Here is a 72,089-nt window from a genome sequence, read left to right as displayed (position 1 = left end):
GAAACATAATATCAACATGCAGTTACCCAAAAATCAGTCCTAAATTATGCGATCTACTAAATATGCGGTTACCAAAAAATTAAACCTAAACTCTCGTAATCATAAACAACTAGAATTACACAGCAAACTTGCCATCGTCTGAAGTAGAAACTCCGTATGTTAATCAGTTACTTTTTCGTTTCTGAGATTTGTTGAATCGTTTATCCCAGAGTCTGTTTTGGAATCCGTCGATTTATCTCATCTAGGATCTGTCCTGGAATTTGTTGATTCGTTCATTTTGGGTCATGTCTCAGAATTTTGATTTGTTTTTTCTTCTCAGCTATCTCAGGTAGGGAAAGCCCCCGAGTCGTATGGCATTCGTCGTTAGAAAGTTTTAGTCTACCTCCATAAAACATGTCGATTCGTTTCTCCCGAGATCTCCTTGGATCTAAGCAGTTTTCGGTCAATTCGTCGTCAATCGTCTTGACTTTTAGATCTTAGTTGTTCCCATAGATGGCGCCAATTGTTGATGCATAAATTTAGCCTCTTGGGATTCTGCCAAATTCACAACAATCTTCAAGAATAAAAGGGATCAACGAAACCTGAAAACATAATAGCATTAAAGATCGGTGTGGCTCTTGCCACACAGGCTCAGATGCTTAAGTCATAATCGGAGTAGTTGAGTATAAAATGTAGAGTGTTGTGAGCATACTTTTAGGGTTTGGCTCACTTCCCTATTTATAGGAGTTGAATCCTGATCCCTTTAGGATTGTGGAATTCGAATTCAGATACATCTAGGAAATCTGGTTATCTAAATGTGGGGAGAATCATGAGACAATGAGGATATCTTCTCCTTTTTTAGTATAGGATATCTTCTCCTTTTTAATATAGGATATCTTCTCCTGAAATGAAAAAATAAATAGGAAGTTACTTGTATTGAGCCAACAACAAACAGGAGTGTTGGAAATGGTCTCAATTTATGTATAATCTTCCAATGGGAATTAACATGCACATAGTTCCTGTTATTCAATTTTGTTTATATTGTGGTGATATTTGTCATTCAATGGAATATTGTCCATCTAATCCTTCGTCTTTTTATTATCTAGATCCACCTGGAAACCAGCAAGAATTCAGCTCTTATTCAACTCCATACAACCAAGATTTGAGGGATCATTCAAATTTCTATTGGGGAGAGCATCAAGCTGAGAGTATCCATCCATACGAGCATGCATTTCCATCAGAATTCCTAACACAACCTCACCAGAAATGTGAACAACCACGGATGCCAGAGCAAATGCAATCATTCATTTCTAGCCTTGAAGAGACAATGATAAATTTTATGGCAAGAACTGATGAAGCGTTATGTAGGCTGCAGAGCCAAATTAAGCAAGTGGCCGATGAGATGAGGAATAGTCTACTAGAAGCATTGCCTACCAATATGGCAGAGCAAGGTAAGGCAATCAATGTATGGAGCAAGCTTGAAGATGACGAACTTGAGCTCCCAATAGACAATGATGATCCACTAACCCTTGAAGTGATAAACAAGGTATGGAAGAATAAGGAAGTTGAACCCAAGAAACTGATAGAGGTAATGGAGTATGAGGTTACAATGGACCTAAACCCATCACCTCTAAATATTGGACGGCTTTTCCCTTTCCCTCGATGCTCTTTAGAGATAACTCAATACATAAACAAGGAAGAGTTGACCAAACCTGTAAATGATCAAGTAAATGAAGAAATATGAGAAGATGAGATAGGTTCAGATGAAGGGTTCTATGTTAAAGTTTCACCCCAAATTCCAATTTTCAAAAATCAATGCATACAAGTAAGTCATCTACCCCTCGAGTTAGACCTTAAAGCATATTATGCTCTGAAAGAGCGAAACTGTGACATGGTAGTAGCAGAAGAGAGATCAAATGAGCTTGAGGAAATTAGTGAAAGTTGAAAGTCTCCAACGTTCTTGAAAGTAAATCAATAGGAGGGAAGTTTTGTACATTAGTGTCATGTTTATTTACTTTCCAGTTTTTTATTATGTCCTTAACGTTTTAATAATTTCATTTTCTTAGTACAGGATTGGAGTTCTCAAGAAAATAAGCAAGGCGTAAGGCAAAGAGCAGTGAGCATTATTCCATAAGAAGGAACAAAACAAGACTTAAATATGGAATGCCTAGAAAAAGTGCCACTTGGTGGCCCTTTTTTTTTGTTTTACTCATTGGATTAATCGAGGGAGTTTTCTAACCCTTGTTTCGTTGTTGATATAATGTTGTTTGTTCATGTGTGCTTAGTCATGATATTTTCTAGGTAGAAATATTTGCATAAGCTAGACAGCATGCTGAGATGTTTTGTGGATAACATATATCATGTTTAGTCTTACAAGTTAGGGTCATATAAGCATTAAAATTCTATGGACCCAAGGCTTCTTATCATAATTCATGCCTTGTTTGCTGCTGCTAAAACTACTGTCTATTTGTTTAGTATGCCTAATCATAAAAAAAAATATAGTGAAAACAGTCCATCAGTCGTGTTGAGGGCGTTTTCGTGTAGAATATTTTTTGTCTTCTTTTTACGAAATTTTTACATTTTCTTTAAGGCTTTATTGTGTAGATTCCAACTCTAATTTTTGTTTTTGCATTCAAATTTTGCAGGATCAAGATCCGACCCTTGTCAAAATTGCATTAGGCGCGATTTAAGAGAAAAAATTCGATTTTTGAGTTATGGATTAGGGCTTTCGTGGGCTTTATGTGGGTTATGTTTAAATGAGCTTTTGGTTGTTTTTTAATCAAAAGGAGGCCCAATTTTAAACTCAATTATGTTTTTAATATGTTTTAAAACATAAAACAAAAGGCCCTAGAATTTAAAAACACTCCATTCACTATTTTTCACGAAGATTTTCTCACTTGTTTTCAAATCTTCTCTCAAGAAATCTCAAAGAATCTCAAAGTCTCTCTCATCTCTCTCTTTTTCGGCACATTTAGGGTTTATTAGAGGGATTTTCGTTGTTGATCGTGAAGCAAGACCAAGAACCATGGAAAGTTCATCTTCCTCCAAACCATACGACAAAGAGAAGGAGAAGAAGAGAGTGTTGTTGCCTCCACCAACTAAACCGAGTATGATTCCTCTTGAACCTCCTAGGATTTCTCATGAAAAATTAGTTTTTGATTCTAGGGAACAAAGAAGAAAATATGAGGAAGCTATAAGAATGAACCCTAGGAGAAATCTATCCATAGGTCAACAAATTCTGAAAAAAATAATATGGAATCTAATGATGCTAGGGTTAATAAAGAAGATCCTAGTGAGAAGAAATTAGGAGGTGTTAGTAATGTCTATCTTCAAAAAAAATCAATCTCTAGAGGAAAAAGGTGCTGCTTTAGATGAGGAAATAGATAGACTTCAAGAGAGAGCAGAGATGTTCAGTAAAAATAACGAAATTAGGAATAAAGAGAATGAGAGGGTTTATGCGAAAATTGAGGAACTAAACATAAAATGGCAATAATTCTTGGAAAACTCAAAGAAAGTGAGTGAGGAGATTCAACTTGAGTTAAATAGCATGAGTATACGTCATAGGATGAATCTTTCTCAAGATAACCCCGTTTCCGAGTCTTTATAACTGTTTATCCCTCCCCCTCTTTCCACTACTGTTGCTGTGCATGTTGAAGGTCAAGAACAGGTTAGTGGGGATTTAGAATATGACACGGAGCCCTTGGAGCATTCAGATTCGGCCACGGTCGAAATTCAGAGCCAAATTGCGCCTAGCGCAATTTTGGATGAGACTCCACCAGCCACTCTACAAGGTATTTTGTCTCCATCTTTTCCAGATCCTATCTTGACTAAAAAACCCCTAGTTTTTTATGATTCAGAATAGGAAAGGACAACATCGAAAATTGCCAAAATTTTGGTGGCGTTGAATAAAGCAAGGGTAGAAAATCTATTGGAGGATGATGGAAATAGTGGGGCAGCACAAGGATAATTGAATGTTGATGGAGAGGATGAAGATCTTGGAGAATTACCCCAAGAAGTGCATGGAGATGAGTTTGAAGAGGAAGAAGAAAATGACGATATCTCTCAATATGAAGTAAGAGTACGAACTCCAGTGTACAAATCTCAGCAAGATGATGAGGAGCCCCTTACACAAGAGCAAGAAGGAATATCCGGTCCTATGGATGTCCCTAGTGAGGCCATGGAGGAATCATCTTCCTGTTCTTGACAAGGTAAGAGCCCTTCTTTGTTGAGTTTGAATGTTTTTTACCCAAATTTTTTGTAGCTACTGCAAAGACTTCAAATGAGGAGGTGAGCTTGGCCGAAGTGGTGAAGAAAACACAAAAGAAGAAAAAAGTGGCAGAAATTGCGCTAGCGCAATTTCTAGGCATAGGACCCAAGCCGCTGTAGCACGTTTGGCTGCCCAAAATGAAGTCGATGCTGGTCCATCTAAAAAAGCCAAGATTGCTAGGGTGCAAAAAGGGGCAGAAGAGCCACTTGAGGAGGCCAATGAAGAGGAGCCCGACTCTACCGAATAAACACCATCAAGAGTAAAAAGGGTGAGATTGGAGGTGCGAAGGTCCAACTTCACAGCACGTGATATCCTCCTTGAGAGGGGATTTGATGAAGCACAAGAGCCCGTGCCGGAATATGTTAGGAGGAGGCATGTGGAGAATGGTTGGAAGTCATTGTTTGCCCCAACTACATGTGTATTGGAGGCCTTGGTGAAGGAGTTTTATGTTGCCCTCAATCCCAACCGAGGGTATGTAGTGAGAGTACGGGGTAAAGTGGTAAAATTCTCGCCTTCCATTATTAATACTCACTATGGTTTGTTGGACGTCCTTAATGTCATAGGTAATGAAATTTTGGTGCATCCATTGGACGAGCAAGTGGAGGAGGCGCATAGACTTATTTGTAGACCACATAAGACATAGACCGTCTATACCACGGGGAAGCTTTCCTTAAAGTCCCTTGACATTAATTAGCAAGTGACAGTTTGGATGTATGTGGTGAAGAACTGGTTGATACCCACTTCTCACGATTCCTCCATTAAGCGCAACAGGGCGATGATGATGTACATCCTCATGAAGGGCATTGAGTTCAACTTTGGGGAGCTCATAAGGAACGAGATTCGGAGTTACTCTGAGAAAATGGTAGGTCCTCTTGTTTTTCCTGGACTAATAACTAAGTTATGCTTGCGGATGGGAGGCCGATGATGCAAATGTAGTGACTCCCAAAAAGCCGACCACATCTTTAAGAAAAGTTCGGGGGTATTCCATTGTTTGAGAGGAAGATTCTCCCATTACCGCTGCAGACCTGTGGGGTGGTGACTAGGGAGCAATATGATGAGCTTAGGCATAAGTACGAGTTTCTTTTGGTTACTCAACATGTCACATGTGAGTTCCTCAAGAAGATATACAGTGATGAAGCACCTTCTTTCCCCGATGAGCTTGGGGCTGATTTACGATCCTCTTCTCGTTTTCCTACCGATTCCATCGACCATGAGTCTTCCGATGATGAATAGGGGAGTATCTCCCTCTTTTTGTTTTGATATATGCATCTTGATTTTGTATGTTAGATTTTTTAGTTTAGTCTGCATGTTAGGTTATGTAGGTTGTTTTTGTTCTTTGAGTTTGCATGATAGGTTGTTTAAGCTTAGTTTTTGAGTTGTAGGTTAGTTGTTGGGATGTTGTGCTGTTAGGAATGCATATAAGTTGTGTTTTTGCATATGTTTAAAGTTCAAGCTTGCATGATTCCTTGTTCTAGCAACTAGCTTGTCCTTAGCTTCTTCAATGCATCTTTTCTAACTTCTCAACATGTTCATCTTTTTAATGAAATGCTTTCCTTTGTTCTTTGTTTTTGTATCATGTCGATGAGGATTCTTAAGGGCATGAGTAGGTTAGATTTCCTAGTTTTATGATAAAGCCATAAGTCATTTTCCATTCTTTTTGTTTTGTTTATAAAACTGTGTTATGCTTATTTTTGTTTTGAAACCTTAACTTTTTCATTGTTTCGGAAGCTCTTGTCATTTTTGTGCCAAAATCTTGCATCTCTCAAAATTTCTTTCCCTAGTGAAAACACTGTTTCCCTTAAGTTTGGGGGGGACGGTTGTCTTTTTTGTTTTAAGAAAGAAAATGCATTTTATGTTTTGGAAAAAGAGTCAAGAAAGAAAATGCAAGCAATAAAAGAGTCTTATGTAAAAAGAGTCATATGCAAGAAGATTTTTTCGAAAGAAAGAGTATGAAAAAAGAGTCCAAAAGAAGAAAAGCAAGTCAAAAAAGTGTCATGAGTGAAAATAAGAGTGGGGGAAAGAAAATAAAAGTGAGAGTAAGAAAAGAGTGGTAAGAAACATGAGAGGAAAGAAAACGCACTTACTTTTTCACGAGTCCCACTATAGACATTGATTTTCTTTAAATGGGTGGCGTTAGCATCTTGGAGGGTGGTAGCCTACATATTAAGGTGACTTCGTGAAAACCATTGTCGACATATTTTATGCCGGGTTGCTACCTAACAAGTTTCTATGAGTGGCTGTGATTTGAAACTGATATTAGTGTGTTGAAAACCTCAGGGGCTAGTAGCCGGTCCACTTGATGTTAAAATTTTTGAATCAAAACGGAAGTGTGCATATTCCATGGTTTTGTAAAAGAGTTTTGTGTTTTAGAAAATAAGAGAATTTAGAATTGTTTTTATTTTCAAAACAAAGGATGGTTTATGGTTTGTTGTCTTGAGATTAAAGTTAGGACGTTTAGCTTGCGGAGCCTTTCCTGAGACTTATATGGTTCATTAACTTAGAACATTTGGATTGTTGATCATTCATCTTTCTAGCATGTTGATTGTTTTAGATTTATTGTTGTTGTTTTTGCTTGAGGACAAGCAAATGGCTAAGTTTGGGGGTGTGTTAGGGTTGACTTTTTACTGCAGGAACATATGTCGGTAGCCTTGTTTGACCACGTTTTTTACCCCTTTCCCATTATTATTTGCCAAAAGGACCACATATTCTTAAATTAGAACATGCATAGATTAATTCTGCATAAAAGTCAAACTATGATACTTTAGGAAAAATATGAAATAAATACGGTCAAAGTTGGAAAAAAAAATAACAGAGTTCTGTTTTTGCAGAATTGCGTCCAGCGCATTTTTGGAGAGCAAATTGTCAAAATGCACGTTTTGATTAATGAAGGGCAAGGAGGACATTTCCCACATGTTCAAAATCGTGAATCCAAGTCCAAGTGAGGTGGTTAGGTGCATCTCAACCATTTTCCACCTAAAATTGAGAGGAGTTTCAACCAACCTATGGTGCTATAAAAGGGAGCCATCCATCCAGCAGAATTTCATCCCTTCCAAGCTTCATTTCATCTTCTTTTAGATGCTTTCTAGTTGTAGAACACATTTTTACGGTTTATGTTCATGTTCTAGTTGTTCATTTCTTCGTTTTTCACACTTTTACCTTTCGTATTGCTTTTAATTTGAGTTCTTACTTCCGTTCTTTGTTCATTCTGTTATTTTAAAGTTCTTTAGCGAGTTTCAACTCCCCTCACGCTCGAGAGAGAAGAGGGTCAAGCTAGAACTCCTTGTACGGCTTATTTATTCATTTAAATTCAATGAAAAATAATTTCTTTATGTTTTCGTGCATTTACTTTCATTTAATTATGTTCTAAATTAGTTATCAACCTTCTTGTCGAATGTCTTAGTCAAATGATTTGATTTTCAACACACTCGGGATTTTGGCCAGATTCCGCCTGGCACTTTTTTGGGTTGATTTCTAAAAACTTCTCTTTACGTATTTTTTCCATTTGGCCAGTGGGAACTTGATTTATACACCAAAGCCCAACCTTGGGAAAGGTGAGTTAGGTAAAATAATAGGAAACCAATATGGGATGTGACTTAGGAATAAACATATAAAACATGGTCCTAGGCATAGACCCTCTAACTCATAATACAATTGAGTTGGTAGATATTCTCTAGGATTGTAATCACACATAGGAATATGATTGTAGGTTACCCTAACCTTTGCAGCAACGAAAAGCGGTAGTGAAAGAGTAGAACTCAAATCCCAAAAAAGTCAGGAATTGCGCCTGGTGCATTTTCCCAACATAGTGTGTTTTCCATGTTTTGCATCAAAACTAAGGTAGGAGACAAGGAGGTTTAGTTTCATTAAATTGCTTGTTAGTTAAAACCCCAAACGATAACATTTCATCACATTTTTCTTCCTAAATCAACAATTACATATTTGAACCATTTTTCACTGCATTACTTGATTTTGAAAAGTAACAAGTCCCTAAGGATTCGACCTTGGGTTACTTTCGAGTATTACTTGTGACCTTGTGCGCTTGCACTAGTCTTTAATCTTTTTAAAGGTAGAGAAAGTCCTAACATATGCATTTGCCACTGCTGTTTTTCTTATAAATATGATGCCCTCAACTAGTTTGAATTCATTGTGCCCACATCTAGTTTGAATTCGTTGTCGCCTTTTGAGTGTTTATTTTGTTATAAGTCTGATTATGCTCATCTTAGAGTTTTTGGATGTGCTTGCTATCCTCTCTTGCGTCCTTATTCCACACACAAACTTGAGCCTCGCACTACACAATGTATTTTTCTGGGTTATCTCATTGATTACAAAGGCTATATTTGCTTTGATCTTATTTCTGACAAAATTTATATATCTCGTCGCGCTGTGTTCGATGAGTCTTTGTTTCCCTTTGCCTCTTCTTTAAAATCTTCTCCAATAACTCCCTCCGATAATTCTCTTATTACCCGACCGTTTCCATTTCCTATTACTGTTCTCTCCCATGTTGTGCCACCACCTTTCAACCCGTCTGACACATCTTCTCCGAACACCCATGCGACACCGGTCTCTACCTTTGACCCATCGGTTTTATCACCCACCTTGTGTACTTCTTCTTCTGTTGAACCTACACCAACTATACCACCTTCCACTTCAAATTTTTGTTCTGTACCCATTAATTATATGTCTTAATCAACACACTGTTGCAGATTTGTTGTATTTTTTGTTATTGAGCTCTTTTCTAAAGTTAAGGCCTTTTATGTAAATATCTCAAATAGTTGCATCCTATAAATACTCTAGGATCCATATGATTTTATGTGTGGAAAATCAATTAAACTTCTATGAAAATTTGTGAAATTTGGCTTTCATGTGACGTGGCTCCACCTGTGTATAGTTGGAGCCGCACAGGTGGTCAAACATCGTGTGCGATGAACACAATTTCATTGAACTCGTGTGAAATGCACACGATTTTAGTGAACTTGTGTGCATTGCACGCGATTTCCAAATTCGTGTGCATTGCACACAAGTTCAGTGATCCTTTATGTCCCCACTCTCTTTCCTTTTCAACCCCACTTTGTCTCAAACCCTATTTTCAATTTTTCTTCTCTCTGCTCAATCAGTCGCTGCCTCCGCCTCTCCCGCCCGCTGCCTCCGCTTCTCCTGCCCGCTGCCGCCTACGCCTTTGCCTCTGCCCGCCTGCTGCCACCACTCCACCACCGGTCCCATCGCCCACCGCTTCTGGTACTATCGTCGAACCTTCTTTTTTTTTTCAATCTTACTGCTTGCTGTTTTTTTTTATCTTTTGAAATATAGTATATTCTTTGTGTTTGCTTTTTGTAATATTTTGTATTAGTAGTGTTTTGATTTGAACGTATTTGATTTATTAATGTTATTTTGTGGACTTAAATATTGAGTGATTTGCAAGTTGGTGGCTTTTTTATTTCTTTTTTGTAATATGGTGTATTATTGGTGTTTGATTTTTGGAACATGTTGAATTTTTTGGACTGTTTTGGTATGACTTTTTTGAAGTTATATTTTTTTTCATTGTTTTGTACTATTATATGTTCTTCGTTGGTTGTACAAAAAGTTGACAATTTTTTATTTATTTGGATTTGTAGAATTTTGTTTCTTAGTAGTGTGCTAAGTAGTATTTTTATTTATTTGTAGTGGATAGTTTTGATAATTATTATGTTTTTGTAATATTAGTTTATTATTTCGTTTTTAATTATTTTGTACAGTTCTAGGTTAAAGATTTAGACTCATAAATTAAGTTGATCAAATATGTCATTGTCTTGTGATAATATTGTGGTCACTGAACCTGCAAATGGTGGAGATACTGATATAGAAGTAGAACTTGATGAGTTGTTTGGAACGGAATTGTGCATGAATGCCTCAATAAACAACCCTCCTCCATGTCAAAACAAAGAAATACCTTCAGATATATTCATACAAATAGATTTTGAGACAATTGATTCTATAGGTGAAGAAAAGTCAACGTTGGAGGAAAGGATAATGTTTGTAGAAAATGATTCAAGTGATATATATAAAGGTAGAAAATTTGTGAAAAAAGGGATGTACAACTTGTAGTAAAAAAATATGTGTTGCACAACATTGCCAAATTACTGTGGCAAAAATCAAACCAAGATACTTGGTATGTGAGATGCAAACAACGGATGAAGGTTGCAAGTGGAGACTACACGTTAGTCGACGTAAAACCTACGGAATGTTTGAAATCAACATACTTGAGAAACTTCATTCGTGTTTAGACTCAGAGGTTACACAAGATCACTCACAATTGAATTCAGATTTAATCAGTAATGAAATTCAAAATATTATACGACGTGATCCTAGTATGTCTATAGCCGCACTGCAAGAAACTATCAAAAAAGATTTTGGATATAATGTGAACTATAGACGTGTGTGGCAAGCTAAGAGAAAAGCACTAGTTAAAGTTTTTGGTGATTAGGAGAAATCATATGAGGAACTTCCTTATTGGTTGAATGTTGCAGTACATGACAATGCAAGGAAAATCCCTATGTCATATTTTTTATATTTGGACTATGTTATTTATATTTTATTTTGCATGACAATTCGTAATATCTTTATTGTTCTTACGTTCAACCTTAAATATGGATCCAGGACCTATAGATCCAACCCAGTTATATATTTACGACGTACACATCGGTCACAAGAAATATGGGATACTGGATCTATAGTAATTTTGAATTGTCGATGACGAGAGGTTGTAGTTTGTCGCAACATTAGTTTAGATCAATGTATGATTCTATATTTACAACAATCTGGCTTTTGGGGACTCGCTCAAATAGGATTCATCTAGTTAGAATGACATCTTATCACAGCTTTAGTTAAGCGGTGGAGGCAACAAACTCATTTATTTCATATGCGTGGTGGAGAGTTAACCATTACATTACAGGATGTTGTAGTTCAGTTTGGGCTATCGATTGATGGAGAGCCCATTATTGGATTTTTGTAATATGATTGGATTATGATGTGCAAGGATTTACTATAAGTCCAACCTACTCAACTTAAGAGGTCTAGATTGAATATTCCATGGTTAGCATTAGAATTCACAGAATTACCATCGGATGCTAATGAAATTATTATACAGAGATATACTAGAGCATACATTATGTAGCTTATAGGAGGGTTTCTGTTTGCTGATAAGTCTAACACATTTATGCATCTCATGTTTCTTCCTCTCCTAAGCGATTTTGAGGCAGCTGGATAGTATTCCTCATGGTTATATCAAGAATTGTGTCGAGCTAGTCGATCTGATGCTTTAGAAATAACAAGTCTAGTGATACTTTTGCAAGTATGGGCTTGGGATAGATTTTCCATCATTGCTCCACAACACCATTTAGTGACTCCTAATCAATACGCAGGACGTCATCTTAATGCTCAGTAAGTTTATTTTTTTCTTTGTTATATACTCAAAATTTATATAATATACTATATGCCATATACTTAAAACTCATTCATTTCATAAACTTGTAGATGGAATGGAGTTTTAATTGCTTCTGAGCAATCCACAAATATGTTGATCCAATATCGCTTATGTTTTGATCGACTTATGCCCTATCAGGTAAAATTTGCATTTTATTTACTACTTATGAATAAATCAATATCTATGTTATTAATATTATTATTCATTTTAGATAAATTGGAAACCATATACTCACGATATTATGACTTTATTGCATGAATATTGTCATAATGGTAGAGATATATAGTTAACTGCAAGTCCACTTATATGTTTTCATATTATCGAGTTTCATCAACCAAATCGTGTCTTACGACAATTTGTGCTAAGACAAACTATTCCATCATATTGTGATATAAACTCACAATTACATAAGGTAGACTTGCAAGGAAAACATGTTCATGATTGGCGACACCAACATGCAACATATATAACAATGTGGTGTCAACGTCGTGACTGATGTGTAACTAGTGATGTAACAGATAGGTTGACTACCTTAATTCAGTATTTAGATTGGTATAATTTCGTCACGAGAAAATACATTACACGTGAAGGTGCTTTTTACAATCAAATGGTGAGTATTACATTTCTTAAATTAATTATTAATTTAAATTTATATGCTAATTACTTTTTTTTTTTTGTAGAATTCTTTTATCAGTGAAGTGAAGAAACATTGTTGTAGAACATAATATACTGCAGTTGGGTTCTTTATGTGAGAACTCTAATCAAAGCACAAACATTCGGGAGGGCACTAGTAGACCAGTTACTTCCAACTTTTAGAGGAGGCGCACTCGTCGTAGGCGCCAACCACCCATAAATGATAAAATTCATGATCCATAACCTCCAATAGTTGAATATCAGATTCCGATTATTCCAGTTCAGTCAATTTTATTGTGATTCATACACCTGCAATTCATATAGACATCAGATCAAGTTCAATTCATCTACAGCTACCACCTATTGAGGTAACACAGCAAGATATCAATAATATAATTCATCATCCATCATCGCATATTGATAGGCATCAACCTTGTCATGGAGGTCGCCAGAGAAAACAGCGACTATGTGGTACATGAGTTTTTATTCATATTTTGTAATATTTCAGTTTATTTGTTTTTCAATCAACTTGTGTAATGAACTCATATTAATGGATTTGAATTTAGTTTATAATTGAAGTTAAATAAGTTTGTATGAATACTTTCTAAATTCAACCCTCAAATGGAAGGTTTAAAGAATAAATAACATAAAAAAATGGGTGAACTCGTGTACAATGTACACGTGTTCAATACTCGTGTACAACGTACACAACTTAACTAAATCGTGTACATTGTACGCGATTTCATTGAAATCGCATACGACGTACACGATTTAGTCCACATCACCTAACACATGTAAAATGTGTACATTTTCCACAATTTTTGACTTTGACTGACTACTTAATAGTTTTGAAATTCAACCTATGTCAAATTTTTATTATTTTAATTACATTTTTTTTAATTTAATTTTGTAATTTACCCTAAATTTGTTATTTCTTTTTTAAATTATATTATTTGAAAAATTAGCACCAATTTAGAAGGGACACTCTTTTTATGATTTTATCCATTGCGAGTATAATAGGATTACATATTTAATAGGTTGGAGCATTTTTCATTTATAAAGTCTTTTTGGACTAGTAAGTTACTACAAGTCAAGTCATTTATTATATGTTTATCACTTAATTAATTGAATTGGTTCTCCTCAAATACTATAATTATAATTGCAACAACTATTTATAGGATTATAAAAGTTGTAGGTTACCAGAAATCTTTTGAGAACTCATGAGAGTTATATGAGAGTTCATGAAACATATGTGACTTATAGAGGGGTTATAGATATCTATTTTAGTTTCAAGTTAAAACAATGCGGTGGAAGTGGAGACTGAAGCTATAACCTTAGAAAACAAAAACTTTATTATATGATCTATGCATTAGAGTAGGCCAAAGAACAATAAGTTATTTCGAAGTACCTGGATCCATGAGTTGGAATGATTTGAGATTCAAAAATTCCTGTAGCAATATATGCATGGTTTGGGTCTTCCCCAACTATGCAACCTTAGACCAAAGATGGGCAATACTCTCTATTAGATGGGGAATAGGAGACTAAAGAAGCATAGTGTATTGGAGACCATAATCCTGTATTTATAAGTTTATTCTAGGGTTTCCCATAATCCTCTAGGATCAACGGACTGGTATCTACCCAACGGACCACACCACAAATAGGAAGTTTATGAGTCCTGGTTAGACCACTTATTTTAGCCATGAACAGCACTACATATAATTTAAAGATAATGTCTTCGGAGGGTTGTATTAGAAACTTATTTACACAGATGTCTAAATTTTTTTAATTTTACACTTTTTGATTTCTGCATGTAAGATTTTATTTTAATGCCGATTTTACCCTTATTTATTGCATTTACATTTATTATAGTTATTTGTTTTTTTTAATATAAAAGATTTAATTCCATAAATTATTATCATGATCCTTTAATTATTGTGGGCCTCATACTAATTTTCAACACAAATCTCTTAATTCACTCCTTCAAATCTTAATTTACTCAAGATTGTTTTTTCCTTAATTCACTCCCACATTGGTGCTCAATCTTCAAAGACAATTCAAAATCCCATAAACATCTTTTAAAGTCTCAATAAACATATATCTTCATATTCAAAAAATATATTCAAAGTCACAGTATATATCCACTTATATATCCGCATATATACATTCAAAATCACTATAGTATATATCTGCATATCCGCATATATACAAGTTGAGTTATAAGATATATCCATTTATGTATCCACATATATACATTCAAAATCACTACAGTATATATCCGCATATCCGCATATGTACAAGTTGAGTTATAAGATATATCTTAATCAAATCATTATACTATATATCTTCACATATACAATATTTCACACCAAATTAGAAATTGAAAACATCTGTTGGAATGCAAACCTTTCAATCCGGAGATGAACTGCTTTAGAGATTGAGAAAAATGGAGGCGGCCGAAGATGAAGGCAGACAAACGTCGGCCAGAGATGAAGGCAGGCAAAAACACCTGGAGAATAAGAACCGACAGAAATCTCTTTTCGAAGGCGGTCAGAGATGAAATGCTCTTGCGACAAAGAAAAGTGGAGCCAGCCGGAGAGGAAAGCAGACAGTCGGAGAAGAGGAACGGACAGTCGGAGAAGAGGAATAGAGGGTCGGAGGAAGAAAAGAAAAACGAGGAAGAAGAAAGGGGTGGGTTTCAAAAATGGTTGGGTTTTTGGGTTTTGGGATTTTTTTAATTTTGGAAAGTATCATTAACACATTTTAAGGGATTTGACCACCCAATTTACCAATTCTAAATTTTAATAATTATTTAATATTGAGATGGATCCTAAGGATATACTAGTAATTTGTGTTATGGTACCATCTAAATAAGGGATTGTTTCATGACAAAAGTGTAAATTCTATAATTATGATTTCTAAATAGATCATTTATGTACTAATCCCTATAATTTATCATAAATTATTACCCATTTAATGAATTGATTTAATTAATTCCAATAATCTCCCACTTGGGTATCATGATTCTATTAGAAATCATATAAGTTTCAACTTTTAGTGCACAACCATATACTATTCAGAAAACAAACTTCATTTAATTACAATTTGATCCATTTTGTATACCAATGTGGGACCAAGACGGCTTTTGTTACATGTGAAAGCGCAACTCAACCTTCAATGATCACCACACCAAATATACTTGATAACATAGATTAAGTGTGGAAGAATTGCATGAGAATTACATTCATAGTGATCTATTCATGTATATTCTCAACTGATCCTAATCATACTTTATAGAGATCAACTCAATAAACATAACTATATATGCATTCACTGTGAGTTCAAATAAACCATCATCTTTATTCTGCAGAAAATATACAACAACATAGTTGTAAGTAAAATTACTCCCACTCAACCAACGCATTATCTACTAAAATGATACCCATACGGGCTACATGATCATGAAAGACCTTGGGTACTAAGCCTTTGGTAAGAGGATCTGCTAGCATGTTATGTGTTCCTATGTGTTCTATAGCTATCAAATTATTTTGAACTCTCCTTAACAACAAGATACTTTATGTCAATATGTTTTGACTTTGTCGAGCTTCTGTTGTGATTGGAATATAACACTGTTGAATTATTGTCATAGTAAATTTTCAATGGTCTTTCAATACTGTCAATTATCTTAAGTGCTGTGACAAAATTCCTAAGCCATATTCCATGATTCGATGTCTCATAGCACGCCACAAACTTCAATGCCATTGTTTAAGGGGCAACAAGTGATTACTTGACATTTTTCCATGAAATGGCTTCGTCTGCCATCATGTAGATATACCCAGATGTGGATCCCTTGCTATCTTGGCATCCAGTAAAATCAGAATCAGAGAAGCTAAAGATCTCTATATTATCTAATCTTCAATATGTGAGTATGTTATCTTTTGTTCTTTGCAAATATCTCATAACCCTCTTGACTGCTTTCCAGTGTTGCATACTGATTACTCAAATATCTGCCTAGCATTCTCACTATAAAAGTTATATCAGGTCGGACGCAAACTTGAGCATACATTAGACTCCCTATGGCTGATGAATAGGAAATCTTTTGTATCTCACTCCTTTTATGATCACTTTTAAGTCTTTGACTCAAACTGAATTTGTCTCCTTTTGCTACAGGCGTATGTCCTAGTTGACTTCCATTCATGTCATACCTACTCAATACTTTATCAATGTAACTCTTTTGTGATAATCTTAAGATACCTAGAGAACGATCTCGCAGTATCTGTATACCCAAGACAAAAGATGCATTGCCAAGTCTTTCATCTCAAAATGCTTTGTCAGAAAGTTCTTGGTTTCCTGTAGTAGGTTTAAATCACTGAAAGCCAATAAGATGTCATCTATATATAATACTAGGAAGATATCTTTACTCCCACTATTCTTGCAGTAGACACATTCATCAACTACATTAGCCTCAAAACCAAAAGAAGTAATGACATTATGAAATTTGTGGTACCATTGACGGAAAGCTTGCTTGAGTCCGTAGATGGATTTTTTTTAGACTAAAAACCATTGACTTTGGATTTCCTGATTCAAAGTTTTTGGTTGCTCCATGTAAATGGTTTCAACAATGTCTCCGTTGAGAAAAGTCGTCTTAACATTCATCTGATGTAACTCTAAGTCAAAATGTGCTACCAGTGCCATAATAATTCTAAAAGAGTCTTTCGAGGAAATTGGAGAGAAAGTCTCTTTATAATCTATGTCTTCCTTTTGAGTGAAACCTTTTGCAACAAGACGTGTTTTATATCTTTCAATGTTGCCTTGTGAATCCCTTTTGTTTTAAATATTCATTTACAACCAATAGGTTTCTTTCCTGCAGGCAACTCAACTAGATCCCAAACGTCGTTGTCACTCATGGATTTCATCTCATCTTGCATAGCCTCAATCCACTTATCTGCCTTAGAATTTTTCATTGCCTGTTGAAAATTGATAGAATCATTTTCTGTAAGGCCAATGTTATCCTCATGTTCTTGAAGAAATACAATATAATCATCTGGTATTGCACTTCTTCGTTCTTTAGTGGATCTTCTTAATGACACTTCTTGAGTATGTTGAGGTTGATCTATAGGGTAGAGTGATGTGTCCACATTGTTGTCTTGAGAGGTAATGACATCAAGTGTTGGAACTTCATCTTGAGTGTCATTATCTAAAACTACTTTACTGACAATGGTAGGTAAAGTAACTACGTCATTCCTAATAGTAGCATTTTCTTCTTCAAATACAACATCTTTACTCTTATTTCTCCCCTCAAACTCAATATTCTCAAGAAATCGAGCATTTCCCATCTCGGAAAAGGTTCTTGAAGTGGAATTATAGAACTTAAAGCCTCGAGAGCGCTCAGCATACCCAACAAAGTAGCAACTTATGGTTCTTGTGTCCAGTTTCTTTTCATTTGGCCTATAAGGCCTTACTTCCGCTGGACATCCCCAAATGTGTAAATATCTTAGGCTGGGTCTTTTTTTTGTCCACAGCTTATATGGGGTTTTGTTTTCTGCTTTGCTAGGCACTCTGTTAAGTATGTAAACTGCGATTTTTAATGCTTCTCCGCAAAGAGACTCTGGCAAAGAAGAATAAGCAATCATACTTCTTACCATATCTTTAAGAGTCCTATTTCGCCTCTCGGAACCTCCATTCATGCTAGGTTTCCCAAGCATCATGTACTGAGTAACTATGCCACATTTTTAAGGAAAATCGCAAAGGGTCCTAGACGTTGTTCACCTGATCCATCATATTGACCATAATATTTTCTCTCTTTACACTCTTTGAGGTAGAAGCCATGTGAACACTTTCTTGTCTTCTCTCGCTGCATCCTCTCTTCCTCTTGAACACAGTGAGAGATTAGCTCATTCAGGGACCATTTGTCCTTTTGAGTGTTGTAACTCACCCTGAAGTGGCTATACTCTGCTGGAAGAGAGTTTAAAACCAAATGCAGTAAAAAGTCTTCAGAAACTTCCAACTTCAGTGCCTTAAGTTTTACTGCAACATTTGACATTTGCATTATGTATTCCCTTATGTTTCCTTTACCAATGTATCTTAAAGAGGTAAGCTTTGTCAAAGGGTACTCGCCTCTGTCTTATCATTTTTGGTAAAGTACTGCTTCATTTCCTTTATAAAGCCTTTGGCATTCGTTCCCTCAACAATAGAGCCTCTAAACGTTTCTGGAATTGAGCGCTTCATGCTCATTAGACACATGCGATTAGACCTATCTCACTTCTCAATTTCAACCTTATTAGGATTTTCCTCAGTTGAACTAGGACGGTCTACCCTTAATGCAATGTCTAAATCCATACATCCAAGTACTATCTGAATGTCTTCTTTCCAGTCCTTAAAATTAGCCTCATTCAGTCTAGGAATGTTGTTGACTTGAGTGGACATATTATCAGAATTAGCAACCTTAACTGTATAAAGAACACAAGCTCAATATAGTAAGTAATGTCACACATTATATATATATAAATATTAATGACATTCTAAATAAACTTTATGAGGATAAGTGAGATACCTAATGCAACATCGACATTCAGTTTTTGGACAAAAATGTTAATTTGCTAGTGATACTCTCGGTACAATAATAAAACATTAATAACTCATTCCTTTTGGATGATAGCCTTCCTTTGGGCCGACTAACAACTTCACGGACACGATCTTATGTTATCCATATTTATTATTGCATGTGTGTTTGTTGTTTGGCCAAATTGCAACCTTCCTTTAGGTCGATCACAATCTGCATAAACAACTCATACCCTACATCTAAGAACTTTAAATGCTTCAATTTATAAAATAGAGACTACTTTGATAGCATATTTCATGCATCAAAACATTTAAAGAAATTAAATAAATTGTGCTACCAATAAATAGAATATAAACTTATTCACCGTAGTAGTAAATTTTTAATTAGCACAATTTAAAAAAGGGAAATTAAAAATATATAAAATACTTATCAAAAATTAAATAAAAAAAATTAACTTTAAGTTGAGACTAGCCCACTGCAACAATCTCTTTATGTGCTAGGTGCAAACCCTAGCACAGTAGCCTCATGCACTCCGAGTGCCGCCGCACCCTTAAAAAAAATAATAAAAAAATTAATCTGACGTGCCGCAGTCTTTAAAATGTATATATATATATATATATATATATTGTTTTTTTAATATGAATCTTCATGCGACATTGGAGTGCCACAATCTTTAAAACCTTATTTATTTATTTATTTAAACGGTAACTGAGAATTGATTATATTATGATCAATTTGAAAATATTGGGAAGAACATATATATCAAACTTCATCAAATCAATAAACAATAAATTCATATGATTTTCAATAATCGTTCAAAATTGTCCAATAACTTATCAATCCAAATAGTTATAATAATTCAGATTTCATGTTGTTCAATTATAAATTTGACTAAAGAAACAACCAACAAATTTATTCATAAACAGCAATCAAATATTAAGCAAACAGCCATGCAAAACTTGTTCTGATACCACTTGTTAGAAAACAAAAACTTTATTATAAGATCTATGCATGGGGGTAGACCAAAGAACTATAAGTTATTTCGAATAACCTAGATCCATGAGTTGGAATGAGTTGAGATTCCAAAATTCCTGTAGCACTACGTGGTTTGGATATTACTCAACTATGCTGCCTTAGACCAAATATGAGCAATACTCTCTATTAGATGGGGAATAGGAAACTAAAGAAGCATAGTATATTGGAGACCGTAACCCTATATTTATAAGTTGATTCTAGGATTTCCAATAATCCTCTAGGACCAACGGGCTGGTATCTGTCCGACGAGCCACACGACAAATAGGAAGTTTATGGGCCCTAATTAGACCACTTATTTTACCCATGAATAGCACTACATATAATTTATTATAAATTGTTTCCCGTTTAATGAATTAATTTAATTAATTCAAACAGTTTATAATATCTCAAATTTGGCAATATATATTTAAAATGATTATGTACATCACAGATCATGCATCTACTGATTAATGACAATTTATATGTAACGCCCCGAGTTCCTCAGGTTAGTTAGTCTTGAATCAGGAGATTTTATTTTCCTTCATTTAATTTTAAATTGATTGTTAATTAAATTTATTGATTGTTAATTAAATTTATCTTTACTATCGGGCTCTAAACTCCAACTTAAATTATTAATTACCGGACTCCGTGTGGTGGGTCTTGTTTTAAGGGGGATGGACTTCTTTCCTCTTGGGCTTGGACGCGTTGGGCCTCCATTGAGGTAATTTGGTTTTAAAACAAAACAAAAGGAAAAGAAAACTCTAGCCCCAAGCCCTTTTCTTTCTTCTTCTTTTTCTTCTACCCTAGCCGCCCCTGGATTTCTCTTTCATCTTCCAACCCCGCCGCCCCCCTTCTCTTGTTTTCCGACGAGATGCAGCGGCTCCGGCGGCGCCCTTCGAATCGAGCAGCAGCGCTGCGGCGCTCCTTCGAACAGCAACGGCGACGTCCCGATCAAGCGGCGGCGCGGCCCCCCTCCTCACAGCGGCGCACGGCAGACTGTTACAGCAGCGGACCGGCGACGCTCCCCGACGTTCCAACGGTCTGCAGCAGCGGCGGCGCGCCCCGGCGATCTGCGACGAACCAGCGCGGCCTCCTCCTCGCGGCGGCGCACGGCGGACGGGCGGTACAGCAGCGGAACAGCGGCGCCTTGCTGCTACGACCCGACGAACAACGACTCCAGCGACGGGATTTGTACGTTACAGCGGTGTTTAGGACGTTTGGCGGTGACCCACTTCTGTTCGAAGCTCGATTTAGGCTACCCACACCTTGGCAAGTTAGATCTAGGTGACCCACATCTATACAAAGTCGGTTTTGGTGGTAATGCGTCATTCGAACCCTTTTAGAGTTGATTTCGAAGAATAAATAGCGTACATAACGTGCTGTATTTTCTGTTTTGGTGTGCTTAGGGTGAGGTCGACGCAAAACTTAAGGGCGAGGTTGTGAGTAAGTAGACAAGGGGCGTGTGCGTGTGTTAATGTATGCTCGATGGTCTCTAACGTGCTGATTTTGTGGCGTTTAATGCTAATTTTGTGTTGTCATTGTGCTAAATAATTTTCGTTGCGTTAGTCGATATACTTGGAATGGTGTTGGATAATTGTCAATGAAAATGGTGAGTTTTCTGCTTGCTAAACAGTGAGTATTGCTGTGGTAATGTTTGTTGCCTGGATATGCATGTTTTGTTCGGCGTGTTTAGTGAGCTATTATCCTTAGTAATACTTGTTAAATAATGGTGTTGGATATTGAGCATGATTGGGTTATTATTTCGTTATTAGAAAGTTGTTAAGGTTGTGAAAGCATGCTGAACTGTACTTGTGAGTTGAAAGATGCAGGGTTAGTGGTAAAAGAAAGTATATAGTAAGACTCTGGTGAAAGCTGGATTTTTGGAAGGAATGAAGAAGTTGGTGTCAGGGTCTCGGGTATAAATGGTCGGGGGCTGATACATCACTAATGGAGTATCGAGGCCTCGGGTATAAATGGTCGAGGGTCGATACGAGGAGCCCTCTGGAGGGAAGACTATTAGGGCCTTGGGTATAAATGGTCAAGGGCCAATAGATGGTGAAGTCATCGGGGCCTCGGGTATAAATGGTCGAGGGCCGATGCAGCAGGGTCGGGGCTCTGGGTATAAATGGTCAGGGGTCGACCCTACTCGAAGGAGATAGCTGTGGAAGGGTAGGATAACTGTGATAAGCATAGAGGTACTGGTAATGTTAGGGAGACTGGAGGTTGGTTGTTAACGTGTTTCCTGGTTGTGGTTGTCACTAAAATTTTATGGAATGTGTATAGGTTTGAATGCATAATGTATTGAAAAGCATGATTACGAATGTTTCTTGATATAGTTGAGCATGACGTGTGTGTGTGTTGGTGAGGGCTACTTACGGAGTATATTTTATATACTCACCCCACCCCCCTCTACAATGATTGTTTCAGGTGAAGGACTCGTGGGCGACCATGGTGATGGGACGGAGAAGACATGACGAGCGAGGACCATAGGCTGCTTAGTTACTCCTGTTTAGTTTAAGTCATTGGTTAAGGCCTTATGTTATGGCCAATAAACGGTTTATTCGTATTTGAATAATTGAGAGACTTCTCCTTGTTGTTAGTTTCACTTCGGGATAGGTGCCTATTTGAGTTTTATTCCATTTATTGAGATTCATCTAGATTGAATAATAAACTTGCCTCGTGAGGTGGTTCACGAATGTTGTTGAATGATATTCTATGGGATTGATTTATTGCTAAATTGATGAGAATTGGAACTTGATTTTATATGTTTGTTTGCATAGAAAGTTGGCAGGATGTAGTTGGGGTTAAATTTAATTAGTTGGGTAGTTAACGTGACCTAGAGCTGTGCGGGAAATTCTGGGTCGTTACATTATAACTGTCATTGATTGAAAAAAAATTCTAATTTTCGTGACAATTATAAACTATTATAAATTTTGAAAAATTTGTATATCAGCATTTTTTCTTGTCAAATTTACACCCGCAGCATTCGTGTCAAATCGACTATAGGGTGTGTTCTGATTTGCATTACCTCCAATATTGTGAGTATTTTAGTATTTGTATTAGCACCCTTGTTCTTGTTTGTCATGGGGCTCACATATTGCTTGTTGAAGCGATGACAACAAGCTAACATAGAGTGATCGATCTTGCCACAAACTTGACTCGGGACAATTGTTACCATTGTTGTTACATCGACCTCGACCTCAACGTCGACCTCAATTGCGCTTCCAACACCCCTCTGATTATTACCCTATTCATGTCGATTATTTTGATATCCATTTGAGCGTTGTCCTCCACCATTTGTGTCTCTGCTATTATTTGCCATATTCACATAATTGTTAAATGATATAGTATTTTTAGTGCAATTTGAAACTCCAACTTCTTTTCGAATACCAATAATTCGGCTTGCATTTCTGACCACAAAATTTCAGTATACCCTTGAATCTCAGTTACAACTGGATTATATTCTTCATCTAATCCCAACAACACTTGAGCTATTAAGGATCTTGTTGATACAGGACTTTCCGTTTAACCGAGATTATCTGCATGAGACTTCATTATGTGTACATAATAAGTCATTTTGAGAGACCCTTTTCAGGTTTTCTGAAATACCTGACAGAGGTAGTCTTCTTCTACTCATGATTGTACGCCGAACAGCTCTTAAATGGTTGCCCACAAATCCTTGGCGTTTAAGTATCACATCACTTGAGTAGCAACTTCCGGAGTCATTGAGTTATAAAGCCACCCTAATATAAGTTGATCAATGCCCAACCAAGACTCATATGAAGGACCTGTTCAAGACAACGATTTTTCAGTTCAGGCTCTGGAGTTGCTTCAGATTGACTGGCTACTTCATATCCAGGATGGCTTGGATCTTTTCGAGATTCACCTTAATCCCTCGCTGATGCACTATGAAGCCAGGGAACTTGTCCGACTTGACTCCGAAGGCGCACTTGGTCGAGTTCAGCTTCACGCCATGGCTTCGCATGACCCTAAATGCCTCGAAGAGGTCCTCCTCGTGTCGTTTGGCAGTTCAGCTTTTGACAAGCATGTCGTCCACGTAAACTTCCATTTTCTTCCCGATTTGCGAGGTGAACATCTTGGTCACCATTCTCTGATAAATGGCCCCAACATTCTTTAACCCGAATGACATAACCTTGTAACATGCTCGGTGATGAAGGAGGTGTGTTCTTGGTCTGTCGGGTGTATCTTGATCTGATTCTATCCTGAGTAGGCATCCATGAAGGTCAGCAACTCATGTCCTGCGATAGCGTCAACCAGTTGATCTATTTGCGGTAAGGGGAAGTTGTCCTTGGGGGCAGGCTTTATTCAGGTTGGTGAAGTCGACACACATTTGTCACTTCCCATTAGCCTTTTTTTCTATGACTAGGTTGGACAGCCAATCGAGGTAGTGGACTTCCTCGATGAAGCCAATCGGGGTAGTCGACACACGCCGTGGCGATGTTTCGTGCGGCATCCATTGTTTGTTTCTTCTGTCTAACCGGCTTGGCCTCGGGGTCGACATTCAACCTGTGTATGGCGACTGATGGATCGATGCCTGACATGTCCTCGTGGGACAGACGAGATGTATATGTTGCTCTTGAGGAACCTGACCAGGCGTTCCTTGTCGCCACCTGGCAACCCTGCACCTACATTGGTGGCTTTAACTAGGCCCCCCGGACAAGGACAGTCTCTAATTCTTCCGCCAACGGGATGCTCTTTTCTTTCTTAGCAACCACACCGGTCACACCTTCGTTCGGCTTATCCGCGAGGGGGGATACCTCCGCGGATGAGTCTGATTCGGGCTCGCCACTCTAAGTGTCGATAGCACATACCGTCTTGGGTTCCTTCATGGCAGTGGTGTGTCATTTGCTCGCGAGGCTCATTGTTGTCCGACCACGGTCCCCATCCCATTCCGAGTGGGGAATTTCATTACCTGGAGATAAGTGGATGGGACAGCTCTGAAATAATGTATTGTCGACCTACCTAATATGGCATTATAAGCCGAAGGGTCGTCCACCACCACAAATTCGTCGATCCGGGTGACAGCTTCTTGCCCTTCCCTCGAGATCAACGGTAGCTCGATGCTGCCTTCGAGGTAGACTCTCTCGTTCGAGAAATCGACCAGTGAAGACGAGCACCTTTTAGGCTTGGTGGAGTCCCACCCAAGTGTTCGTAACACCTCTAGGGGGAACGTTGGTCGAGCTACCTCCATCCATCAATACCCGATGCGTGGGCACATGGTCAATGTCCAAGCTACCTCCATCACGAGACGTTAAACTTTTGCAAGGATAAATTAGTTTTTAACTTCTATTTTAGTTGTTGTTCTTTTTTCAATTCTCTCTTTTCTCTAAAGTCCTTTAAAAAAATAAAAAAAAAAAAACAAAAATGTAAGTCTTGGAGTGGGGAAGAATTGCAAATTTCCACTATTAAGGCAAAAGAATTGGCGAAGAGAGAATCTCAGCCATTCGATTCATATAGATTAAAGTTAACAAAGCGCTTAATCAATGCACAAAACTGGCAATGCCATTTCTTCCTTTTCCATTCGCTTCCATAAACTGACATTGCAGTTTGGTGCCTTTGAAACAAAACAGAGATAGAGAGAGCTATAGCCTCGAATGGAAACAATATCAAAAAAGCAAGAATCGCTCGGAAGAGCACACTACACAAATACTAAACATCTTCGCCACTCACTTATTGGAGAAACAAAACAGACTCATCTCTTTCAAGGGACGCTGCTAAAGGAGATTCAACCAACGAAACTCACTTCACTTGGCACTGCCAAGCTCTTTTCGGAGGAGCTTCGCGGCCGCCACCATGTTTTTCAGGGCTGGGTTCACCTCCGTGTACTTGCGAGTTTTGAGTCCACAGTCGGGATTCACCCACAAGATGTTTTTCTCCAGCACTGCAAGCATCTTGTTGATGCGGTCTGCAATCTCTTCCGAGGATGGTATTCTCGGGGAGTGAATGTCGTACACACCAGGGCCGATTCCAGCTCCGTACTTCACTCCCTCGCGGAAGACTGACAAGAGCTTCTCGTCAGAGCGAGAGTTCTCAATCGTGATCACATCGGCATCCATATCGATGATGGACTGGATGATGTCATTGAAGTTGGAGTAGCACATGTGGGTGTGGATCTGTTGGATAATGGAAATATTAGGTCCATTTGAAAATTTTATCACATGTAAGACGACAATGGTAACGAAAATTGCAGCTAACCTGAGTTGTATCTTGGACACCGCAGTTTGTGATACGGAAAGAGTGCACAGCCCAATCCAAGTAGAAGGCTTGCTCCGACTTCCTAAGAGGCAACCCTTCTCTCAAAGCAGCCTCATCAATCTGGATGACGTTAATACCAGCCTTCTCAAGATCCTCGACCTCGTCCTTGATGGCCAACGCAATCTGATAGCATGTCTCAAACCTGGAACACAAAAACATACACGAAAAGTATGGTATTAGAGAAAAAAACTGCAGTAGGTTCTTGCAGCCTATGAGGATCGAGGCATTATATTCTTACCTTGGCTGGTCCACTCTAACAAAGGACCAGTTGAGAATGGTGACGGGACCGGTGAGCATTCCCTTCATTGGGCGGGATGTCATGCTCTGAGCTGCACTGGACCAGAAGACAGTCATGGGTTTCGGGCGGCTTACATCACCGTAGATGATTGGCGGCTTCACACAGCGTGATCCGTATGATTGCACCCAACCGTTAACGGTGAAGGCAAAACCGGACAATTGCTCACCGAAGTATTCAACCATATCGTTCCTCTGTAGTGAAATGGAATTCGTGTTATTAGTGAAATGAGAAAAGAGAGGTAGTGTTCGTTTCCTCCCCAAAAAAACTCACCTCGGGCTCTCCATGAACCAAGACATCAATATCAAGCTCTTCCTGGAGCTTGACAACCTTGTTAATTTCCTCCTTAATAGCCTTTACATATTCTTCCTCGGAAATCCTATAGGAAGCCAACGACGATTCCAATGTTAGAAATAGGAATGAATTATCATATTTGAGTTTCAAGGGGACGTGATATTAATTTCACCCACTTGTTTGCTTTGTATTCACGGCGAACTCTCCTGAGCTCAACAGTTTGTGGGAAGGATCCGATCGTGGTGGTGGGAAGGATTGGAAGGTTAAGCTTCTTCTGTTGAGCATCAAGTCTTGCACTAACATTTGTAGCACGGCGGTGATCGGAACCCTTCAAAGCGGCAGCCTGTGCAAGCAAGAAATGATTCATCAGTGAATCCGGTATCGGCAAACAGACGATAAACACCTTAGGGGATAATATGTACTCACCGCTTTCTGAACAGCCTCATTGGTCACTCTGGGGGATGACTTCCTTGAAGCATGAGCATCAGCATTAGCAGCAAAGATTGCCTGAATAGTGAATACAAAACCATGAGTTTAAGAGTTCAGAAATCAAAGCCTAAAAAGTGGCTAACTCCCTAACAGGACAGACAAAGTTTTGTTTCATCATTGGTAAAGAAACTCACCACGTCCTTATTACCAGCCAAAGCCTTTGCCAAAGCATTAACCTCGACAATTTTTTGAGCAGCAAAAGCTAGCCATGATTTAATCTCATTGTCCAACTTAGTTTCATTGACAAGGTCAACAGCAGTGTGGAGAAGTGAGCAGGAGGTAGAGACAACGAGATGATCTGCAAATTTTTTTCAGAGAAGGAGAGAAACAAGGAAAATGTCAGAAAACAGTCTAAAATAACATCAGCTTCCAAATACGAATTTACACAAATATCAGCAATAGATACCTTTGCCAACTACGGCAACTAGTTCCTCCAACATACTAACTGAAGCGGCGAGATCGTTGGCCCAGATGTTCCTTCCATCAACTACTCCAGCAAAGAGGAATTTTCCCTTGGGGAAATCACCCTTAACTAAATCAAGTGTCTTGTTTCCACGAACCAAATCAAATCCAAAGGCAGTGACACCCTTCAAAGCAGTCAAGGTCTTGTACGCCTCGGCAGGGATATCGGCAAAATATGTCTCAATAAGAACATTCAAGCCAGAGAGAGTTGATTCCAGTTCAGCATATGCATTAGAGAAGACTTTCAATTTGTCAGAATCCAGATCCATCACCAGTGTAGGCTCATCAAACTGAATCCAAGAAGCACCTGCTGCCTTAAGATCTGACACAACCTCCCTGAAAAGTGATCCATTGTTAGTAAAAAGTGAGAGGAGACAATTGTTAATGGAGAACGCTAGACATATCTAGGAAGAGCAACAATTCATTACTTGTAAATTGGAAGGATCTTGTCAAGAAGGGAGAGAAGGCAGAAGCTCTTGTCCACACCCTTGGCGGGTTTAGAGAGCAACAAATATGACACTGGACCAATAAGAACTGGAACAGTATCTACTCCAAGCTGCACGAGTAAACATAATTTATCATTTTTTTCGAGTACAACAAGTGGGATTGGAGGATTCGAAATCATGATCTCTTCATCAGAGATAGGTGTCAATTACCCTAAGCTGACCTCATATTCGCGTAAACATAATTTATCATTACAGGTACAGTTCTTTACCAACTTCACTAAACATCCCTGAGACTCTTATATTTACCTAAATTCAGAATTTTCAATAGATATAACCAATTCAGTGTGAAATTTTAGAACAACACTTACAGCCTTGGCTTCTTTGTATTCCTCCACAGCCTTGTGTGAAGCATAAGAGAACTTCACCTCTGGCCCCAACTCAGGGACAATGAAATGGCTGCATCATCGAATTGATAGGATTAGTTATACCAGTTCCATTACATTGTCATTTCATTCTAAGAATACATCTAATTTGAAAGTGTAACGCCTAGTGATTACTTACTAGTTTGTGTCAAACCACTTGGTCATTTCCATTGCCGGAACCGACGCATTTCCTCTAGCCATGGAGAAGTAGGTGTCGAATCCGATCTCGCCGCCACTCCAGCCATATCTAGGAGGCACAGCTCCAAGAGTTGCAGTGGCATCAAGCACCTGGTCATAGTATGAGAAAGTGTTGCTGGGAATGTACTTGATCCCGGCATCAGCCATCTGTCTCCAGATGGAGGATCTCAGATCTGTTGCCACCTTTTTCAAATCTTCTGCCGAGCTCTTCCCATCCCAGAATGATTCAAGAGCAAACTTGAGCTCTCTCTTGGGGCCCATACGGGGATATCCAACAATGTGAGATGCCATTGTTCTGTTCAATAGATCACAAATATAATTAGACAAACAAATTTCATTATGCCCTTTAAAGCATTTCTTTTATTCTACATCTTTTGCAAATGGATGGCTATCAATTATCCAATAAGAACTAGAAAAAATTGTACACAGCATGCTGAAGTAGAAAACAGGATTCAAGTTATCATTAAATTTGAACGTGTGGTAATGCATGGATCTATTAACAGAACTTAAAATATAAGATTACTCATCCCAATAATAGAACAACCACGAAAGTAAAAAGACACTTGAGCAGCAGACAGATCCAGTGGTTGAAAAGGTAAAAAGAAAACCCGAGAAAATGCGTCAGATCTGTCCTAAAAAAACAAGAAACCCCTGCAGATCTGTACTACTACTAGGGTATAATAGTTAAATGGAAACAGAAGAGAAACCAAGAGAAAGTGGATTCAGATTCGTCATCCTTGATTTCAAAGGAGGAAGAAATGTAAAAATCCAGAATCCATCATGCATGCTGAAATTGGATCTCAGGCAAAAACACAAGGAATGAGGAGATGAAAATGAAACCTGGAGAGAAATGAAGCTCCCCTGGTAGAAGAGTGGAGAAAGAAAGAAAGTGGGTAAAAGAGAAGAAGAGAGGATAACAGAGGGGAGCCACAGGAGAAGAGACAACGGCGCGAGTTTGAAGATGCGGAAATGGAGATTGATTTATAGAGCAGGGGAAGATGAGGTGGCAGATCTGAAGGATTTTTTACAACTTTTTTTTATTTATTTAATGTTATGGTTATGGTTGAGCGTGAAAATCTGAGAAGCGGGCCCCGCGCGTGGGAGAAGAGGGGGTTGGTGAAAGGCCAAAGGCGTAAAATAGAAGGGAGAATGGAGATGTGGCCACGCAAATTCACTTTTGTGAAATTACGGTGGCTAGTAAATTTTTTTTCCTTTTTTTATTTTCGCACAAATTTTCCCAATGGTATATCAAATAGTTATTTAGTAGTATATCAAACCCTCCTATCGATATATCAATAGTATATCGAGTGTATATCACATATATGTTGTAACTATGTCAAATATCTATATCAATAATATATCAGATATATATCGAATATATATATATCAGTAGTCAAAAATATTACAAATATATTACAGATATATTGCATATGTATATCATTTAGGTAAAGTTGTTATTTTAAAATTAGATCTCAATTTTTTTTAAATGCTATATTTGAAAAAAGCAATATTGTTATTTTTGTTAATTTTACTAAATGATTTTGTCATATATGCAACTGACACTTTACTTATTGGCCTAGATTAATTGAACTCTTTTTAGTAAATAAGTATGATGACGGTGGATTCAACCTCCACAACTAGAAAAAAGAATAAATTTTATTTTTATAATTTTGGTTTAGTTTCAATTTGATTCGTATATTTTTATAAATTTTAAAATTTGATGGCCTAATGATTTTGCGAAGAGTTGAACTCAAGACGTGTAATCCACCAAGTGGGTTCCTCCTCCTATGAGTGTTTTGAAGCTGAATACAGATGCTTCCGGCCAATCGTTCACACATGGTTTGGTTATGTTTATGGATAAATAGAGGTTGACAAGAATAATGGGGGAAATCAAGGTTGGGATGATGGAATTTTTCCAAAATTTTTACCCTCCTTTTTATTGCTGAAAGCAAACGGAGGTTGGAATCTGATTCCCTCCCAGCCATTCAATTAATTAGTGACGATTCCAAAATTTTAAATGAGGACACCTTACTAGTTGATAACGACGCTTCAAGGCAAGCTTTTTAGACTCCATCTCCTTGATGCATGTTGGAGAGGACCAAAATTGGGTGGCTCAAGACTTGCTGATGATTGAGGAGGCTTCTTCCTTGTGCTTATGGTTGTCTAATTTCCTATCGGGTTTAGTTTCTTCGTTGAGAATAATATTAAACACCCACCAACAAATAGAAAGAAGACCAAAACGAGTATAACTCAATTATAATTGGTATATATGTCCAACAAAGAAGACCTGTGTTAAAAAAAAGCGGAAGGAGAGAGAAAGATATAGTTTTTCTAGTTTTTTTTTTTTAAATTAAAGAGCGGTCAAAATTAGTTAGCAAAAAAATGGGTGCTCAGTATTGATGAATTAGTACTGTTATTACTTAGTTAACAGGGTAACCCAAAGTGTCAAGTGTTTAATTAAATCGACTTACTGGTTAAAAAAATAAAAAATAAAAATTCAATACTATACACTAGAGAACTACATTAATTATATTTCACGATTTAAACTATAGCAATTATATGATATTAGTTTTTTTAATTTTAATTAATTAATTAATTTTAAATTTGTATACTATTTTTGTCCCAATACATTTGGCTTGGATTCATGTACTTTTAAAATGTTCATTTTTCTCCTCATTCTTTCTATTTTTGTTCATTTAGTCGTTTTTTACTTTTAAAACATCTGTTTTTGTCTCTCTACTTTTAAGAAGGGATCAATTTGGTCTTTATTTGAAAATTTTTAACACAAATTTTATACATAGTGAAAAACTTTTAATACAAATTTATTGCTACAGTTCAAGAAATTTAATAAAAAATGTCATGCTAAAATTATGATCGAATAAAATTGAAAATGAAATTACCAATATTGCCACTTTTAAAAAGTATAAGGATCAAAATAGATGTTTTGAAAATACACGATGAAAATAAACAAGTAATATTAAATAACTAATTGTATTAACTTTTTCTTTTAACAAAAAAGTGGTACCAATTTGGTAATTCTATGAACCAAATTTACGCATATAAACACTCTTCATTTATTTGACAGTTATAATGTAAAATTCAATTTTACCGTCAACTTTTGTTCCATTCACCTTCGTTCGCCATCACCACATTGATAGTTATATCTTAAATACAACGAATCTAAGATCTAATAGCTAGATAGCTGTATTTAAAAAAAGAAATAGACAACTTTTCTAGTCAATTAATGAGGGAGAGACATTTACTTAACTTAATAATTTCTTTTAGTTCAGGGTAAACGTGATCTAAGGTGAAAATTTCTGACACTACGATAGTAGATATTTTTTCTATTCACTACTTATCATACCAACCTCATAGTATAAATGATGTGGGTCCATCAACATTAAAAAAATATTTATAAGATAAAATTATAGTATGAATAAATGGAGTACGTCTCATATATTCAAATTTTTTCGATTATAATGTCCCAAAGAGTTGAGTTATACTTAAATTGGTTAATTTTATTTAATAAACTATGTCCAACGATTCAAATAACTAGGATGAGTATTCATTATCTCTTGCCAATCGGCTCAACTTGATTTTTGAATGGCACATGTCCTTGTCGAATGAGATAGCCATCTTGGCTTGGACACTACATTACGTCCACTATCTTAGGCTAACCACCTTGACTTGAATCAAGGAGTTTTAATTACCTGGTCATATCCACGATTTGAAATTCTCGTTCAATCTAGCTACGACTCTATAGCTTTTAAAGAAATCCTATATTACGGTAGTAATGACTCCTTTGCTACCCTTTAAAACATCATGCTTCATTTACTAGCGCTTTGATAAAGAGTTTATGCACATTGTTTGATTGAGACGTTAAACAACACTACCACGTGAAGGACAGAGAGTAGGCAGATAAGCAAGTTTGTCGTCCTTGATGCAACATGTGATACTTAGCCAAATTCTTGATAGGAAAGACACCAAAACTAGATGGAAGTTTACCTACCCTGATCGTGCACGGCCGATAGGCCGAACTTCGGCTCGACACGTCCAACTGCCCCGATCAGATTTCCCAAATGTATGAATAGGGCACTTACCCTTCAATTAGATATCGCATTCTAGCTCAGTGTCCATACTAAGGTCAAACTCAAACTGACTTGAATGTTAAAGCGTTTGTTCTCAAACCGCTTTCGAGTTCATTCTGCGTATCCTAGCTCTCCCAGTTAGCATACCCTTGACCAGGTCATTCTTGACCAATATTTATTGCACAAACATCGTTATAATACTTCTATCAACTAACTTCTAGAATGATATATAATATGATCTACTAAGTGTTTAAATAATAATCTCATATCTCAATTTAAAAAATAGAGACCTCCACAATTATAAAAAGTTACACATTTTTCCTACACAATTAATGAAGTCTTTTGGTCTCTCTCGTAATGGTTGAAGGGCAAAATATGACATGCCATGTAGAGAATAGGGAAAGATCATCTCACGTGATAATCTTTCTCTACCATTTCGAAAATATTCAGTGGCTAACCTATTTAGCTCAACCAGACTGACAAGAAATATCTCGGTAAAACAATTACGTCGAGGTTCCCTTTCTAACATTGATCTGATTCCTTATCTTGAGAGCTTATATTGGATTCAACTGATTTGATAATCGAAATGTTTGTTTTTTTGTGTCAATCATCATCCACTTTGAGCATTTGACTCTCTTTGACAACTACAACATTTTTGTTGGTTAAATTTTTCAAGAGTGAATATGAGATTAAACTTTTAGAGCAATCTGAGATTAAATTTTTAGAGTACGTGGGTAAGTATGTGTGTGTGTATATATTTGTTGAATAATATGTGAGAGTTTCAATCTTTTGGTCAAAATCACTACAAAAATTTTGACTTTTGGCGATGAAAGAAAGTGTCACTAAAACTTCAAATTTCGTTGCCAAAAGGATTTTACGATGAAAAACTTCCGTCGCCAAAATCGTCGTCATAATCCCATCGCAAAAGGTCAATAGCGACAAATTCCACCTTTCGTCGACAAAGGTCCTCTTTTGTGACGAGATTAATTTCGTCGCCAAAGATAGATCTCGCGATGAATTTCACTCGTCGCCATAGATCCTCTTTGGCGACAAATTTCAATTCGCCGCTAGATCTGTCTTGGGCAACAAAAATTGCCATAAGTACAGTTTGTGTTCTGTTTTTTTTTTTACAATATTCGTTGTATTTTCTTTAATAAATAGAAAGAAGTTCAAATTTCATATTCGTAGTATTAAACAAATATTGGTCTTACAATGTAATACAAAAAGTTGATTACAATAACTAAATTTAAAACCTGTTCTACAAATTTTCATCGTCAAGTCATCTTCTACAAAACCTTCTCTCACATCTCCAAAAGCTTATGTGAACGCACTAGAAAAACAATTAACAAACAAACTTATGTGAACAAAATAGTTAAACTATTTCTTAAATACTAATTTGCAAGCCTTAATGTCTAACTCAACCCACATGCCATAAACTCTCAAACTAAGCATTCAAAGTTACAACATGTCATAAACTCACATTTTCATTTAAAGTAGACAAATATAAAATGTTGCCCAAACTAATTAAAAAAACATGTTCATATATAACTCATTCAAACTAAATCCAAATTGCACAAAATTCAAATTGCACAAACGGAAGGAAAAGTATAAGAGCACCTCTCTTCCCTCCCTCAACATTTTCATCCAATGCTAACAAAAACTCATCGAAACAAATTTCAAATTTACAAAATTTACTCTCACTAAGTCTTAAAAACATGCACACACTCTATTTACCAATTACCTTCAATTTCAACAAGGTTATTAAAAAACAATTCAAATATAAAAAAGTTTTCCAAACTAATTAAAAGCAAACTTTCTACCCAACTCATTAAACTCAATCCAAATTATACGAAACAAAGAAAAAGTAAAAAAGACCACCCCCACCAATTTTTCACTTACTTTTGTTACCTAAAAGTCTTAAAAACATGCACACTCGATCACCAAAAACACTTTAAATATAAAAAAAGTTATCGAAACTAATTAAAAAAACAAACATGTCTACGTAACTCATTAAACTCAATCCAAATTGCACCAAGTAAAAGAAAAGTATAAGAACCCCCCTCCCCCAACTCTTCCATCCAAATCTAACAAAAGAATCATGAAAGCCTTCAAATTCACAAAACTTACTCTTGTTATCTAAAAGTCTTAAAAACATGCATAGTTGATCACCAAAAGCACTTGAAATATAAAAAAGTTTTCCAAACTAAATAAAAACAAACTTGTCTATGTAACTCACTAAACTCAATCCAAATTGCACAAAGTATGAAAAAAGTTGAAGACCACCTTCTCTCCCCAACACTTCACATTTATGACCCAAGTTCTAAATGGCTACCATAACTGCAGGATAGCCACATTTATCGTTATTGAATTCTAATAACGCTTTATATGGTCATACCTATTTTGAAGAGCTGACTCCACCAGAACGAGACATAAATTCTAGCATCATTGATCTCAAATCTGACATTTCATCACGTAGACTCGTAATCTCATAATCTTTTTGTGAGTGATGCTCCTCAAATTATCCTCTTAGGAAGTTATTTCTTCAAACAGCTATTGTTCCCGTTGTGAAGAAGCAACACTTGAAGCATAACCTTTACGAGATTTAGGTTTGGGCCCTAACTAGCACTTTTAACGTAGCCCGATCGAGACCCAAGAACTGTTTCCAGTACTTTTTGGGTCTGACATCAGTTCGCTACCTTCTCTCGTAGATTCTTCTCTAATACGCATCATGTCTAACTGCATAATTAAGTAGTCAAAAAACAACAAAATGTTCACACATACAGTTTGAAGCCTAATTTGAATTAGTTAATTATTATAAGAGTGGTAAACTTGCATAAGTTGTCTCAGCACCTTCGACCCAACGTTTAACATCAGAGTATCTAGTCTCCCTGAACAAATTGATTTCAGTAAAATTTTCGCCACCCTCTTGCTCTTTCTACACTTGATAAACACATAATTATTATTGATAATCATAAGTAACGAAGTATATGAAAGAAAAATATTATCGTATTTCTACTTTTTCTTTGGTGATAATAGTAAATGCTTTCGACCCAGCGCGATGGTTAAATGGGAGTTTCACCTTGTTGCATTTGTTGGTCTCAAATTTTGCTAACAAAAGAAAAGTAGTTAAAAATATTGAATATAAAGTATAGAAAGATTAAGTACCTTCCACTCATTTGACTCTCATCTATCACATAGCATGTTCCAATCATCCGGTCTTGTCAACAATTGTTCACGTGAATTGTTGCGAGCAATCTCAGGTGTGAGATGACTTCTATAGTATTTGTGCAATTTTGCCCTATACTCCTTGTATGTTGTTTGCATCGCATGATGAATGAAATTCATCAAGACTTAGTCTGACTCATTGAATTAGTCTGACTCATTGAATTCGAAATGACCCTACAAAAAAAACAACAAACCAAGTGAAGTGTTATTACTGTCACGTACATCATAGAAAATAATCAAATATATTAAGTAATAAGAATTTTACTTTGAGATAAGTTATAACTTCCATCTTGTCGCTTTCTTCGACCTCAATCCAATTACTAGCCATTAGCTTAACTTGTTCGCGTGTATGTGCCCTGATCGCGATAGAAAATGTGGTGTTGGTTTAACTACTATGTGGTCACATACGACATTTACCTTTTCATCAGTCAAACGAACTTGATTTTCCAGTTCTATCAATTGGGTTTATCCTCGCAGTCCCATTCTATCTGTATGTTGTCAAGTGTTAAACTAATTAGTTAAATACAAATAAATTCATTATCCAACATATATTAAAATAGATGTGTTTGGAGCAAAAGATGGAACGGGCGGGTTTGCTAGAGAATCATTATGTACGTGTAGTCGTTGTAACCGATCTGTTTGGTCTGGACGTCTCATTTTTCTTGCAAATTTAGACAAACAATCAATAGTACTATATATTAAAGAAGCAAATATTTGACATAAATTAAGTATAAAGGTAAATTATCCAACATACTCTAAGATCGACATAGATGAGGGCGTCGGAGCGGTGGAAGAGAGGAGGAGGGGCGTCAGGGCGGCGACCGGAAGAAAGGAGGGAGGGGGGTTTCCGAAAATCACGAGGAAATGAAATCGGGGGAGAGGAAGATGTGATTTTGGGAGACTTTTAGTGACGAAATAAGTGTTGTCACAATTTTTGGGACAAAAAAATTGGCAAGCTTGGCGATGAAAGTCAATTTTGTCCCCGAAAGTCGACTTTTGGCGACTTTCGGCGACGACGATAATGTCTCGCCTAAGGTTGAATTTCTTGTAATGAATATATGGAGAAGTGTTTACTTTTAAGGCCTTGGTTAGTTTAGAGTGGAAATTAATGAATAAGAATGAAAATTTTATTCCGTTTGATAGTGTTTAAATCAAAATTTCTTTACTGAAGTGTAAAATGGAAATTAATGAATAAGAATGAAAATTCCATTCCCTAAATCAAAATTTCATTCATTTTCACGGTGTTTACTAAAGTGTAAAATGGTATCAATTAGTGAAACCTGCATCAAAACTTCGAAATCACTCTCTCTTAAAATGAGTAATCATCATTTCTTTTCTACAATCTAATCAATCTCATTCTACTCGTTATTCATTGGTCTGACACATTTACAATAATTATTACTTTACACAACTTTTACCCTTTTTTCCCATCTATTAACAAGATTAAAATATTTTTATTAATTGCTTTATAATTTTATTCTTTCTTTATTTATATTATTAATAAATTTTATTTTAATAAAAAATTATACCAACTTTCTTAATTAATGTGATTTTATTATAAAATATTACAATTTCTATTGATTATCATTATTTATTTTTACTTAGTTATTATTAACTAATATCAATAAAATTATTTTAAAAATTCATTATTACTAAATATTAGAAGAATAAAATTTAATAACATTTCATATTAAAGATGATGTTCTAACAATTAATCATTTTTAGTCGATGTAATTTTATTTTATTTATTATTTAATAATACTAGATAAATTATTATAGTGAACTGTAAGTGGCACTTATATCCGTTTAAAAGGTCATGATATCAAATTCACCCCACGTGTTGTACTAAAAATAAATAAAAAAATAAATTATAATAAAAAAATATTTACCAGCAATAAAATAAATTAAAAATAATATTAGCGCCAACCTGGGCATCATAATTCATCGGGTTAAGACACTTATGTTCGATCAAAAGGTCGCAAGTTCAAATCTCTATTCATATGTTCTACTAAAATATATATATATATATATATATATATATATATATATATAAAATAAATTATTATTATTATTATTATTATTATTATTATTATTAACACAATGTATTTGTAATTAGTTAGAAATAAGAAAATGATACACTACAGATAAAATACATTTTGATCCCTGAGTTTGATAAGTGTCTATTTGGTCCCTGACTTTTATAAAATAGGTCTAATGGTCCCGAGAAGTGACGTGGCAAGACCAGGTAGTGACCAAATTGTCACTTTTTGAAATTTAGTGACCAAATATTTGAAATTTAGTGACCAAATAGATATTATCCTTAAACTCAATGACCAAAAGTGTATTCTATCCTAACTATTATTTATATAATTTGTATTCCAATTCCAAAATGACTTTATTCTAGTTGATTTTTATTTCGATTCATACCGTGGTGTGTAAACCCTAAAAATTTTCTTGATAAAAAGTAAGTTAATCTTTACTGTTCTAAACATTACGAAAACAGATACTAAAATAGTAATTAATGCTTAATTAAGTTTCTACCTGAAGACGAGTCACAACTCACAAACAAGCTAGTGGCAATTAATTAATAGACGTCACTAACCTCTTCATTTTGTTTGTCAGATTTGCATGCACAGTTCTAGTTTTTCTAAATTATATATTTTATATCATTCTCTTTATAGTAAATTGGGTATGATTAAACGACCTAGTTTTACCAAATTAATTATAATTGATTATGAGAGGGAAAGAGTTGTTTGATAACATAACAAAATAGATAATCTTTTCTAATACACATTTATTGTGAAGTTGGAAATTTAAAAGAAATTGTTTTATAGTGTTAATTCTTATATTTAGTTGAGTTGAGTTGGCCGTGAGATCTGTACGTCCACAACGTCCTCGACCGTCCGATAGATGACCTATAGTCAATCAAACTCAACATCGGTGTGGTGCTTGTCCTAACACCCTCCGATGCATAATTTAGTACTTGATCAAAGTAAATAGAGTTAGAAATCAAGGAGATTAGTGAGCTAGTTGTTAGAGCACCTTACGACGGGTTTTTGTTCTCCTTTTATATTCCTATAGGAAGATACTCGATCTTGGTCATACCACCCGCCAGTGTGTAATCAGAGGGTATCGCATATCATCGTTAGTGTGAAATAATTTCTACACCACCATCGACGCTCAATTTTGAGGTCCATACCCAAGATTCTGACACGTGCCATTATGTCTAAGGACCGACTATGCAACCAGCTTTTATCCTCATGCTCTGTTATTGAAAATGTTTTATTTTTTGGTATTATTTTTTTATTCTTTCATAATTTCCTTAAGCATTAATTATTCATTTTGGTAATTTTTAATTATTCATTTTGGTAATTTTGTCCCACGGATTTATTTGAAATTTGTGATATATTTGATTGAGAAATTTGAGGGCTTGATGCTTTCCTTATCTTCGTGCCTTTTATTTTGCTAGCTTTAATTTTGATTGATTAATGGAATCCTTTCCTAAATCGGTGAGTGCTTTTTTTCTTTAAATATTGAAACGTGGTTAAGACAATTTAATGGTGACAACAGTATTTCTCTTACTTATTGATTGATCCAATTGTGTCTTACTTAGTTCTTGACAAATAATCCGTTTTCGATTTTGTCGATGAAAACCGAAAAACGGATTATTTATTCTCTTTTGGTTATATATGTTGCGAACGTACTTCGATTGAAGATGGTGAGTTTCATAAACGATTGTTGAATACACTGAATCTAACACAAGGAGAGCTTGTGAACGGAGATCGTCAAAGGGATTGGAACACGAGATTGCGACATAAAATTCAAGGAGGGAATTCTTTTAAACTTATGCATAAGACAATATGTACTGTGTACTAATCCTTTGGTAATCTATTTTAAGTCTCTGCACATGGCCTCGTGAGGTAGGTTGTGCGTGTGTTCATCTATCGTTTTAGCTTTGTATATTTTTAATATTTCTGCGATTCAAAATAATTTTTAGTTGTACAATGAAAAAGTAAATTTTACATTTATCGATAATTAGTTCCTTTTAATTATGATGGAACGAGAGCCTCAATTTACCTGTCTTCGACGAATTGCCATCACGTGGCACATAAAAATTTAGTCATAATATATATTTTTATCGTATACTCATGTTCTCATAAAAGAAAATTAAAATTAAAATGAGATGTTATTTTGATTGTTATTCACAAGTTTATAACGTGACGACGGTTGTCTGTTTGCAATGGTGGAAATATATAACACTTTCTTTTGAAAAAATAAACTAATTTAAAAAAGAAAATAAGGAGAGTGGTAGGATAGAGGGGTAGGCCCAGACCCAACACAGCACTCATCCCAATTTCCAACACACTTGAGAATTGAGATTCTCAAATTGTTTAGCCGTATCTGTATCTCTGTCAAACCTCTGAAAAATATCTGTCGCTAATTAATTAAATATATATTCCAAATTTTAATTTGTTTATTGAACCATCGCTTTGTTTTTGTTTTTACAAATTTATCTCGCAAACACGCGTTTTTACTTTTCCCTTTCATTTTCCATTTTCTTTTCTTTTTAAAGAGGGTATGAAAATTCAAACACAACGTTTCAAACAATTAATTAATGTCTTGACCAGTTTTTCGTCTCGGAGTTAATAATGATTACCAACTTTGTTACGTGGACATTCAAAATTAACTAATCTAAGAAAATAATATTTACTCCTAAATATATTCGGGTGTATTTGGTTAATAATCTAAAAATAAGAAATTCAATCAAAATTGAGTTTTTTCTTTTTTTTTTTTGTGTTTTCAAATATTTGAACTTCAATTTAAAATATTAGTATATTGTAAACTAAACGGATACAAACTAAATATTTAGTTAAATCTAAAATAATATTAATTAATTTATTAAGTTATAAATTTTGTTAAATTATTATTTACAATATTATATATTTTATAGTATATTTTATATTTTTTAATTTTAACAAAAATGAAATGGGTTTATAAGATATATAATATATCTATCAAAATTATTAATATAATTCTGCCTTTAAAATTTCAAGTTCATAATTTGAAAACAAAAAACGTAAAAATATTATTTTAAAAATTTCCACGCTTTGTATCCCAGAATCATTAAACAAAACGTAAAAATATTGTTTTAAAAATTTCCACGCTTTGTATCTCAGAATCATTAAACAATTTTCAAGGACAAATCTACTAAATAGTTATTCATTGATTCAGTAAATCCGAAAATAAGAAACAAAATCTGCATTGCATACCAAAACCCTTAGGCCGTCTGGTGCTTGAGAAACAAAGATAATTGTGTTTGGTTGTATATATGTCCGAGATCAAGATGCCTGAGATTAAGATGTCTAAAAATAAATTATATATATGTTTATTTTGTGTGATTACTCTAGAAATGTATTTTATGTCATTGTAAACATTGATTATGTAATGACCCCAATTTTTATATGTCATTAATAATATAAGATTGAGATAATTACTCGTAAAACATAATTTCATTAAAATAAAATAAGATAAAAACTTGTATTTTTCATCTAAAAAATGAAAATGATAACTTAATAAGACTTAACTTATAAATCTTTAGCAGCGGAAATCACAAAGTTATTATCTTTAAATAAAACAAGTAAAAATGTGGTATAGTCATAATTAAAAGTATAGATTATAAATAAAATTCAACTATGTCTCATATCTCCTCCTCGTCAATGCTCAGGTCATCCTTGACATTATTCTCGTTAACTATATAACTATCAATAAAAAAAAAATTGAAACAACATGGAATGAGTAAAAAAAAAATACCAGTAAGTCGTTCCCATCATAAGGAACCTTTCATGCTCAAACACACACATCATGCTTATATGCATGCATACCTCAACCTAACATATAAACCAACGAACAACTAACTTTAGATACTTGTGCTTGCTAGCATAAACTTACATATCTAAATCCTTAATTTGGCGCTATGCTATACAGAAATATCTCATACCATAACCGTCAATTCCGCATGTAATATTTATAGGATAATTACCCCCATAAATACCATTAACATGAACTAATTTGTTTCCTATGGCCTATCCTTTAGCAGAAACCATACATGTCATATCATACATCTAGCTGCATAACATAACTGTTTAATTGGGGTATTTCATGCATAACATTAATCTTACCTAAATCCATGAAACATAAGACTACTAACTTCACTACGAATGCAATGCATCACACATTATGTCATGCTTTACCTAAACATGATTTGCTATTAAACATACTTAAAATGACATGAGAAAGCCATAGAATCATAACATGCTTTGTAATACATAAAATTTAACCACCATCACCATTCAATAACAAAATATATTTAAGCAACATGAATAACATAATTCAATAACAAAACATTGCAACATATAAAATAATTCACTTACAACCAAACAATAATACAACAAAACATACAAAACGGTAACTTATGATAGAATCTACTACCTGAATTTCGTAAACTAAAGGAAATTCCTTAAAGCTTCCTAATAACAATTAACACAACTAAAATTAGGACTCAATTACCTAAACTAACTTTTTCCAATAAGTTCTCATAACTAGATATGTTCACTATTCTACTAGTAGAAATCCTTTAATAATTAATGTAACGCCCCAGGAATTTCACCATTTCCAAACAGGGACCGTTACTAAGCCTACCTAAAATTTTCACATAAACAAGAGAATTTTCTTCACAACAACACTAAGCAATAAAACTACCACGCTTCTGCTGCGCTACTCTGATTTCCAACAATCACGAGAGCTTGAACAATTAGAACAACAACACCAATGTTTTAAGAGAAACTCACATCCTATAAGATAAACCATTTAATACCGACTTCACATTAACCAAACCCTTCAAGGAAACCTTACTAACTATAAACCATCCACTAAATGAATATTAACATCTCGAAAGGCAATGAAGCAAAAGCTAATTCAAGTACGATCAACTTAAACAAATGTATTCATAAATATCCTCAGTGGATTACAATCCCGTAGTTCAAGAGGCTAACAAAATTAATGCTCTAAAAGAACAATGAATCGGCAACCTTACGATATCCTTTAGACAATAAAACTAAACAAAACCAACCACTACCAACTCAACTACAACATTAAATGGCCACAACTATCCTAACTAAAAGAAATTAATTGCACACAGCATAGCTAATGGTCTTTCCGATCAAGCCTCCTTCTCGCCATCACCATCCCAGGAGCTAGCTCGATACCTGCGAACTGGAGGGGAAAAAGAGGGATGAGTACAACCACAGTACTCAGTAAGCAGCCCTTATTTGAAGGTTCGCGCACAAACAGCATACTTATCAAGGAACAACGTGTCATGCTTATTAAAGAATCAACACACACATCATGCTCAACCAAATCATGAAACATTCACAGTCATGCCTTTCATCACATTATGCATTCAAACATAGACACATTCTATAAACTTCGGTGACAACCACAACCAGTAACACATTAACTACCAACCTCTAGTCTCCCTAACATTTCAAGTACCTCTACGCTTATCACAGCTACTCTAGCCTTCCACAGTTAACTCCTTCGAGCAGAGTCGGCCCCTGACCATTTATACCCAAAGCCTCGACCCTACAGCATCGGCCCTCGACCATTTATACCCGAGGCCTTGAACTCTGCATCGACCCTCGACCATTTATACCCGAGGCCTCGATGTCTTACAATCTATTTGCCCTTGACCATTTATACCCAAGGCCCCAATAGTTCTCCTTTCGAAAGACTCCTCGCATCGACCCCCGACCATTTATACCCTAGGCCTCGACGCTCATCTTTATCCAATATTGGCGTATCGACCCCGACCATTTATACTCGAGGCCTCGATACCCAATTAGTGACGTATCAGCCCTCGACCATTTATACCCGAGGCCCTGACACTCACCCATTCACTTCGTAACTTTCATAACTCCACATATCATTTCTAGCCTCCAACCAGGATTTCAGAACTACTTCCCCAATAACACCAACCACCACAAAGCCCAACAACAACACAACCACTAGTAAGATCTCAATGCATCACGGGTCTCAATAACACAAAGTTTGACAACTAACCTGCTCACAGCATAGCGCACACAAAGCTTCAATAAACAACCCTATGACATTCTTCACATAACATGCTTTTCACAACATAACAAATCCTAATCACTTCCAACCAACCATACAATATCAGTAAGTTCCTAAAGTTGCAGACAACAAACATGAATACCAGTCATATACATATCCAATATATAAAATAACCGCAAGTTACAATAACAGCATCGACCTCACAAACCTGTCCAACAATTAAAATAATAAGAGAAACATGTTTATAATGTAAAATCAGCAAGAACAATTTCTATTAACACACATCAACGCACACACCCGCCCCGTGCTACTTTGTTATGTCCCAAAATTCTCATAAGAGTCCTACTTGCTACTACGCCATGCCTCATGCATCAACAATCTCATAACAGTTCAATATGCGATACACCAAAATGATCATATGTAAAAGCCAATTAATCTAAAATAGTCCAACATGATCCAATAGCTCCAGCAGGCATCGTTCACAGAAAAAGCACAATCAACCACTTAACCAAAATATAATTGATAAATACCCAGCATACATCAAACGCAACCGATTTCTCATAAATATTCAATATGCTTTCGAAACAACAGATTATAGTACCTGTATACAAATTTAATTATGAAAACCAATTAGAACATAATAACACTTCAATCATAGTCATCAAGGATTACCTGGCTACAATTTATTCACACAACCACATACTTTTCCCAAGATATATCAACGGTTTTATCAACAATGACGTTTACTAAATGATAACAACGACAAACGACATGCAAGTATCACCCATGGGCACACGAGCAAACAACCATATCATATCAACACACAACAATCAATCCCTCCAGTAAGAAACTACTTACAACAAAGTTCTAATGTGCTACCAAGTTCACCGAAGGGTTCCTAAATCCAAAAGCAAACCAAACTTGATTAGAAATCATGTTAGAAACACTTATTTTGCATCGAAAGTGAGTTTAGATGATCCGTTACCTACTATCTCACCATAAAACCTCTTGGGTAAGGAGTGGGTCGACGTCAAAATAGTGTCGGAGGGGATGGGTAACTCAAATCAAGCTTCGTTTGGGTGTGGGTCAATGCCAAAATGTATCGGAATGAAGACGTCTTCGTGAATCTACTACTGTTCGCGTCAGATTGCAAAAAGAACGAGTCGCCGGAGCTGCTGTTCGTCGAAGGCAGCCGTCGGGAGTTGCGCACGTCGCCGGGGTTGAGGTTGTAGCAGCAGGTCGTCGGGACCGCCGTGGAGATGCTGTTGCGCTGTCGGATCCGACCCGAGCTTGTCACTGTCCGTCGAACTCCAACAGACCCGTTCAGATGGGGCCGAAATCGCGTGGGTCGTCGCAGATCTGAGGAACGCGGCCGCCGTGGGAAATCGGACATCGTCGTTCGTGCGCCGCCGCGAGCTGCTGCGGGAGGATGCCGGCGTGGAGCTCACTGCTGCTGCTGTGCCGCTTCGCCGAAGAAGAAGGAGCCGCCGGCTGTAATGCTCCAAGAAGAAGAAGAAGTAGTTTGGGGGGGGGGGGGCTATCGGCTGGGGTGGGGATGAAGAAGAAGAAGACGACGACCTAGGGTTTGTTTTAATCTCCTTTTCTTTTGTTTGTTTTATTTATTTTACATTTAAACCAAAAAAAAACCCACATTCCCAATTTTTCTTTTTAAGAATCCTCTTAATTAGTTTTAAAAAAGAAAAGCCCAACTCCCAATTCCAATGGAAAGCCCATGGGCTAGAGGAAACTAGAATTCTATTTTCAAATAGTTCTAACGGCCAAAAACAAGAAACCCGAAATCTCACGTTAGTTGTTAAAATAAAACTCACAATAATTCGAGATAAAATAATTAACTTCAACTCTAAGACCCAAGAATAATCATTCAAAGAAAAAGTATAATTTATGAAGGAAAATCCTAAAACCCCTGAATTTAAGATTTAACTAAAAAAAGTCTCCTACACTGGTCGAGAACTTAAATTATCTTAATCCAATGAAATTAAGTTTAATTCTAATTTAGCAAAAAATTAGAATTTCAAAGTTAGAAGATCCAAGAATTAAAGTTATCAGCTTAGGAAAAATCCAAAGACACTGTTTATCTCTTAGAATAAACGATTCAGAGAACGCGGGACGTTACAATTAACCTAGTCCATAATAATCATAATATATATATATATAAATTTGTGAAAAGTAATTTTAAATCTTCATATTAGCCTCTGATTTATATAATATAATATCGATAAAAATAATTTACTGATTTTGCAAATTTACAAAGGTACTTAAATAATTTACTGATTTTGCAAATTTACAAAAAAACTAGAGAAAACACATAGCACTAGTTTTCACAATTTTAAACCGTGGGTAAAACTAATCATAAAAATCAATTTTAATGCATTCAAATACATTTTAGGTTAGTTTAAAGGTGCTAGTCATGGTCTCAAAAATTCAGAATTAACAATCCAAAATTTGATACTAAACAAGCTAAAACTATGAAAAAACATAAACCGTTAAAAACCGTTATGAAGCAATTTTATGAACATTTTTAGGACCTTTTAAATTCAGATTTTCAGATCTCAAATCAACAAAAATAAGGCCTAAACAGTACCTATTTTATCTTAATAATGAACCCTTAAAATAATTTACACAAGGAAGAATGATGCTTACCGTTGGTGCGTTTTCCTCTCTACCGTAAAGAATAAAAAGAGAAAATTTCCAGCAACTAAGAGAGCTTGAAATGATGATGGAAACCTTAGAAAATGGATATGAACATGCTTAGGTTCTATAAAAATTATTAGGAAAAATCTACTTGCAAAACTAGACTAAAAGAAACCGTTCTTACCGAAAAGACAAAACCGCAATGAACTATCCTTGAAGGGACTTGGAAAAGCAACCACAACTCCTCTAAGGTGTGATTTAAAACATAGGATAGATGATTGAGAGGAAATTTTCAGATTTGTTTAGAAATGTTCTTGGAGGAAAATGAATGAAACAAACATAGGTAACCTAAGGAGAATGACTTGGAAGATGAAACAAACATGAATCTTGGAAGATGAAACAAACTTCTTCTCTCTCCTCATGCATGGCCAATTACTTAATGGGATTGTTAGTGTTTTTTGGTCTTCCTAACTAACTTAATTACTACATGTGTCTCTTGGGTGGAAGGTGGGTTATATTGCCTAATCATGGTTAGTGGAAGGTGAGTTATATTGCCTAATCATGGTTATGAGTTAGGCAAAACTTTCTATATTCCCTCAATTAAGTTAATTTATTTAAGGTAGAAAAAAATAAAGAGTAAAATAAAGGTAATGGGAGCTTTACTTGATTAATTACGTTATAATAAAACTTTGGGTAAAATGTGTGAAACTTTATAAATACTCAACTAATTCTACCATTACAATTACCATAACTCACAATATTTATCTAATTACTAAAGTACTATTGCTAATTTTGTTACATAAATACAATTATCAACTTGCTAATCTTATCAGATTTGACTAGCTTAGCTGAAATACAATAATAATATAAAGTCACGAAAATACTGTTAAAGGTAATGCAGGGCATTACAGATTAATAAGAAATCAAATTTAAATAAAAAATAAATAATATAAACTAAATTATTTTATATTAGCACTCTAAATTTTAAATTAACATTTTAGCTATATTGACAATTTAGCACAATAATCAATTGAATAATTAGTATTAAATGTTATTGAATTAAAATTCAATATATAAATATAAAATGATATATTTGTATAAAGCATTAAAATCAATCCAAATTAATTCTCAATAATTAATTTATCTTTATTAAGTTAAAATAATTATTATTTTAAGCAATTATGTTTTAATTTAAGTTTCACTCTTTAATAAATATATTATAAATAATATATCTAAATTTATGTTGTTGATTTTATTTAGCAATCAATCTTAATAATTATCCTCTCATATGTTTAACAAAATTAATCATTTTCATCTCATTAACTGCGTCAATTAATTACATTTTTATAAAAAATTTAAATATACTTTATTAAATTAATTTATTACAATAGAATAATTAATTTAGTACATTGGTAAAATTTTAATGTTGTTTTATTAATTATAAATTTAATTTAAATATTTAAACTAGTTTTAATTAATTAATTTGAATAAAATAAAGTAAATAATTACATTAAAAGAAATTTATTTAAAAGAAGAAGGATAAGAGTCTGTCACAAACCCATGAATCTGGAAGGGGAAAGAAAGCCCTTATCCATGAGAATAAGGGATGCCTCGATTTCAAATCTTTGTAACAAAGAAGGGTTTTACTTGCCCATGCCCATTCCCATCCAAAAAACCCCCACCAATGGCGGAAGGTTTTAATACCAAAACTGCCAGGGAATAAGATGCCTGAGAATTAGGGGTGAAAGAAACCGAATCGATCCGAACCGAACGGGTTCGAGTCGGTTCGGTTTAAATAAAATGACAATCGAACCGAAATCCAACTGAACCGAAGTTAGTTGGTTCGGTTCGGTTTAAATTGACATTAGGGTTTCATTTATAAGTTATAACCCACACCTCCCTTCTCCTCACGACTTCATAACCCAATGTCGCCTCCAGGCATGCGCTTCCCTCCTCTCTCTCTCTTTGAACGACCTCGATGATAACCCTTTCTATCAGCGATGACCCTGTCCATCGGCGGCAACACACGACTTTAGATCGCCCTCTCTCTATGAGCGACCCATCGGCGGTGACCCTCTCTACCGGAGATCATAGTCGAGGAAGGAGGCAACGACGGCCCTCTCTATCTGAGGTTGTCGTCGAGGATAGAGGCGGCGTCGAGCTTGTGTTGGAGGTCTTTGGGAGCTTTTCAGTTGGCAGATTTGAGATGGGAGATGGAATCATAGGCTGTTGCTGCTGAGTTGGGGGTTTTTGAGCAACACTCAAATGAATCTCTCTTTCCCTGTTTATTTTGAAAAAAAGAAAAAAGTGAAAAACAAAACAAAGTGGGGTTCTGATTTTTAGAGAGATTAAGAAAAGGAAAAAAATGTCTTAAGAGAGAAGAAGAGGTTTTTGGTAATATCTTAAGGGAGAAGAAGAGGTTTTTGGTAAGATGAAAACTAGAAGTTCCATAAAAAAGAGATTTTGGGTTTGATCTACTGCCGGGGAAATTGACTCAAATGACCTTCAAAAGTTTGTGGAATGCTCGAATGACCCACCCCTTTTAAATGTGTCCAAATGACCCACTGGAATTTTTAATTAATTTTAAAAGGTAGCAAAATTACAGTACTACCCTTTTGTTCAGAAAACCAAACCATTTGCTTTACCTTTCCCCCTTCCTCGCCGTTTTCAGCCCAAATTCGTCTTCTCGATTTTTCTTCGCAGTCCCTTCGAATTTCTTCTTAATTTTTGTTTCTCTTGGCGATTGGCTTTGATTTTATGTGTATTGAGGAATTGAATGGTTGTGTTTATTTGCGTTGATTCATTTTTTCGAGGTTTAGATGAACGAATACATGTATAATATTGCATCAATTTAGGTTTTTTTCTGTTGATTTTGTTTTCTGGTGTTCTTCTTTGTTTCGTTCCCTGTTTTTCTTCGATTTTTCAGTTATGTTGGAATTGAGGTCTGTGGCTGCGGGAGTTTGATTTGAAATGTTTGAAGTGGTGTGGAGGGAGGTTGAAGATGAAGAAATATTTTCGATGAAGCGAGATGGACCTCGAGCGAGGTTGAAGAGATTTGAAACGTCGCTCAAGGTTTAGTAAGCCTCTGTCATTTTTTCTCGGGTTCGCCTCGGGCGAGGTTGAGCCCGAGGTAATTAAAAGAGGCTGAACCTCGAGAAACCTCACTCGAGGTTGAGCCTCTTTCAATTACCTCGGGCTCAACCTCGCTCGAGATCGAACCCGAGAAAAATGACAGAGGCTTAGAAACCTCGAGGTTGCGTCAACTTTTTCTATCACCAACCGTTGACCTCGGGCGAAACCTCGCCCGAGGTTCATCGTTTCTTATGAAACTCGGTCAGGAAACAATAACTCCCGCCCGAGGTTCATAGTCAACTTTAGTAGAATCATGCTGAAATACGAAACTAAATTTAAAAATGACAACATGTTTCAAAATCATAGCAAACAAAACAGCAAAATTGCTTTTCAAATGTAGTCCAATCTTAAGAAGAAATAAAAAACGGCAAAATTAAAGGCAATAGTTGTTGTGAATTAAATGATTCTCGGGCGGGAATTAATATAACCCCTGCCGAGGTTTTTTTCCAGCGGTCATGTCTTATAATTAAGGATATTTTGGTCATTTCATCTCCTTTGACACATCATTAATGCTACTCTTTTCTTGAATATCATTCAAAAAAATTTCGGATTGCCCAGTATTCCACCAATTAGTAACCCAAGATTCTAGGCTTTTATTAAATGAAAGAGAGATCCACCAGGGCAAAAATACTATAGATGCAAGATATAGAAGGGGAAAGAATTCTTTCTTTTTTGCCATTTTTTCGTCTTTTATTTTTTAATGAACTCACTTCATTCGTTAACTCTCTACACTACTAATATTTATATCAAACATAAGTTCTATTACAAGTCATATGGATACTATTATGAATCCATTCCCTATTTTTTAGTTTTTGATTTGTGATTCATTGGTTAGTCCTTCAATTTCGAAATAATACAGAAAGAAAATAACAAAGAGTCCACTTTTGTTACTATGGAGTAGATTTACATACGCATAAAAAAAAATTTCGGACAAAGACTGTTTTCTGGCTGTTCCGTATACGTCTGCTTTGGCTCAAATGAGCATTCTGAAGAAATTCCAGTTAAAGTAGGTCATTTGGACACATTTAAAAAGGGTGGGTCATTTGAGCATTCCATAAACTTTTGAAGGTCATTTGAGTCAATTTCCCTTATTGCCGCTTGTTTTTGGTTTCATGAAAAGTAGTGGAAAAAATCCTAAGGTAGACTTGAATGGAAAGACGAAAAAAAAAACCAAATTCAAATAAGGCCGGGTCAAGTTTGGCCTGAAAATAATCAGTTCGGGTCGAGTCTGAACCGAATAAATTCGGTTCGGGTCGATTGCTTTCGAGGAAAACCGACCCGACCCGACTCAATTACACCCCTACTGAGAATCAAGATAACTATATTTAATTGTATATATGTCTAGGATTAAGATGTCTGAGATTGAGATGTCTGAAAATAAATTATATATATATGTTTATTTTGGGTGGATTACTTTAGAAATATGCATTCTATGTCATCGTAAACATGGATTAATAACTAATCAAATTCAATTAAAAATAAACTATATAATTTTAAGTTATAAATTATTTTATATTAACCTTCTAAAATTTTAATTAACAATTTAATTATTGTAATAATTTAGAAAAAATTGAACCATTAATAGGAAATGTTATTTACATAAAATTCAATATATACATATTTAACCAAATGATATCTTTGTATAAAGTTTTAGAATTAATCAAAATTAATTTCCATTAGTTAATATATATTTATTAAGTTAAAAGATTAAAATTATTTTAAGCAACTATGTTTTAATTTAAGTTTCACTACATTAGTAAATATTTTATAAACAATATATGTAAATTTATTTGTTGATTTTATTTATGAATCAATCTTAATAATTATCATAAAAGAAATATGTCTAATAAAATCAACCACTTTTCATTTTAATCTTTTCAGTTTTTTTTGTTGATTTTATTTAGCAATCGATCTTAATAATTATCATAAAAAAATATGTTTAATAAAATTAATCATTTTCATTCTAATCTTTTAATTTTTTTATAGAAAAATTAAGAATATACTTTAATAAAACTTATTTATTACAATAGAATAATTAATTTAGATGGAATTTTAATGTTGTTTTATTAATTATAAATTTAATTTCAATATTTTGACTAATTTTAATTAATATATGTTAATAAAATAAAGTAAATAATGACATTAAAAAATAATTTATTAAAAGGGAAATAGATAAGAACCTGACACAAAACCAATTGACAAACCCATGAAAATGAGAGGACAAATAAAGTCATTGTCCATGGGAATAAACGATGTCTGAGAATAAGCTATTCCCAGAAAAGTTTTCAAACCCGTCAAACAAGAAGAGCTTTACTTACTCATGCGTATTCCCACCCAGTAAACCTTTCAACCAAAGGACCTTAGAGTTTTATTTATTCTTTTTTAAATATACTTTAAGAGTTTATTTAACCCGATGATTAATTACTCATATTAATTGTCTCAAATAATAGTTACAGTTTAGCTCACTAGTTTCAATACGTACTGTTGGAGGTGAGTTCTCAAGTTACACGTGACATGCTATGGTTGGTTGTTCAGTAACAAGTGTCATCCCCTCGCTAATGTGTTCTTACCTCGGTCATGAGTCCTTATGCCGAGCCGACCCTATTCAATGGTCGAGTCGACCAATTACATCACTTGGACCACTTCGGCTCAGCCTATTCTCCGACAGACTTCGCAACATCACGCCGCACTTCACGGTAACCTTAAAGAGCTGTTGAGGCCTTATCAGGAACGTTGTCAGGGATTTCGCCTATAAATAGAACGATTTCGCTTCATTTCAAGGTGCGTGAACAACCTAATTCTCTCTCTCGAGTTGATTTGGATATTTGTTGACTTTAGTATCGGAGTGCTTACTCTGTTTTGCAAGTCTTCTACACGGTACCTGGAGCTTTCTGTCTAGCTCATCCTAGTTGATTGGTCATTTCCTTTATCAAACACGTACGATCTACTTGAAATTTTGTAGTTTATTTTAAAATATAAAAAATATAAAATTAATAAGATAGTTAAAAATTAGACTATAAATCAATTTTATAAAAACACAATAATTTGATTTCAAAAGTAAATTAGTCCAATAATATAAATTTAAAACGATAAATACTTATTTATTTGCTAATAATCTTTCCTATTTTTAATAATCAAATATTTAACAAGAAAATATTAAAAAAAAAAAAACTCAGTAAGAACTTAGTCAATTTTATCAAATAAAAGAATGATAGAACTATGATGTACACGCTCTTTCATCTTCCTCTCACTCTTCCATGCTCCACCTCCTTCACGTCGCTCCCCCTTTAGAAATCCAGCATCATTATCGACACTCTCTTGCAATACAGTGTAATTCTCACAATCTTGATATTCTAATCCTATTGATTCTTAAAGGAGAAAAACGTAAGACTCAAGTAATTATGAAAAAAAATTGTGCACCAAAGATACATTTTCTTGCTAAAATATTGGACGTTTAAAAAATGTCACAAATGACAACAAATTTATTAGTCTTTCATATTTTCCAGCATAAAATATCACTCCACCATTTCATGACATTTTCTAAACATCATGAAAAGGAAAATTTATGGCGGGGTAGGAATTTCACGCTTTAAAACGCCGCATGCTCCCTCATGACGTTTTATAAACATCACTAAAAATATTTTCCATCTTATGGTGACGTTTAAAACATGTCACAAAAAGCCTCACCTTTTCATTACGTTTCCTAAATGTCACGATAAGTTTAGATTTCTAACTTTTTTTCCAAAAAACGTGTCTTATCATTCCGTGATAATTCTCAAACATCACAAAAAATAACTTTTCGTGACGTTTTTTAAATGTCATGGAAAAGTCGAAAATCTGAAGAACTCCGTCTTTTCCCGCCAAAAACGCGCCTCTACATTTCGTGACGTTTATTAAACGTCAAAGAAATGTGTTTTCTTTCAACTTTTTTGTGACAGTTAAAAATGTATCACGAAAAGTAAAAAATTCTGAACACTCCGTTTTTTTCAAAAAAACACGCCTCTACCTCGTTTTTTATCGTCACGAAAGACAATTCTTTTGCCAAACTTTTGTGACAGTTAAAAACATCACAAAAGATAAAAAATCTGGAAATCCCAATTTTTCCCTCAAAAAACGCATTTTTTTTACCTTTCGTGACTTTTTTAATAAAATTTCAATAGTGTTTTATTGTTCGTTAACGTCAAAAAAATCCAAAATTCTAGTAGTCATGATTGAATAATTTTATCAACACTAAAGACTTTCAATTAAAAACCCAACTTTAATATTTTTAATTCATTGAAAAATACTTTATTTAATATTTCTACAAATGAAAGTTTATCAAAAGTTTAAATTTCAACACTTTTTCAAGTTTAAGTAAAAATTGTAATATTTATCTATATCTAAATCTAAAGTGTAATTGGTTGAAATGGAAGGATAAAAGTTAATACCCGTGATTAAGTTGAAGAATACAATTGAGTTTCCCCTTTTTCTTTTTTCATATAAAAGTTAACATTTTCCTCTAAGCTCCGACGAGAAAGAAAGCCGCGGCTGACACTGATGAGCACGCGTTAACATGGCGCGTGACTTTAACGATTAGAAAGTTGGTGTAGAACGCGCTATGTGTTCCAATCAACTGAAACTTTGGAAAGAGTCATTTGGTGAAGATTTAGAAGAAAATGAAAATAAAATAAAAGAAAAAGAATATAAAGGAATTGGAAAATAACCCAAGGGAGTTGGTGGTTGAAATTTGGTTGGGAATAACGGATTGGTGGTTGTGACTAAAAAATTTTAGTTCAATTTTAATTTATAAAATTTTTATAATTGATTTTTTAGGAAATTTTATAATTGATCTTTTTTTAGTGCAATTTTATAATTGATCAACCTAGGTCGAGTGCGCGTGGTTATCCCCCAGGTCGAGTCGCATGGTTATCCCCCAGGTCGGCACTTCTGGTCTCAATCCACCCAGGTTGGGTGGCGTGCTACTCACCTGAGAGATATAAGGGCGTGTGGGCGACCTGGTTCTACCTTCGCCTCCGAGCTTGGATGGATAAAGCGGACTAATCATGGGCTCCGACAAGGGCATTAAATGGTCGCCTGAATATTTCATGTCCGATGCGGCCTTCGAGGTGCTTTCGAGCACTCAACCGTCGTTCCAACTTTCAATCCGAACCGTCTGCCCGGAGACACGTGTATGGCTCAGTTTTCACCTCTTCGGGTATATATAAATTCGAGAGTTTCTTCTTCATTTCATGCTTCCAAGACTTTTCCAGCTCTTGCGCCGAGGTTAGTAGCTCGTCCCCTATTTGTAAATTCATCGTAGTTAGCAATGTCTAATAGGTGTAATGGTAGCTCTAGGTCTAGGAGGACGAGCTCGGAGGAGAGCTTTGGGTCGCCTTTGGGAGAGTCTTCTCCCGTCGCCTCGCCTAGTGTCAGGGCGTGCTCTAAGGGAGCAGCCCTGGGTGGTGCTTCTGATGACAGGTCTCCCTCCCATGTAAGTGGGGGCGACCTGTCGGTCTGCATGGAAATCTAGCCTTATGTCTCACCCATTAAGCCTGCGGAACGACCGGCCGACAGCCCCTCTGAGCTAGAGGAGCGGTCTTTAGTTTTCTTTAGGGCTAGGTACGAGATCCCCCATTCCATAGGTATGAGGTTCCTTAGGCGGGATGAGACCATAGATAACCCCCCGAAGGGCACGTGGCCTTCTACGAGAAGATGTTCGACTTCGGGGTTCGGCTTCCCCTCCATCCCATCGCACAGGAGTTCCTTGTCGCCGTGAACTTGGCTCCAGTCCAGCTTACCTCTAACGGATGAGGGATCCTGCTCGGCTGCTGGATGCTGTGGTGGGGGCTCGACGTCGATACCCTTGGCGTAGAGTACTTGTCTGTCCCTCCGTTTATTTCCTACTATACTATGAAACATATTCCTAAGAACCCAGATCGGTACTATTTAACGACTCGCCAGGGTATTGGAAAGTTGGGGCGGGGCCCTTCCTCAGTTCACCATTGGAAAGAAGACTGGTTTTACGACTTTGGCGACTGGTTGGCGAGGGGACCAGAGGGCGAGTTGAGCTGCCGAGTGCCGTGAAGCTTTAGCCGTTTAGGTAAAACCCTTCCCTAGTCGTCATTAGCTTGTGATTGTTTTTCGTGTCTAACTTTGATCCGTTTGTACAATTCATCCCCGACCTGTTCCTAAGCCCAACGAGCTGACACTCGAATACCTCCAAAGAATTCCCAAGCTGCCCTGGGGTGCTCGCCATTACCTAGCACTTCTCGTGGACGATAACTTCTACGACTACGGCTTGCATATCGTTGCGGAGGTCGACCCAGACCCCCGTACTCCAAGTCTTTCGAGATCTCTTTCTCCACTTCTCTCCCCAATTCACTATGACAGTAAACTTATCTCTTTTCTCCCTTTGTTTTTATGGGGCAGGAGCTGACCTTCTGGTATTTTTGCAGACATGCTGCCAGCGTTCCTGTTAGGGAGGAAGAGGAAGGCAGCCGAGGTGGAAAGCAGCTCATCGCCTATCGAGGTCCACGACGACGAGGCCCAAATGGGGTCGACCCCTACTACTCCTCGCCTTGACTCTGTGATTGAAGCCGCTCCTCTCTAGACGGTCCATACCTCTCCAGAGAAGAAGAAGAAGAAAAAGAAGAAAGTGGAGAAGGGCTCGAGTCCGGGCCCGCAGGTGCTCAGCGAAAGCGAGAAGGTGGCGCCTGTAGTGACGGTTGACTCTGGTGGGCTGGTTACTACCAAGAAGATCGGCGAGGCGAGGGATTTCGAATTGCCTTTCACGACTCACCCCACCTCTGGGAGCATCAACGCCTTGGCGCGCAAGGTGGGGCACGCAAGCTCTGACCAGGCCATTGGACGGGCCGACTTGCCTTTTGGAGATGCTTGCAAGACTGTCCAGCTCATCATTAAGCACGCCGCCGAGGTAGTTTCTTGCTTTCAGCTATGTTTTGGGTCATTTGCGTGTTATTGTCTAACATACTTCTTTCCTCAGACGCACACCCTCATGTGCAAGTCCATGATGTTCGTAGTGGCTGAGCTGTTAGGTCGCGATCATTAGGTAGAGAAGGAGACTACGGCTCACGTTCGGACCACGAAGGAGAGGGATCACTCTAGGGTCGAGCTCAAGGACGCCAGGGTCAAGCTGCTAGAGGCAAACAAGAAGGCAGCCTCCATTGACTCGAAGGTCGAAGAGCTCGAGGGCAAGCTAGTTGCAAAGGGGAGGAGTTGCGCGACATCCCAGCTCGTTTGGAGAGCTTCGATTCTGAGGTCGATGCCCTGAAGTTGGCCAACCAGGCTTGGAGGCGGAGGTTGAGAAGCTTCGACGGGCTGAGGCTGCCATGGTCGCCAAGCTGAAGGATAAGGACTTTCTGGATGCCAAATTCCAAGAGCTGCCGGGCTACGTGGAGTACAACAAGGCGTTGGCGGATGATGGCTTCAAGTTCGCCCTCGCATACTTGGAAAAGAACCACGGCGAGCTAGACCTCACCCCCCTCAAGCGTGCCTATATCAAGTCGTGGACGATCTCACCTGATGCCACTGTGGCCTCTGAAGAAGTCATCCAGGCCGGGGTGAAGAAGTTGGATGAGTTCGTTCTTGTGGCCCTCATGGACGATGATCCTCTGGCCAAGGTGGCTCAGTCCGACCTCCTAGACAAGTGATCCTGCTGCTTTCTTTTTCAATCGCAATTCCCTTGTATTTTCTAATTTATGGTCCGAGGCCTTCTCCTCGGTAAATTTTAATGAACTTCGGCGCATTTATCCTTCACTTCATCTTGCTCTTTTTTCTCTCCCTCTTTGTTTATCTTTTTACGTCCTGTCTAGCTTGTACTTTCTCACTTAAAAAGCGTTGACGCTTTAACAATTAATAACAAAGCATTCTAGGCCCTCATAACTCTCCAAAAGAGAGTTATTCGGGTGATTATTTGGGTGAAATTGTGCATTAAAATGGCAAAGTATGTCGGTTTTAGGTCATAATTAGTGCAAATAATGTTCAATTGCACATTCTTAGCTAAATATCTCTAGTCTTGAGAACTTTGGCCAAAAACAGCATAAAATCTCGTATTTGTGGTTCATTTGCACAGATTTTTAAAGAAGAGATAAGAAGAGAAGGAAGTGCTGAACCAGACTCGAGAAGTCAAAGCATTTTTAAGACAGAGCATATAAAAGCTGGAGCATAACGGTGCCAGAGCATGAGTGTCCGTACAGTTAATTCAAAAACACGGGATTCACTTATATCTGTACAATCTCTAGTCGGGTGCCTTAAAAATGGGACCCGATATTTAAAGGGTATGTTGCCCTAGCCGACAGACACGTAGACCCAAAGGGAGACAAAAATTGAGAGTTGAAAAGACCAAGGAATGGAATATACCCTTTTTTGGGAAGAGAGCTGACGCCAGAAAGGGGAAGTTCGCCTGCTGGAACGAGTTGACTGCTTCTTTTTCTCTGTCATTTAGCTATTTTTCTGCTATGGGTTGTATTTCTTCTTCTTCCATTTTATTTTCTTTACCCATTATGAGCTAAACCCCATTTTTTTTGGGGGGGGGGGGGGGGGGGGGGGAGAGGGGGGTTTGCATTCTGTAACTGACTTGAGACCGAACCTCTAGCTGCTATATTTATTTGTAAGCAAATCTGATTTCATTTCTCAATCTTCACGTTACTGTTGGCCGCTTTTCGTGTATGCTAGCTTCTATATTGACCCGGGAGGGCTTACGGGTGCTGATTTGTTTTGCTTCTGATTAGCGCTTTTCTATAGCTATAGGGACACTCAAGAATGGGGTCCCCCTAATCATGTCTATAGCTTGGGTTTATTGCTTGGGTATTTAGCAACGAGAATTGTACTTACTCATGTTTGGGGTGTCTCGGAAGGGAACCGAGTCGAGCTGGGCACTAATAAATGTAGCTACGCGAGAGGGTAGGCTGATAACTTGTGAAAGCATGCTAAATCTCCCCCGCCTTTCCATATCTATTATTCCTCGTTATCACTTTCTGTGCTACTACTTTTGTAACGCCCCAGGACTCCCCACACACTCCTAGGTCACGTTAACTACCCACCTGTCTAAACTTAACCCCAAACACGAGATGACAACTCCCTGCGAAATAATTATATAAAATAAAGCTCCACCTCTCCTCAATTTAACAATGAATCAACTCTATAGAATATCATTCAAACATCATCCATAGACAACCTCATGAGGCAATTTTATTATTCCAACTAGGCAAACTCAATGAATGGAGGAAAACTAAAATAAACACCTATCCCGAAATAAAGTAAACAACGAGTGGGAACCTCCCAATTATTCAAATAAGAACAAATAGTTTATTGACCAAAACATAAGGTCTTAACCATTTAAACTTAAGCTAAGCAAAAGTACCTACGCAGCCTATGGTCCTCGCTCGTCATGTCTCCTCCGTCTCATCACCATGGTTGCCAACGAATCCTTCACCTGAAACAATATTTGTAGGGGGGTGAGTATATAAAATATACTCCGTAAGTAGCCCTCACCAACAACACACAAACATGAGGCTCACACAGAATCATGAAACATTCATAGTCATGCTCTTCATCACATTATGCAAACAAACATAGACACAATCTATACAATTTGGCGACAACCACAACCATGAACAAATTAGTTACCAACCTCGAGTCTCCCTAACATCTCAAGTACCTCTACGCTTATCACAGCTATCCTAGCCTTCCACAGCTAACTCCATCAAGTAGAGTCGGCCCCTTACCATTTTTACCCAGAGCCCTGACACTACTGCACCGTCCCTCGACCATTTTTACCCAAGGCCCCGATGACTTCACCATCTATCAGCCCTTGGCCATTTTTACCCAAGGCCCCAATAGTTTTCCTTCCGAAAGGACTCTTCGCATCGACCCTCGACCATTTTTACCCGAGGCCTCGATACTCAATTAGTGACGTATCAGCCCCCGACCATTTATATCCGAGGCCCTGACACTCACCCATTCACTTTCCCCAAGAATCCAACGTTCCTCATCATAACCAATTCCACATCAACCCTTAACCTGCGAACAGGGTCCGAAAATATGCTTCTATTACACCCACATCTCATAAGAAAATAATATGACTAAGACCAGCACGCTCGCAACATAAAGAAAACGTTTATATATGCTCAACCAGCACGCTCACATCATAAATGAACGTTTTTAATAAACTATACAAACACGCCCACATCATAAGAAAGCATAATCACAATAATTCTATTTTAACGTGCATCCTTGTAAACATACGTCATCCCACAACAATTTTCAGCAGTTTAGCAAGGCAAAATTCCACCATTACCACCGAAGAATATTTAACACTACACCAAGTATACAGATTAACACAAACGAGAGTTACCTAGCACAATAGCGTATAAAAATCAATATTAAACATCACGAAACAGCACATTAGAGACCAACTAACACACATTAACGCACGCACACGCCCCTTGTCTACTTACACACAACCGCGCCCTTAAGTTTTGCGTCGATCTCACACCTAAGCACTAAAACAGAAAAAAACAGCAAGTTACATATACGTTTCAGCCTTCGAAATTAATTCTAAGAGGGTTCAAATGACTCATTACCACAAAATCGACTTCGTATGGGTGTGGGTAACTTAGATCTAGCTCGCCAAGGTGTGGGTAGCCTAAATCGGGCTTCGAACGGATGTGGGTCAATGCCAAAGCGTATCGAAACGAGGAAATCGCCGTGACTACTACTGCTCGGGTGCTGGCCGTGAGGTTCGAGGTCGTCGGAGGGGAAACACGTCGGATCTACTCGACTGTGCCGTTGCTACCGTGACATCGTCGGTCGCCGATGCTGTCCGGTCTTCAAGGAAACACGCCGCCGTCCCTGGGCTGCTTCACCGCGACGCCGTCGTGCCTGCTTCAAGGAACGTCGACTCGGTTCTGCTGCTGCTACGGTCAACGACTGCCGAAGGGGTCTCGAAGTCGCGCCGCTGCTGAAGTTAACGTTGCTCGCGAACTGCCGCCGATGGAGATCGCCGAGGGGTCGCGCTGCTGCTGGTTCAAGGAGACGCCGCCGCTACAGTTGCCGCCGTGAGGTGTGGTCACCGGAGAAGAAACTCAACGAGGGGGGGGGGGTGACGGCGGCTAGGGCAAGAAAGGAAGAAGAAGGTGGGAACCCTATGTGTTTTCTTTTTCTTTTTTATCAATATTCTTTTCCTTTGTTTTAAAACCAAACCAACCCAAAAACCCAACATAACCAAGCCCAAGAGCAAAAGAAACCCATCCCAACTTAAGATAAAACCAACCACACGGAGCCCGATATATAATTTAATTAAAGTTTCATTTAAAAATTAAATGAAAATCTCCTGATTCGAGACTAACTAACCTGAGGGACTCGGGGTGTTACAGCTTTCTTATGTTGACAGCTTCAATACCATCGTCCCTTGCAAGTTTCTGTCGTCCTGTTATTACTTTATTTTATTTCCCCTAGATAATATACATACTCAAACTTGTACATTTTTATTTGTTGGTATCTACTTTTATCGTTAAAATATAAACAAAAAATCCCTATGGATACAACCTCGTTACGTACTACAACCGGCGATTCATATATCTTGCACTTGTTGTCAACACAATTGTGTGGACGCAACAAGTGTTTGGCGTCGTTGTGGGGGATTTTTGCGATTTTATTTTAACAGTGATATTTGTAGATACGGTGCTGAAGTGATTTTTCTTGTTTTACAATTGTATTTTGCTGTGTGTTTTTGCGAGGTGCATGAACGACTACGAAGGATTGAATATATTATTGACCACGAAATAGAGCGTACCTTCCGCAGAAATATACGAGAGCAGAGGCGATAACAAGCGGCAGCTAACATGGATAGACTGAATCCTCCAGTTTAGCCCAATGCGCCTATAAGACCGAATGTGAGGATATAGTAAATAGTAGATGAGGTTACTGTCGCTGCTAACCCTGATTTAGCAGTGCCCCCTCTCAATACTGTACGCTTAGTAGATGACATCGATAGGGAAATTAGAGCATATGCAGCTCCAACATTTTACAATTTGAACCCAGTTATCACGGAGCCAGACATTGAAGCTTCCAAATTTGAGCTAAAGTGATGTTTCAGATGCTTCAGACAGTGGGTCAATTTCATGGACATGCTACAGAGGACCCGCATCAGCATCTGAAATTCTTTATGGGAGTTTACAATTCATTCAAAGACAAATGATTGAGCAAAGAAGTGCTGAGGCTTAAACTATTTCCATATTCACTTAAAGATGAAGCCAGAACATGGTTGGAGTCCCTTCCTTCAGAGTCTATTACAAGTTAGGATGACTTGGCTGAGAAGTTTCTGATGAAGTATTTCCCACCCAGCAAAAATGCTAAGTACCGCAGTGAGATCAACAATTTTCAGCAATTTGTTGGGAAATCAGTCAGTGAATCCTGGGAGTGTTTCAAGCGATTGTTGCAGAGATGTCCACACCATGGGATCCCAAGATGCATTCAAATCGAAACCTATTATAAAGTTTGGATGATGCCACACGCTTAGTAATTGATGCGTCCGCAAATGGGGCTTTGCTAGCAAAACCCTATGCTGAAGCATTCAATATTTTAGAAAGAATATCATCAAACAATCACTCATAGTCTGATCCTAGAGCTGTTCAAGGAAAAAGTAAGGGGCTAGTTGAGTCTGAATCATACACTGCATTGAATTCAAAGATTGAGAATCTGACAGACTTGGTAATGAGGAGTATGACGCAGCAAAGTTCAGCTGTAGCCAGTTGGTAAGACTAATGTCAATCAAATTCAAGGGATTTCTTGCTCTTTTTGCGAGGGAGACCACCATTTCAACAACTGCCCTGGAAATCCAGAGTCAATTTACTATTTAGGAAACCCGCAGATTAGTAGAAACAATCTGTATTCAAACACGTACAATCCTGGCTGGAGGAATCACCCAAATTTTAGTTGGAGTGGCAATCAAGGAGGACACAATGCTGGAACCTCCAATACTCCAGCTTTTCAGCAGAAGGTAAGTTATCCTCCTAGTTTTGCGAATCAAGGACAAATGGTAGCACAGAAGCAATCAGAAAGATCATTTGCATCATTGGAAAAGATGATGAAGCAATACATGGCCAATAATGACGCCACTGTGAAAAGCCAGGCTGCATCATTAAGAAACCTAGAGTTACAAGTAGGCCAGTTAGTGATGGACTTGAAGAGCAGACCAGTTGGAGAATTGCCCAATGATACAGAAGTGCCAAAGAGAGACGGTAAGGAACAAAGCAAGGCCCACTCTGCAAAGTGGAAAGCATTACCTCTGACACATCCAATTGCTCCAGCATCGACTAAGGAACCTACTCAAGTTGACCAAGGAGAAACTTGGTCAGAATAGGACAGTGAGCCAGTAGAAGTAGTTGTACCTACTCCACTAGAGCAGATAGCTGAACAACCAAAAGAGGTTCAGAACACATCCAATAAATCAGTTAATCCAGTAATTGCTAGAGCACCTGAGACAGGGTCTACACAGAACACAATGCCTGAGAAAAGAAAGCAGGCAGAGCATGAAAATGCTCCAGTAGAGTACAGGCCAGCGCCACCATATCCTAATCGGTTGCAGAAGAAACAGCAGAATGTTCAAATTTAAGAAGTTTTTAGATGTCTTGAAGCAATTGCACGTGAACATACCGTTGGTGGAAGCTCTAGAGCAAATGCCAAATTATGTGAGGTTCCTGAAAGAGATACTCACAAAGAAGAGAATGATGAGAGATTATGAGACTGTAGCAATGATTAAAGCTTGCAGCATGACTGGGGTTATGCTGAACGCACGCACTAAGCGTGGTAACAATTCTATAGATGCAAGCGCACACCTGTCAGAGTAATATAAAATGGATGGAGTATCCAAGTATCGATCCTCAAGGACTTCTAAATAATTTCTAAACTCTAAAGTTTTAATGAATAGTGAACGTTGAAATGAGTGATTCTTGTAAAATGGGAAGTGGTCACAAATAATGGTTTTGGATTTGGGATTTGGTCTTATAATGGTAAAACCTAGCCCAAATTACTTCAAGTAAGCCAACAAAGAATCAAGGATACGCTAAGGACGATATGCATTTTACTTTAGGAACCAACGACTACGCTTTTCACTTGACTTATGTCTAAGCAAGTTCAAAGTCCTAAGACATTCCCTACTATGTCTATTATGAGAGATATCTTAGTTTTAGGATGGAAATAGTCGCAACCTCGGGTTAAGGTCCTATGTCTAGGCTACTTAACCGGAACCCTTATGTCTAAGGCGCTCCTCTCCTCGGTTTAACCACTCAACAATGCAAATAAGCAACCTTTTCAGTATTGACTTGTTAAGACTTACAGTGGCCTTCTCTAAATTCTAACTTTTTGGGAAAACATGTTGAACAATGAGTGGAAAGCAAAAACACTACTTCTTAGCAACCCTTTTTAGAAATAAAAGGCTAACTATCCATAACCGGGCTAGAGACGGGAATTTAGAAAGACATATTGAAGAAAATACAGCAAGTAAAATGGTTGAAATTGAAATGCATGTGTGAAAAACAAAAGTTAACTAACGGAGAGTTTTGCTCGGGATTGAGAGCTTCACCCTTCTCTTTCAAGCAAGGGGGAGTGTCACGTGCTCTTTCCTCCAAAAACACAATTCTCTTAACTAAAAATAAAGTAAAGGTAAAGGGAAGATAAGCAAAGTGCTGGATTTTTATATATTTGAATAGGTCGAAAATAACTAAGTACAAACGGAAACAAAACAAAGCTCAATAAAGGAATGTAAAGTGCACAGGATTTAAAAACTGAAAACAACTAATGAAAGCAACTCAAAAGTACTTAGAAAGCAACAAAGAAACACTAAGAATGATCAAGAGAAGGAAGCAAGGCTTGATGATTTTGGTGGAGAAGCTGCTGGAATTTATCGCTGTGCAGAATTGGTTAGGTAGGTCCTAAAATGCTGGTGGATCACCCATTTCCAACTCCTTTGACTGACCAAATCGTGCTCAAACTGATAGTGGAACACTTCTTCTACACGTATGCATCGGTTGGAACCACCAAAACGCATTGAAAGATTCGTTTCATTAAGGGCAAAGTTGGAAGAAAACCAGTTTTTCTGCAGCCACACATGCGCCTGGCGCCTCCCATGATGATGTTTCCGTCTTTTTGCTTCTTTTGATTAATTTGCACTCCCAAATGTTCCTAAAATGTCATAAATACAATATAAGCCAACCACAAACCATCATATATGAATTTTGCATGAATTGGAACTCAAACGACCGAGAAAAAGTCCGAAACAAAGTTAAAACATAGTAAAAACAGCATCTAAAACCTTCTTTTTACGCATGTAAACAAGCGTAATCACACCCCCAAACTTAACTTTTTGCTTGTCCTCAAGCAAAACTTAGCAACTTTAATCAGCTTTTTAACACATGGACAAGGTAAAGCAAAAGCAACCGAGATGTTCAATCATAAATTGTCTCAGGGAAAAGATGTCAAAGCCTACCATTCTATTGCCTTTGTAAGCTTAGTCACTATAAACCAAGTTTGAAATGATAAAAACTCTTTCAAAATCCTTTTTCCTTTCAAAAACAGAAAACCTTTTCAAATACCCCTAAGGAATCTGCACACTCCCTTTTTACATTGAGACTTTTACATCTGAAAGACCGGCTACTAGCCCCTGAGGTTTCCACACACTAACATCAGTTTCAACCACAGCTACTCCTAGAAAGACTTTGAAACTAACAGCTAGGTCATAAGACGACGACAATGAGAAACACGAAGTCACTTATCACCATCCTTACTGCTATTTTCAAAGTCAACACCCAACCTAAAACTAAATGGGTGTCTACAGTAGGACTCGGGAATCATAAAACATTTTCTTTAACTCTCATTGTTTTTACCACTCTTTTCTTTCTAACACAAGTATTTTTCCCACTCTTATTTTCTCTCAACAAGACTCGTTTTACTCTTTTGCAACTTTTTTTCTTTTTTTTCTTTTTAAGCTAAGTGCTTTTCAACACTTTCTTTCTTCCCAACTGACTCTTTTTCAAAAGAAAATAGCATGATTTTTCAAATATAAATAACACTTTATTTTTCTGAAACAATGACTAACACAACGACTGTCCCCCCCAAACTTAAGAGAGACAGTGTCCTCACTGGGAAAAGACTTTTGCATCGGATGAAAAATGCTTAACAGTAAAAAGGACAAGGACTTCCTATATAGGGGCAAAGAAAAAGCTTAAAGTCTGTAAAGATCAAAAAGACATAAAAGAAAATGAGTTTATCACATAAACGAAGGAAGTAACTCAAAAGCTTAGTCAGGTATAGAACATAAAACTCAACAATCTCTTAGAATCATCATTGACATGAAATCACATGGACAGCACAGATGCTTCAAAGTAGGCATGTGAAAAGCTAAACTAAGGCTAAGTGAAGGCATACTTTAAGTGATCAGAAGATAAACGATACTAATTTACGCATGCTTCAACTGAGCTCGAAACATAATCAATACAAAAAACATGCGTAGTAAAGCTAGAATATGCAAACAACGTCATTAACCAAAAGAATAAAACACAAAAAATAGCAAAGAAGGAACCTCCCCTTTATGGAGTTGGAGGTTGTGGACTAGGATCAGTGTCGGTACTGGAAGATGGATGACCAAGGATAGCAGCTAGCGCTGGAGGCCATGAAGGTAAAACCGCAAAATCCAATGAAGCCCTCAAGTTGTAGATATGTTGCACGACTTCTCGAACCTGATCTCGCAGCTGTTGGTTCTCCTCTCGGAGACGACGGATCTCCGATGTAGGAGACGTCCCAGTACCTTCCCTTCTTTGTAGCGCATGGGCGATAATTCTCCGAATATTCTTCTCTTCCACAACTGGGGCATCTCTCTTAATTTGATCTGCAGGGAGCTGCACACCTTGTCGTAAGCACAAAGAAGTGACCAAGCGTGGGTGATAAAGCTTACCACGTGTCCGGTGGGCACACTACTGGTATTGATCAATTCTCCATAATTCACATCTATGCCCTTTAGCATGGCATAAACACGCAGTGCCCTATCCTGAGTGACATGCTCATCATGCTCCATTGGCAGAATTCTGTTTTTGACTATATATAACCATCCTGCAGCGGCTAGTGAAGCATCCTCGGGTTTTAGTCGTACCTTGCCATGAGTAGTCAAATCCCAAGTGGCAGAGGGCTTCCCAACACATTCTAGAGCCTCACCGAGCTATTCTAGAGTTGGAGTCACTAACATCTTATTTCCCACAGCATCTCTGATATTCTTAATGTTGATGGTGTAGTTGATCTAAGTGGAATCAAACCTTATTTCCTTCCCACGCACTATGGCGATATGTGACTGGGGATGGACAGCAGCGTAGAACTCTCTGACTAACTCCAAAGCCTCACATTGTATGGGCTGAATGAGTTGTCTCCATTCTTTATCTCTAGCGGTCTCCCTCCAATCGTCAGGCACATCTCCAAGATTGAGGTCGAATCCCAATTCGGTCATAATCTTACGGGATTTCATTAATGAAGTTCGAGTGGATAAATTCGCCGCGTTCCATTGCGTCTCGACCTCTTCTCCCTCGGACAAGTCTAGTTCGATTGTATCAACTGGCCCAGGTGCCACTACCTTCTTCTTAGCTTCAGCTGCTTTAGCTTTCGCAACTCTCATTTTAGGTTCATTCATGGGCACTGTCGGCTTCTTAGTCTGAACTGCACGACGTTTTGAACTCTTTTTCTCCCGCCTCTTGTATTGGAACATTTCCCTTAACGTCTGCGTGTCCTCAGGATCATCGTCTCTGGTAGGTTCTTGAGTACTATTCTCCCCAACCTTGGATCTACCTGTATCACACCCAAGCGGGTTAACTGCATTAGAAGGAATAGCGTGAGCATCCCTTACCCCTGGTAGAGTGGCCATCGGTGTGATATACTCATCTGTTGCTAACGGAGTAGATCTAGTTGCCCTAGTAGGCAACTCTTGGTGACTATAAAATGCTCCGTCTGTAGGTGTATCCAATGGGGAAGGTTCCTGAGTATCTTTCCTTACCACTTCATTTTCGGTATCCTCCGTGTTCGGCATATTTGAACAATTGCCTCGTGACACCAGTAGAAAATCATCATTACCATCTCCAGGTGTAATAATCAACGGAGATGAATAAAACTGCTCCTCATCCCTGTTCTCCATAGATGTATCCTTAGGCGTCAGACGCCTACTACTCCCATCTTCCTCAATTTCTGGGTCCGTCATCACCTCCTTGCCCTTCCTCTTTTGCCCTATCGAAACCCCGGGCTCTAGCCTCTGGCTATGGCTCTTCTCTTGCTCTCCTCCATGCTCAACTCCTGTATCCATTGGCATATTGGTTGAGATTGGCATCCTAGGAGGCTCTAAGGGTTTTAATTGTCCCATGTTGAAGGTACTCAATATGTTAGGGTTCAATTGGAGTGCTTGAGGTCCTCTTTCTAGGAATGCAAGTTGAGATGGTGGGGGAACCCTAGGTGAAATCATCCCATAATTGTGTGGAGGTACCCAATGACCCATTCCATAATAAGGTGGAAGGCTAGGAAATAAAGTAGATGGGTTGGGCATTCCATAAGGATGAACACTAGCTGGAATTTGCATTTGGGACAAGGGAAAATGATAGGAAGGAACCGGGTTAAACATAAACGGTTGGTACATACCGGATTGATCATTGGAGGATGTTGTTGAGGATTTTCAGCCCTAAACTCACTGTTTTGAGGTATATTAAGGGTGGGTAGCTGCTGAAAATTTACATAACCATGTGGACCCATCATAGGAGGTTGTGTAGGAGCTTGGGAAGGAGAAGTAGGGAGTGAAGTGTGTTGAGAAGAAGAAGCCATAGAATGAAATAAAGGCTAGAAATTTTTGCTTCTTCTTGGTTGTGGCCGAAATCGAAAACAATAGTGGTGAGGGAGTGTGTTTTTCGAAAAACAAAGGGGAGGAAGAGAGTTGTGTGAGTTTTTGTGGAGTTGTAAAGTTTAGGCAATGGGTCTATTTAAAGCTTTCCCCAAACTAAATCCTAAATGGAAAGGGATTGAGTTTTAAGTTCAAACTAGGTTTCCTAAACCTAAAAGGAAAAAATAAGTTTGAATTCCAAATAGGATTAGGGAAACAAAATTTGAAGTATTTTTGAGTTTAAGGAGAGATGTGGAACTTAAATCACAAAGGAGTAATGTGTGACCCAAAATAAAACCCACAAACTTTGAAATTGAAACCAAAATCACGAAGGAAGAAGGATTTTCGAAATGCTGGAAAAACAGGGCAGGCGCCAGGCGCCTGGCGCCTGCGTAATTTTCTCTTTTTTTTTTTCAACGTTTTCAAAAACATTCTCTTAATAAGAAAAACTTTTTATAATTAAACAAAAAAAATGTAAGATACAAAAACTTCCTTCCTTTACTTTTGTTCTTTCAAAAACAGATAAGAAGGAAAAACATTTTTTGCAAACATTTATTGACCTGAAAGTTGAATAGAGGTTTTTCCTCTATCCACTGGTTCTCGAAAATAAGGCTTAAGTCTCTGCCCATTTACTTTAAAAATACTTCCCTTAGAGTCAACTAGATCCACTGCCCCATATGGGTAGACTTTAAAAATTTTAAAGGGACCAGACCATCTAGACTTAAGTTTCCAAGGAAAAAAAGTTTCAACCTAGAATTGAATAACAGAACCAGATCACCTTCTTGAAGATTGTTCGGTCGAAGACGCCTATCATGCCACTGTTTAGTTTTTTCCTTAAACAGCTTAGCATTCTCATAAGAAAATTGCCTGTGTTCTTCTAATTCCAACAATTGTAACGTCCTCGCTTCACCTGCAGTCGACAAATCAAAATTTAATTTTTTAGTAGCCCAAAATGCTTTATATTCTAGCTGAAGAGGCAAATGACATGCTTTCCCAAAAACTAGCCTATAGGGGGACATGCCGAGGGGAGTCTTAAATGCTGTCCTATATGCCCAAAGTGAATCATCAAGCTTCAAAGACCAATCCTGTAACGCCCCAGGAATTTCACCATTTCCAAACAGGGACCGTTACTAAGACTACCGAAAACTTTCACATAAGCAAGAGAATTGACTTCACACAATACTAAGCAATAAAGCTACCACGCTTCTCCTGCGCTACTCTGATTTACAACACTCACGAGAACTTGAACAATTAAAACAACACCACTAAAGATTTAAGAGAAACTCACATCCTATATAGATAAACCATTAAATACCGACTTCACATCAACCAAACCCTTCAAGGAAACCGCTACTAACTATAAACCATCCACTAAATGAATATTAACATCCCGAATGACAATGAAGCAAAAACTTATTCAAGTACGATCAACTTAAACAAATGTATTCATAAATATCCTAAGTAGGTTACAATCCCGTAGTTCAAGAAGCCAACACAATTAATGCTCTAAAAAGAATAATGAATCGGCAACCTTACAACATCCTTTAGACCATAAAACTAAACAAGACCAACCACTAACAACTAAACTACACGATTAAATAGCCACAACTATCCTAACTAAAAGAAATTAATTGCACGCAGCATAGCTAATGGTCTTTCTGATCAAGCCTCCTCCTCGCCATCATCATCCCAAGGGCTAGCTCGATTTCTGCAAACTGGAGGGGAAAAAAGAGGGATGAGTACAACCACAGTACTCAGTAAGCAGCCCTTATTTGAAGGCTCACGCACAAACAACATACTTATCAAGGAAACAACGTGTAATGCTTATTAAAGAATCAATATATCATGCTTATCACAACTCTCAAGCTTTGAATAAATAGAAACATATAACAAAAATCAGTTCATGCAAATGTTTAACTATACATGTACCGTACATGTCAAACCCATCCTTACGCATTAACTACCAACCTCTAGTCTCCCTAACATCTCAAGTACCTCTACGCTTATCACAGCTATCCTAACCCTTCACAGTTAACCCCTTCGAGTAGAGTCGACCCCTGACGATTTATACCCAGAGCCCCGACACTGCTGCATCGGCCCTCGACCATTTATACCCGAGGCCCCGATGACTTCACCATCTATTTGCCCTTGACCATTTATACCCAAGGCCCCAATAGTGTTCCTTTCAAAAGACTCCTCGCATCGACCCTCGACCATTTATACCCGAGGCCTCGACACTCATCCTTATCCAATATTGGTGTATCGACCCTCGACCATTTTTACCCGAGGCCTCGATACCCAATTAGTGACGTATCAACCCCCGACCATTTATACCCGAGGCCCTGACACTCACCCATTCACTTTCTTCAAGAATCCAACTCTCACCAGAGTTTTACTATATACTTTCTTAAGCCACTACCCCTGCATCTTCCAACTCACAAATACAATTCAGCATGCTTCCACAACATAGACAACTTTCTAATAATGAGATAACAACCCAATCATGCTTAATCTCCAACATCATTATTTAACAAGCATTACTAAGTATAATGACTCACAAAACCCGCCGAACAATTCATGCATATCCAGGCAACAAACATTACCACAACAATACTCAACAGTTTAGCAAAGCAGAAATCTCACCATTTTCATCGACAAACATCCAACACTACTCCAAGTATTTCGACCAACACAACGAGAATTATTTAGCACAATGACGTAACAAATTAGCATTAAACGCCACAAAACCAGCACATTAGAGTCCATTTAGCATACATTAACGCACGCACACGCCCCTTGTCAAGTACTTTGTTATATCCCAAAACTCTCACAAGAGTCCTACTTGCTACTACGCCATGCCTCATGCATCAACAATCTCATAACAGTCCAATATGCGATACACCAAAATGATCATATGTGAATGCCAATCAATCTAAAATAGTCCAACATGATCCAACAGCTCCAACAGGCATCGTTCACAGAAAGGCAAAACCAACAACTTAACCAAAATATAATTGATAAATACCCAGCATACATCAAACACAACCGATTTCTCATAAATATTCAATATGCTTTCGAAACAACAGATTATAGTACCGGTATACAAATTTCATCATGAAAACCAATTAGAACATAGTTACAATTCAATCATAGCCATCCAAGATTACT

The 72,089-nt window shown here is 37.1% G+C and overlaps 1 protein-coding gene, 1 long non-coding RNA gene and 1 pseudogene across 3 annotated transcripts; all 3 read right to left on the bottom strand.

The window, feature by feature from the left end:
• Positions 1-18,054: 18,054 nt before the first annotated feature.
• LOC148211354 (uncharacterized) lies at positions 18,055-18,674 on the bottom strand (annotated as a pseudogene).
• Positions 18,675-25,337: 6,663 nt separating this feature from the next.
• On the bottom strand, positions 25,338-29,793 carry LOC111022481 (5-methyltetrahydropteroyltriglutamate--homocysteine methyltransferase 1). Its single transcript, XM_022299652.2, has 12 exons — positions 29,634-29,793; positions 28,735-29,088; positions 28,542-28,629; positions 28,156-28,283; positions 27,672-28,063; positions 27,400-27,563; positions 27,203-27,283; positions 26,953-27,119; positions 26,756-26,861; positions 26,426-26,676; positions 26,128-26,329; positions 25,338-26,045 (listed from the first exon to the last, which is right to left on the bottom strand). The coding sequence occupies exons 2-12, from the start codon at positions 29,082-29,084 to the stop codon at positions 25,677-25,679; spliced, it is 2,298 nt and encodes a 765-aa protein (XP_022155344.1). The 5' UTR covers positions 29,085-29,088; positions 29,634-29,793; the 3' UTR covers positions 25,338-25,676.
• Positions 29,794-43,086: 13,293 nt separating this feature from the next.
• Positions 43,087-47,335, bottom strand: LOC111022486 (uncharacterized). Of its 2 annotated transcripts, XR_002602974.2 has the most exons (5): positions 47,073-47,322; positions 46,898-46,981; positions 45,222-45,727; positions 45,095-45,134; positions 43,087-43,378 (listed from the first exon to the last, which is right to left on the bottom strand). It is a non-coding gene; the product is annotated as an uncharacterized LOC111022486 (long non-coding RNA). The 2 variants fall into 2 exon arrangements; XR_015791072.1 differs by having other exon boundaries at positions 45,222-46,981; positions 47,073-47,335.
• Positions 47,336-72,089: the final 24,754 nt, after the last annotated feature.

The sequence above is a fragment of the Momordica charantia genome (assembly GCF_013281855.1).
Source record: "Momordica charantia cultivar OHB3-1 chromosome 5 unlocalized genomic scaffold, Mcharantia_2.0 BLBB01000005.1, whole genome shotgun sequence".
Taxonomy (NCBI): Eukaryota; Viridiplantae; Streptophyta; class Magnoliopsida; order Cucurbitales; family Cucurbitaceae; genus Momordica; species Momordica charantia.
Note: the sequence above shows the minus strand (reverse complement) of the source record. Positions and strands in the feature narration are given on the sequence as shown.

Excerpts from the sequence above, each read along its gene's own strand:
- LOC111022481 (XM_022299652.2), bottom strand. The coding sequence starts at position 29,084 with ATGGCATCTCACATTGTTGGATATCCCCGTATGGGCCCCAAGAGAGAG. Across the intron at positions 28,630-28,734 it reads AAGTGGTTTGACACAAACTA|CCATTTCATTGTCCCTGAGT; the intron begins GTAAGTAATCAC and ends TCGATGATGCAG. Across the intron at positions 27,284-27,399 it reads TGGCTGGTAATAAGGACGTG|GCAATCTTTGCTGCTAATGC; the intron begins GTGAGTTTCTTT and ends TTCACTATTCAG.